At 51.5% G+C, this 69,917-nt stretch overlaps 2 protein-coding genes across 2 annotated transcripts; both read right to left on the bottom strand.

Moving 5' to 3' along the window:
- Positions 1-39,163: 39,163 nt before the first annotated feature.
- LOC148091686 (ral guanine nucleotide dissociation stimulator-like) lies at positions 39,164-48,408 on the bottom strand. The gene is made up of 11 exons (XM_087823756.1): positions 48,268-48,408; positions 45,573-45,766; positions 44,868-44,975; positions 44,055-44,245; positions 43,560-43,906; positions 42,590-42,805; positions 42,131-42,234; positions 41,596-41,665; positions 40,032-40,106; positions 39,506-39,577; positions 39,164-39,220 (listed from the first exon to the last, which is right to left on the bottom strand). The coding sequence occupies exons 1-11, from the start codon at positions 48,406-48,408 to the stop codon at positions 39,164-39,166; spliced, it is 1,575 nt and encodes a 524-aa protein (XP_087679882.1).
- Positions 48,409-54,555: 6,147 nt separating this feature from the next.
- On the bottom strand, positions 54,556-64,445 carry LOC148091685 (ral guanine nucleotide dissociation stimulator-like). Its single transcript, XM_087823755.1, has 12 exons — positions 64,305-64,445; positions 61,606-61,799; positions 60,901-61,008; positions 60,088-60,278; positions 59,594-59,940; positions 58,625-58,840; positions 58,166-58,269; positions 57,638-57,707; positions 56,077-56,148; positions 55,558-55,629; positions 54,773-54,888; positions 54,556-54,583 (listed from the first exon to the last, which is right to left on the bottom strand). Exons 1-12 carry the CDS (start codon positions 64,443-64,445, stop codon positions 54,556-54,558), a joined length of 1,659 nt encoding a protein of 552 aa, XP_087679881.1.
- Positions 64,446-69,917: the final 5,472 nt, after the last annotated feature.

The raw sequence follows: 69,917 nt of genomic DNA, 5'->3' as shown, positions 1-69,917 counted from the left end.
TTAGCATTAGTCCTGGGTGGGCCGTGCCCTGCGCTGGGCAACTGTTCACTCTGAATGGTAGATGTTAATTTTCTCCATCCATCCGGGTCCTCTACCAAACTCGTGTTCACAAAATAGCCCGTACAGCATGTATAAGGTGTAGAGCCTGATATAAACACCAATGTAAACACCACAAACCCTGAGAGAGCATCACCTGTAGAACCATTGGAGCCCTCAGGTCCCATCCTCCCAGCAGGGTGACCACTCTCCTGGATTCTGGGTTCATTACTCCTTTTATCCTTCTTTGTAGTTGGCCTCAAATCTATGTGTTCCAAACAACAGATTGCGCATTGGTTCGCTATTTTGAGTTACGTATGCAGTCATGAAAGGCATAGGCCTGTGCAGTTTCGTTTTTCCTATTTTGTTCAGAAGTTTGTGAGGTTCCCTTGTGTTGAACTTGGTGTCTGCACTTTGTTTTCAAGTCTGTGTGCTCTTCCCGTGGAAGACAGAATCTCAAGTTCTTTACCCGTTTCCCTGTTAAAGAACATTTGTTCTGCTGATTTTTTTCAGTGTGGTTTTCTGTCACAGCATTGCTGCTATGGACGTTTTTTCAATGTCTTGCTGCACAGGTTGGGCATTTCTTTGTGATGTGAAGCCAGAGAGTCACCTCAGGCTGCAGGGCTGCACATCTTCAAATGCGTCAGACGAAGCTGAGTCATTCCCAGTGTGGCCGAACAAGCTACCCTCCCACCAGCAGGAGATCTCACTGGCTCCACATCCTCACCAACACTTGGTGTTACCAGACTTTCACATTTTTGGGTGTGAACTTGTTTCTCACTGTGGTCTTAATTTTGACATTCCCAATGAGTGAGATTGAGTGAATCTGTGAATGTTTATTAACAACTCGCATTTCTTTTTCTGTGAAATGACTATTCATAACTTCTTTTGACTATTTTTGTTAAATTATTTGTCTTTTTCTTACTAATTTTCAGAAATTCTGTTCTGCAAATCTGTTGTTAATTTTGTGTTGCAAATATTTCCTCCCAGCTTGTGGCTTCTCTTTTCATTTTCTTTATAGTGTTTTTTAAAAAATATTTGTATTCGTTTTTAGAGAGAGGGGAAGGGAGAGGGAGAGAGAGAGAGAAACATGTATAGGCCACCTCCTGCACACCCCCTACAGGGGATCGAGCCTGCCACCCAGGCATGTGTCCTGTCTGGGATTCCAACCGGTAGCCTTTTGGGGCACGAGACGACACCCAACCAACTGAGCCACACCGGCGAGGGCTTTATAGCATATTTTGAGGAATCTGCATTCTTAATTTCAAAATAGTCAAAGTTAAAAATCTTTTCTTTATGAGCTTTATTTTTTATATTGGCAATAAGCGTATTTCCCATTGGAGGTCGTAAAAATATTCCCCCACATTTCCCTCTAAAGTTTCAAGTTTTGTTCTGCACACTTAAGTTACTAAGCACCTTACATTGATTTTGAATATGCTGTAAACTGGAATTCCAGTCTGGTTTTCCTTTACGGTTAGCAGTTGTCCCTGCAAGATGTGCTGGGCATTTTGTTCTTCCATCCGCCCTGCGGTGCCAGTGTGCCCTACACTCAGTAGTGTCCGCACACAGGGTGTCTGGGCTCTGTAGCCCATCCCGTTGGTTAGTTTGTCAGTCTCACCCCTGCTGATGGATTAGAGGACTCGGTGAAGCTCTTGAATTAAAATACTGTGTGAAGGAGCCAAAAACAATTCATCTGATTCCCAGAACCTTTTCTTTATTGGGGTGGTAAAGTGAAAAGAATACTGGACTTGAAGAAAATGGTTAAGTTTCCAGCTCTAAGGATTGTTAGTGTGACTTTGGGCACATTTTAAATCTTTTTCTGAGCGTAGGTTCCTCATTTGCTAAGTGAGAATAGTAATTTCAACCCCCCAGAAGCTGCGTTGAAGAGAAGGTTACATTTTGTATTTGAAAAGATGTGAAAGTGCCAAGCACTAGAATGGGCCCAGAAGGATGTGTCTTGCAGCATCCCCCAAAGCAGGCCACGGGCATTTTCTAAAGCTGCAGTGCAAAGGGAGTCAAACCTTGGAATTGGCCCACAAGAAAATGAGACCAGTCCCCAAGTGAATTATTAGTTTCAGTTCACCAAACTCTTTTCCCCAAACCTACTGACTTAGTTCCAAACTCATTTTAGAGGGCATGGGGCTGTGACGTTTCTCTGCTAAAAATGATTGAGGGCAACTGGCAAGGGGAGATTTGCTATGTACTTCTGAGTCGAGAATGGCAGATGAGGAGAATTGTCACACAGGCAAGTCATCGTCAGAGCTTCAACTCCAGGCTCTGGAGTCTCACTTTAAGAGTGGCTCTTTTACCATGTATGGGCAATATCATAGTAATAACATAAAGCACTTTATACTGTATAAAGTGCTTCTATATTATTTGTCCATCTTAGTAGACTGGTCTGGTTCTTGTAACACCGTGAGATGGTCTGAGGTTGGAAGTTGGCTCTGGGAGTCTGAGACACGCTCAAGTTCACAGAGCAAGTATGGGAGGTTGCCAGGATGCAAACTCAGGTTGGCCAACTCCTACTCTCTTATCACTACACAAATGGTGGCTCTACCTGTATGTGCTGGGCCACTTTCTAATATGTTGTCCCATCATCTTCATATGCACACTTGTAGGTCAGATCACATACTTCCGTTTGGGGTTCAGAAAAATTGTCGCTGAACCCAGATATCTAGCAGAGCTGGAGCTGGGCATTCTTCCAGGCCACTGCAGAACTCTCTCAACTCTCAAAAATGCAAATAGCTTTTAAAGTATTCTTTTTACACAGATGGAAATATTTCCTAAAGGATTTCCCCTCATACATTTGCCATAAATTTCCAGGTAGGGCCATAGTCCTCCAGGGGTATATTTATTTTTGGACAATGGTGAGACCTGTTAGATACCTGCTCCTGTGCCGAGGTGGCACCAGGCCATAAAGCACTAGGCGAGGGTTATTATCGGTCCCCCTTCTCTGCACCTTCAGACCTTCAGATGCTTCTGTCTTTATCTGCATAGAGCTTCCTTCGCCTTCCATCTTGTCTGCTCCCTGCATCCTACACCGGCTCCAGCAACTGCAATCGTTCCCTTCACGCTTCCCTCTTTATTGAAAGCACCCTGTCCCCATGTCCATGGCATATAAACAACCTTTTACTGGATCCTTCTGCCTGCCCCACCTCCCGCCAGCCACGGTCCTCCTCCCTTTCCTTCTGTAACAGGGAAGGACAAGAAGTCACCCTGCTGGCTCATTGCCTGCTGTCCCCAGCTTCTGTCCCCACACCGGCCGATTTGTCCCTCTTCTCAGTGCTTATCCGCCTTAACCCACCTGCTCCTTTAAAGTCCCCCTTCTCTTCGACTTCATAGCACTTCACACTTTTACTAGCACATACCCTTCCTGTGGCCTCCCTAACTCTTTTTTCACTCCTTGTTTTCTGTCTCCCTTTCTGACTCTGTATCACTCTTGTCCTCTTACAAGTGGCTTTCCCCTAAGCCTTGTCGCCTGCCATCTGCTCCACCTCAAGCAGAATCATCAGCTCATTTTACTCCATGCTCGTTGAACCATACTTGAAGCATTGTATTTACTTTTGGGTTCCACTTTCTATGAGAATTATTACACACTCAAGGATATCCAACAGAGGGTGACCAAGGTGCTGAGGAAGCTAGAAGCAGCTCATCTTATGGAACACTTGAGAGAATGGATATATTTAATCTACAGAAGAAAAAAATCAGAGCAAACATACTTGTTGCTGTCTTAAAACATTTGAAAGAATATAAAAAAAAGTTTTCGTTTGCTGACCTGAATCCCTAGAGAAAATAGACAGAAATTACAGACAGACATGGACTCACTAGCAAGCAATACACTCCAGTCTTGTGAAGGCGTTAAGAGCACGGGCTCTGCAGTCAGGTGATGTGGGTTCAGATCCCAGGTCTGCCACTTAGCTGTATGACCCTGAGCAGCTATTTCATTTCTCTTTGCCCTTGTTTCATCTTCTGTAAAGTGAGGGCAGATAATGATGGTCATTGTGATAAAGGTTCTCTATTCCCTGGGTTAGACATTGTTTGGGATACAGGCACAATCAGGTCTAACGACTCACAATGAAGGAGGAGAGCTAGATGCCCACGTGGCTAATTCAAATAGAGAGCAGGTCACCGAGAGAGAGGAGCCAGATATGATGGGAGACGGAGCGGGAGCGCTCACATGGACGGAGGGGCCAGGAAGGGAGCCGAGTGAGTGAAGACCTGGGCACGAGGGAAGGCAGGGCTTGTTTGAGAACCAGCAACACCCCATCAGATTGCACCTCGCTTGAAACTATTGGGTGAAGTCAACCTAGAGTGCGTGTTCTCCTCAAAACTCCTGCAGCCTGTATCTCACGATGGGAGGGAGTTTTTCAGCTGACTCTGCATATGAAGCTGTATCTCAACAAGATCAACGCCCAAGAGCCAAATCTTTGTTCCAAGGGGCAGATGGTGGAAGCCTAGAATGTGGCCCAAGGAGAAGACGCTGGAGAACATGTCTACTAACCAGAAAGCCAGTCAGAGAGAAGGAGGCCCGGGGCAGGCAGGAGTGGTCTCCACCTGGGTGGCTGGAATTCGTGTACACCTGTCCCTTCATGTTCACTGTCTAGGGCAGAGCCATGTAGACATTAGGCTCCCCATGAATGAGTGAGTGAGTGAATAAATGAACATATGGCACCACGTAGGCTCTCATATATGTTCTAGTATGTTTTCACATATAATCTGGATCAACAATATGTGTAGATATTTGAACAACCTGCAGTTCTCACTAGCAGCTTTCTGGTGAAGTGCTCAGCAACCCACACACACTGTTGAGCGCCTAAGAAAATAATTTCTTTGCGTTTTGATGCTGTAAGATATTGTTTGGATTAAAAGGGCAGGAACAAATTGATGGATCGGAAATTTTTTTTCTTTTGGCTTGGAGATGACAGAGCAATCCATCAGACAACTTCCTTGGCTCCCTGTGACATTTCAAGCTCAAATGTTAGAGCTTTCTTATTCTTTTCTTTTCTTTTTTTACCCCCTGGCTCTCTATTGAGCTGTGCCTCTAGGAAATGCATCCCGCAGACGTGGCTTCTTTGACACTTGTCATATGGCAGGCACTCAATTGAGGCTTTTCGCATGATGCCCGGGAATACTTAGGCTACCTTAGCAGGTTGTGCTGAAGTTGAGGTAGCTCCTTAATCCACCTGTGACACTGCCCCATCTGTGCCCCGGAGCATCCAGCTGGTTCTTGCAAAACAGAGCAAGCCCTAGGCAATGGATCCGGATGCAGATATTCACCCCATGTGATTTCAGTGGCTGGACTGTGTGCAAAGAGAAAAGACTAAATGTTACAAGGCATTGGCTTCTTCTCCCGTTTTTGCCACCAGGGATAAGGCAAACTGTCCAGGCTGCAGCTTCTCTACCTTTGAGCCAGACAGACATAAGAGTAAAATGAGACATTGATTATAGACACATTGCGAAAATACAAAATATAATTTGGTGGCATACGACCTCCGTATTAGTTATCTATTCAAATCCAGTGAATTCAAATAACAAACATTTATTATCTCACCGTTTTTTTGTGGGTCAGGAATGTGCATGTGGTGTAATTGGGAGGCTCTGACTCAGTCTCTCATGACAGTGGCCAGGGCCGCATCACCTGAAGGCTTGACTGAGGCGGGGCATCTGCTTCCAGATGGCTCGCTCCTGTGGCTGCTGGCAGGAGGCTGTGATTCTTCACCACGCTGGCCACTCCATAGGACTGCTTGAGTGTCCTCATGACGTGGCAGCTGCTTCCTGCAGTGAGTGATCCAAGGCATAAGTCACGATGTATTTTAAGATCTAGGCTCAGCAGTCACAGTTGTGATTTCATTAGTATCCACCTGGCTACATGGGTCACCTGAATTAGTGGGGAGGGGGACGACACAGGGGCATGAATTCCAGGAAATCGCCTTGGCGGCTGACATCTACACCCTCTCTCAGTTGAAATGGTTCCTCTGGGAAATGAGGGACATAGCTGATTATATCTAAGGTCTTAACTCTGTAGCCACAACTCTGCTTGCTGCAAATAACTCTCCAGCAAGCCTCCCATGCAGCTCCTCTCCCCTACCATCTAGCTTAAAATTCCTGCTATCATTGTCAACTCCTTGTTCCACACTAAACGTTCCACTTCAGCCTCAGGTGAGGTCCTGAGGGAGCCCATGTCCTACTGTGCCGCATGGGCGGTCACCCTCTCGCTGGTGCAGCCCATTCCTGTTTCCTTGGTGCTGCCGAATCTTCATTTCACGTATGATGGGGCTTTGCTTTGAGTCAGGAAGGCAACGACTGATGTGGGCGGTGAGGGAGAGGAGAATCGAAGCCTCCAGCTCTGGTGATCTGCTTCACATCCCATTTTCCAAAATGTGCTTGTTTCTGGGCTCACTGTCTGATTCTGTCACCTCTGAGGGAAACAGAGCTGCATTATCACTTCTCTTTTGAGGATTGAACAACTAAGGCTCAGAAAGTCCTAAAGGAGGCATTTGCTGGAACAGGGAACATGGGAGAAAAAAGATACTGAATGTTCAAAGGGGGAGTTTGGCTTCAAACGTCTCGAGCTGGAGGTGTCTGCGGCATATTAAGTGAGGCAAATGTGCAACCTTGAGCACAGCTTCCAGGTGACTAACTGGGCATGGAGCAAGAGCTGATATCCTGATTGTTATGCTTTATCTGCACATTTCTCCACTCCCCCAGCTGCCCTACTATTTTCTGTCTTCTTGGTCCCAGATGCCCTGGGTTGGTTTCCTCCTTGGGCTCATGGACCCCTCTGGCTTGGTTGAAAGCAGGTTCAAGGGCCCCACAAGCTGGTTGGGAGCTGCCTGAGGTGGGGAGGGTTCTGAATGAGCCCCTGAGAAGAGAGAGTCAGGGAGGAGCTGCAGCACCGTGGGCTTCACAACCTCCCGCTGATGCAGAGTCTTGCAAACCACAGTCCATTTGTCCAACGGACCCCCATTTGCGTAGGCCGGGGGCCTGGCGCGCCTTGCCCACTGGTCAGCTGTGAGTCACGAGTAAGGACACCTTGGGACCAACTCGCACAGCTTCTGCCCTTTGCTGGAGCCCCCAGGCTGTCCCCACCCTGCCAACCCCAAATGACACCACGGCCAACGGGGCACTCCTCTCCCCTGCTGCCGAGTCCTTCGGGAGGTCAGCAGAAGCGGGGTTCCCTGGGTGGGGCACCCACGTGGCCAGTTCCACAAGCCCTGGGAGCAGCTGCGTCTCCAACCTTGTCGCCCCTCTGCCTCCAGCGAAACCTGAGAAAGACAGAAAGGGGGAAGCGGCCTGGTTTCCCAACACAAATAACCCCACAGAGCCTGCTCAGCGGTGACCCTTAGCCTGTTGTGTCAGCCTCGGGCTGAAGGAGGAAGGAAATAGACCTTCTATGGAGTATTTTTCTTCCCCTGTCAGGGAGATCAGAGGAGCTGAGACAGGAGAGAAAAAGGAGTCAAAAGCACCTTGTTGCTCCTTCTGCAGGATTTGTGTTGCTTCCCTCCCCTCCTTGGCTCTGAGTAAACACCTCCCCAGGAGGAAGGCCCAGGGCGCTGCAGCCCAGCCATAAATAAGGGCCCTTCAGCCTTTCACTGTCGCAAGTGGAGGGCACTTCTCCGAGGAACATTTGATAGCGGGCGCGGGCTGCGGGGGAGAGTGCTTGCGTTAATTGAATCCCAATTTCCTTCTCCCAGGCCTGCTCTTATCTTTTTAATTACACCGGCCTTTAATCTTCCTGCGGGCTAGTCTCTGTCATTAACGTGTGATCCCTATTAGAGATAGGGGTCTGCTCAGGGCAGTGGGGGCCACAAGCAAGGCCTTTGGAAACTTTTTTGCTTTTTAAACACTCACAAGCACCCAGGGCAAATCCTGCCTGAGGCAGGGACACACTTGGCTCCTCTCGGCTCATGTGAGTTTCCTTGGACTGTCTGTGTTTATGATTAGGGACAAGAGCCTCTTATGACCAATATCTGCTGTGGCCCTAGCAGCTAAGGGGCAGATGAGGGACGTGCAAGGCCCTCTCAGGTGACTGCTTCAGGGGAAATGAGCCCACTGTCCCCACAGGATGCTGGCACTGAGGTCGGAGCCCAGGATAAGAGGATAGTCCATGTTTCCTAAATGCCCAGTGTACTTTAGGTGCTGTGAATGGAGACATGTTCCCATGGGCTTCCCTTAACATCAGAGACACATCATCTCCAGGTGACAATGGCTGGGGCCTTTGCCCCAGGGTTCCCTTTCCCTTCAAGCCCGGTCCTCCCATCTGGCCTGTCTAATGAGTTGTAAACTGATACTTAGGGGTGCAAAGGACAGATCCTATTTGAAAAGGCTTGGTTCATTTTAGGTGGTCAATAAATGTTTGCTAAATAAGTATTGAAACAAGGGTCTGAGAGCCATTCAACGTAAAGCATGAACTCACAGGTATTTATTAAGCAATCACAGCTCCTCGTTTATAGCTTTAAATTCTACTGGAACTACTTTTTCTGGGCTGCATGGTGTCCTTCAGGGCCCTTTCACCCAGCAGTCCTCCATGTCACATGCCATGCCAGCCCCTGAGGGTGCAGAGGGTGAGTGAGGCTGAGCCCCACAGGAGCCCAGTGCTCAGCTGGGGAACAAGATTAATTGTGTTAGTTTTAAATATATTATAAATATATTTACAGTTATCCATATAGCATATAATACAATAATAAATAATAATACAAGAATAAACTCTGTGTTTTGTGTACTCACAACTGTACACCCACTTTTGACTCACCCTGCCATATGTAAATAAGTGTTATGAGGCAATATGTATATTATATATACACAGTGCAACTGTGTGTATATGCACACCTAACACAAATATATAGAAATACACACATATGTGTATATATATATATATATATATATATATATAGGTATATATACAGAGTGGGGCAAAGTAAGTTTACAGTTATCTATATAGAAAATAATACAATAATTAATAAATAATGCAAGAATAAACTGTGTTTTGCATACTCACAACTGTAAACCTACTTTTGCCCCACTTTGTACAGAGAGACATGCTTACCTTCGGAGAAGTAAGCTGTGATTTCAGATGTTTATCTCTATCTATTATTGATCTGCTTATCATCTGTCCACACAAACACGCAGCTGACATCACAGCTCACTTCTCGAAGACAGGAGCCCATGCGTGGAGCATCATCAGCCAACTACACATCTTCTGAGTGTGCGCTGTGCAGGCTGTAAGCTGAGCTTCACATCTCACCTGAGCACTGCTATGCACAGCCAGCTTAGAGCTTCTGGAGGGGGCCTGCCTGTTACTGACAAAGGTTCAAGGGTAAGGATTCCAACCCGAGTTGTCCACAGAGCCTGGCCCTCAACCCCGGGCCTCGCTGCCAGAACCTCCCTCCTTGCTTAAAAACACAGTTTGCTCCTGAAAGTGTGTAGTTCTGGCCACAGTCTCCTGTGAGACATAAAGAATCTGGACATGGTCCAGAGAAAAGCAATTAAAACACTCAAGGGGAAGGAGAGGCTTCTGTTTGAGGACAGACTTCATAAAACACACACACAGTAAAGAGTGAAGAGGAAGGGTGAGCAGGGCTATGGGGAAGTTTGCGGGAGAGAGAGGGGAACGAGAGGAAGGAGACAGATGTGCCTGCCAACGGAGCACTCACGGAAGCTTACAAGCAGCAATTTTAGGACGATGACAAGGAAGTTCTATTTAACACGTCCCATAAGTTTGCTACCTGCTGTGTGATCCCAAGAGGTGGCACAGGCTGAAAATCTAAAGATTCCTGGCCTATGAATATATTGCCCTGAGCTCCTTACAGAATACCTGGTTTCTCATGGCCCAACTCAACCTACCTCAGTTTCTAACGGTCTAGACCAGGGGTTGGAAAACATTTTCTGTAAAAAGGTAGACAGTAAATATTTTTGGTTTTGTGGCTAGCTTTATCACAATTACAGTCATCCCTTGGTATCCGCAGGGGATTGGCTCCAGAACCCCCACAGACACTAAGTCCAAAGATGCTCAATTCCCTTATAGAAAATCAAGTAATATTTGTGTAAAACCTATGTACATCCTCTCATATGCTTTAAATCATCTCTAGATTACTTATAATATCGAATGCAATGCAAGTGCTGTGTAAATAATATACTTTATTGTTTCGGGAATAAGAAAAGAGTCTGTACATGTTCAGTACAGACTCAACCATCAACCACCGTGGGACTGACTGCACAGTGTAGTCAGCAACAGCGTAACTTTTTTTCTGAATATTTTTGACCCACAGTTGGATGAATCCATGGATGCAGATATGAAGATATGGATATGAAGAGCCGACTATCTCAACTTTACCATTGCAATTCGAAAGCAGCCTTAGATAATACATACAAATGGGCATGGCTGTGTCTTAATAAAACTTTACTCACAAAAATAGGCAGGGAGAGGAATTGTCATCCCTTGTCTAGACAAATTCATAGTCAGGTTGCATCATGCACTCTAAAGCTGGGAGGTATCTTGGTGATTACACCCTCATTTTGTAAAGCAGGAGAGTGACATCCAGAGATGTTAATGAGCTCCCAAGGTCACACAGATGGAGACCCGTAGCGAGGGGATAGATATGCCCTCTGGAGAGGATGTTCCTGAGGTCAGCAGTGAAAGTTCTCCTTCAGTAGTAGTGGTCTAGTTTGGCTTTTCTGCCTCTCATAAATAAGTATTGAGGCCAAAGACTGCTTTTTCTTAGAAAATGTTTCAGATGTAAGAGGATTTGGGAATATAACTTACTCTAATGAAGCTAAAGAGTACTTTTAAATTCCTGGAAATCAGAAAATGAAGTGTACTGTTCCCTCTACCCTCCCCCTAGTAGCACCTACCCCCTCCCCTTCTGAGATGGGAGACTATGCAAGTGACATGGACCCTCAGAGCTGAATCTCTTGACAGACCGGTGTCTGTAAATGGAGGCTGAACATCTATCTCCCCCAGGTTCACAGGGGTCTCCTGGAGGAGCCTGTCCCCTGAGAACATTCATTGCTCATATTTGGGGAAGACTTTCTTGGAAACAATCTTCGTTTCCCATGCTCCACTGGCTAAAGCCAGGAACTGCTCATATTAGTTGACACTCAAACACCCTATGGGAAAGACATGTGTGTGCATGCATGTGTGTACGTGTGTGCATGTGTACTGTGGAGGGAGGGAGGAAAGGGAGCATCAGCTCAGCACTGAATGCATCAGTGCTCAGAAACGTCTAAGAACTATTACCTTTGGTCTTGTTTTATTTTTTTCTGAGACCCATTGAAAATCCCTCGGGGAAATAAGACCTCATTCAGCTCTCTACAAGTCCAAAGTCTTGGTGAGAGAAAGATGCGTCACTGTCCCAGGCTTGGTGCCTGGACCTCTTGACAGTACCCTAGGTTACCTGGGCCTCCTTGGCAGATGCAGTATGCCAAGAAAGGGAGCTGGCAATGGGCTTTTTGACAACTTGGCAAAATGGCTGCAGATGAGTAACACGGTGAAGGGGACGGTGGTTGATTTGCCCCTGAGAGCAGTTTCCTCCCTCAGGGGAGGGAAGGGACTGTGTCCTACAGACATAGAAATGGAGTCCATCAGCTGGAACTTTGATCCACATAATAAGAGGCCTCCAAGAAGTTTGGCTACAGGGACACTGGAATCTGAGAACCCAGCTGTGTTCCAGCCACTCCTGAGCAACTCCTATCCCGGAGAGGTGTCCATGCTAAGGCCTCACAAATATGTAGGAGAAAAGTCTCTGTAACAAATCACCAGGTTTCCCACCTGTTTCTTGATCCAGGAGGGGATGTAAGCTGGACACGTAGACAGGAATCCAGAGCAGGTCTGGTTCCTGCAAAAGGAGCAGCTTCCTTCCAACACAGCTTAAGAGGCAGAAGGTCCTGGGTTCAGATCCTCCCAGCTCCCTCTCCCACCAGTGTTAGGTCATGACGGGAATTATTTTGACTCTAAGTCTCAGACTTGGAGCATCAGAGACTGACCTACAGCACATCCCCAGTAAATGTCACTTTCCCTTTCACCTGCCACTTCTCACACTCAGCAGCCCTGCTGTCCACCTCCCGCTATGCCACCAGGGAGACAGGGGACCTCCACCTCCCTGGGAGGCTGCCGTTGAGCACACAACTGCCCTTCAAACGTTTTTAATACTTTTTATCTGATTGTAATGATTTTTCTGATTATTTAATGCTTTCTCTTCAAATTTCAGAAAATTTGAAAAACCTGGGAAAGCGGATATAAAAAAATCACTGATGAACAGCATGCGGTGATAGAGCTGTTAGCGTTTTGGTGCATTTCTTCCTGTTTGGGGTGTGCGGGCCTACACTCAAATTCGAATCATACTCATTCTAGGTTTGTAGCCAGCTCCTCTTTTCACTGACACTGTGAACCTTTCTCATAGCATTAAACAGTCTTTGAGAACATGTTTTTAACAGTTGCCAAATTTTCTGTCTGGATATATCACAATGTGCGTAACCACTTCCTTACTATTGGCTGCTTAGGTTGTTTCTAAACTTTCAATATTATAAATAAAACAGCAGTAAAAACGACAACAGAAAAATCTTCGCCACATTCTGATGGCTTCTTTGAGGTAAATTCCAGCAATAGAAGCCATGGACCAAAGAGCACTTGGATTTTTAAGGGCGTTGATACCGAGGACACTGTGCACGCCGGCACCCTGGGATCTCAGCGTCTGGTTCATTGGGGCCTCTTCCATTTCACACTTGTTCAGCTGACTTTCTGAGCCCAAACCCACCACTTCCACCTGATTGGTAATAATCCATTGCCCCAGCTGCTTCCATGCCAGTGATGCCCACAGGAAACAGGCCTTGGGGCTCTGTGTGAGGCTGCTCCGCCCGGCCCCAAGCAGAGGTCAGGAGAAGGCCATGGGTTGTTGAGACCCGGGTCACCTGGCGCCACCCTGGCGGGCAGTGCACTTACCAGTGTCCTCAGAAGTGCCTGGGATCTTGGCTTGAAACAACTCTGGTGAAGAGTGCGGCTGACCCTTTGGAGGGCTCTCAAGTGACGCTGGACGATTCCACCAGAAGGTGAGGGCCTCCCAGGGGCCCTGGCTAAGTCCTCTGGCCAGACCCAGAGGCAGGCCCTGAGACGTTGCCAGAACTCTGGCTTGCTCTGCCTCTCATTCTCTTTCCTAATCAGATAGAAAGTAATTCCTCTGTGACACTGGCACTTAACTCAGTTTTATAGGCAAGTCTGGGGCCCACCGGCCCTCCCATCCCCAGTTCTGACCTCAACCCCAAGGGGCTTCATGCACAGGTGTATGGCCAAACTGGTCCCATCACATCTGTCCCCACAACAGCCACCCCTCAACCACCCCCAGGCTCAGGCGTGTGTACTGGAGCATGGTGGTGGTCCCCATGGGGAGGGCGCTCCCCCTGGGCTTGTCCCCGTGTCCCTTCAGACTCCTCATCTCACAGGGAGAGTCATGGCTTAAGAGGCCAGAGTGAGGCCCTCAAAGTCACAGCGCGTAGGGCAGGGACCTTGGTTGTCCCAGGGCCTAAGATGATATTGCTCTTGGGCAAAGTGTGTCCAGCCAGCCCTCCAGTCCGTAGGTCTCTATGCTTCTGTGTGTGGAGGGTGATGGGAGAGCAACTGCACAAGAATAGACAGAAAGCTTGACTGAAAGGGGCTGGCCACGTCTAAGGTGCTCTACTGTATTTACAGAGGAGAAATTTCAAGACTATGGAAAGCAGTTGAGACGGTGGAGAAAACATTGGCCAAGGGTCAGGGAGCCTAAGCTCCCATCTGGACCTGGCCACCAAATGCTCTGACCATGGGCCTCAGGCGTTTGGGCAGAGGTCAAGGTCCCAGGCATAGAAGACCATGTCTCATGCGGCTCCAGGTCCTCGGGAACCCCTTCTGCCCTGCTGTTGCTGGCCCACTTCCCAGTCCTCGGGGCCGCCTGGTTTCCCCTCCACCTTCATTCAGCATTTGGTTACTATGAGTGGGGATAACGCAATTCTTATTTAATTCAGATCAGTTCAGTTCCATCCCATTCAACTCTCCCCCATCAACTACGTCTCTGTCTCTTTCACAATCATAATTTGCTGTTTGGAAGGAGATAAAGCAGAAAATATAAACATGCATTAAAAATACCCCTCTGAAAAAAATACCCTCTGCCTTATACTTCATATTTGCAAAATGTTTTCACATAAAATATTTCATTACAGGCTCAAGCAGCTGGCATCATGAAATATGGTCTCAGACATAGAATCCAATGAAAAGCAAATGAGAAGGAACCCTGAGAACAGACGGGAGGAACGAGCAGCTCCGTCAGGCCCGCCGCCCCACCCTGGAGGCCTGGGCCCTAGCAGGAGGCACCTGCCTGTGGCCACATCTCCCTTATGTGTTATGATCTTACTTCTGAAATTCTCCCTTATTTTGTAATTTCTTCTCCTATTTATGTATTTCTTGAAAACCAAACCCTAAAATCTCAGAGCTGGGAAAAACTCTAGTAGTCATTGCTGAGACCAGCGGTGCTGGAAGTGGGGTCCCTGAGTTGGCGGCATCAGCTTCAGGGTGGGCCTGAAGCTGTTAGAGACACAGCTTCAGGCCCACCCTGACCTGCTGGGTCTGAGGCTGTGTGTGTGTGTGTGTGTGTGTGTGTGTGTGTGTGTGTGTGCGCGCGCGCGCGCATATGTGTTGGGGGACAGCCACCTGTATTTTCATAAGCCCTTTGGGTGATAGTCCTGAAACCCACCCAAGTTTGAGACCGTTGATCTGGGCCAACTCCCAAACTTCAAACTGAGGCCTTCACTCCTTACCTCCTATGCAGTCAGCTGTGGAGTCTCAGTGAGAAGCCAGGTTCCCAGACTCCGTCCTACACACCTCCGACCCCACACTCCCTCTGCCGACCTCTGGGCCATCTCCACAGAGCGGCTCCGCCAGCCTGGGTCCCGGTCCACATCCGAGTCCACAGAGATGAGGGGGGCCAGCGGCCAGCGGCCCCCAGCACAGCAGACACCACTGCTTCCAGCAAGGCTCCCGGGATGCAGCCCAGTTGATCTGGATGGCACAGGACTTCGGAAGCTGCAACCTCTGAGGACACCTGGTTCTGACAATCAGAATGTACCTCCCACCTGCCCTGGGCCTCCTCTGCTCCCTTTCTTCAGGACAAATCCGTGTGAATGATCTGGTACACAGTCCCCCTCAGTCCTCCCGCGGCTCTAGGTTATGGCTGGCACGTTATCTTTGGCTATAGGAGCTGGGTGGGCCTCCCCCTTTTAAATTCCTGCCCAAACATGGAATCCAAAAGATGGCAGAGATGGGGTACCTTAATCCTGGACCGCAGCATTCTTGGGGTGGTTTGAAAACAATAAAATGTACTTATTACAGGTTAACACAGGGCAGAGTAAGGAGACTATTTACTCAGTAGCTACAATGTGCAGGCTGGACATGAGATGACTGAAACTCTGCTGAAGAGAGGGACATAACAGGCATGGGGGGACCTTCAGCATGACCCAGGGTTTTGCCAGACAGATGTGACAGATCTTAAAGAAGCAGCGGCTCCAACAGGTCAGTGAGGATGGCTGTGGGGCCTGGCCTGGAGAGCCAGGCGGGATGGGACTCAAACCCACAGGACTGGGCAGTTGGGCTCAGAGCAATGGGGAGCATGGTGAGGTCAGAGCAAGTGGCTGTCACAGAGCAGGGGAGGAGGAAGGCATGGTGGCCAGAGAGGGGGAGCGCCGATGTGAGAATGTTGGAAGGTGTTACCCCAGGGAGTAAAGTTTCTCAGAAACAATGGCTGGAGTGGTAAAGTTCACGGGACTCAGCAATATGGCAAGCACCTCGCATGCATTTTCTCATTTCTCCCTCACAACAGTTTTTTCACCTGTAATACATCAGGTACCCCCAAGGTCCTTTCACATTCCCACTGTCATTTATTTCACTTCACCATGGGGACAGATGTGGAAACTAAGGAACAGAAGTTCCTTAGTTTCCTGGTGAGTTTTGTGACTCACCAGGGACCACAGCGAGCAGGGAGCTGAGTGGGTCCCAGTCTCCAGGTCGCCCACTAGAAAACCACAGCTCTTCTGACAGTGTCTCACCTGGTCCTTCTGCTCAGAGAGGCTAGTGAGAGTGGCAGCCAGAACAACCTAAGGCAGGATGCCACATGGGGCCCAAACTTCTTGTTCCCTCTGAAGCCCGAGCAGGAGAACGAGCTCAGTGTGTCCTGGAACGCACCAGCCCCCCTTCCTGTTCCCCGGCACCATCTTCACCCCCAGCACGGCATTGAGGAGAACTCCCAGGATCTGTGCTCAAAGTCCACCCTTTAGGCTGGATGTCCCCATGAGTCTTGTGCGTATCTGTGGATGAGAGCATGCGCCAAAGAGAGGGTAGCTGCCAGAGGGCTACGAAGCTCAGTTTCAATGATGATGACATATTCGTTTACTTGACAGGTACCTATGGAGCGCCTGTGATGCCGTCATAGATGTTGGGTCCAAAGCAATGACAAGTCAAAGGTGAGCTCCCCATAACATTATAACCCAGCTCATGACTCCCACAGGTCATTTTTACTCTTGAGATCACCTCTCCTCTTAGTCCTAACACACAGCAGCCATAGCTCCTGACCTTGGCCCTTGAGTGAGTTGATCAATAAACACTGCCTTGACCTTCTATGGGGCAGATTTCACCTGGGGGACAGCAATGGCCCCCAAAAGGGGTCTTAGAGAGGTGGAGTTTTTCTGCAGCTCAGCACCTCCTGAAATTGCCCTGCAGGCAAGATTGAGGCCTCCCTGACTTTGCTGCTGGAACCCACAGGCTTTGGGCTCCTTCTTGAAGAAACCTTACATCTGCCCCTTGAAATAAGACTCCCCATGACTTAAATGACCTCAGGTGCACAAATCTGGCAGGGGTCTGGTTAAATCTTGCACAGGTTGGCGATTGCAGGCAAGTGGAGGAGAGACTTTCTTGGCAGACATGATCTTACCTATTTCTCCATAATGATTTGGATTGTTTTAATGTTTTACCCACATTAGGCTGAGCTCCTCTGTGGTTTGGATCTTCCTTGTCCTGATTTTCCAAGAAGAATGTCCATTCTGGTCCCAGCTCCTCCATCTTAGGGCATCTGGATCACATGCTGGGCAGAAACAGAATGGAACTGAGTTAAAAGACCATGTGACCTTGAGCAAGACACTCAACTTCTTAAGCCTGAGTTTATTCAACGTGAAATAGGAATAAACATATTCACCCAGTCTGTGTTAGGCTCAAATTATCATCACCATCAACCCTCTTAACCAAGTGAGCACTTAACCGTTTGCAATGTGCCATGTAAGCACTTTATTGTATTATCTCATTTAACCCTCACAACAGGTCCATGATGCAGACATTTACAAGGAGGAAATGAATTGCAACATGTTTAAATGATTTGCTTAAAGCCCTGCAGTTGGAAGTGATGGGGCAGAAATTTGAATCTAAGGGCACGGATTTTAGGGTCTGAGCTCTAAGTGCCTGCCGCTGTTCCCTGGAAGCAGGTCTCTCCTGATTCCCAGTCATCTGTGGACCTTCTCTTGGTGTCCCACTGTCTTCTGCCTCTCACTTGGATGATTGGACTCATCTTAGTTAATAATTGCCTGGATTTGGAGGAGCAAGGAGGCACCGATTCTAACTGCTTTTCTCTCCCATGTGCTTAAAGATATCCCTCAGCCACATCAACCTGGCTGACACTTGGCTCTTTGGATATCAAATAGCTAGTGAAGGTCATGACTGGGCCTGAGAACAGGAGACAGTGGCTCAGGGAATGAGCTCAGTGTGTGCACTTTCCCAGGGCATGGTGGGGAGTGACAGTGCCTTGGCTCAGGAAACGCTGGTGGGTGGCCTGGCATCTTGGGAATGTGCTCAGCCGACCAGGGGATGTTTTTCCAGCCTCTCCTTCTCCTCCCTATTCCTGAGATGGTACTATTCCCAGGCTCAAAATAACAAATCTGAGTCCATTGTTTTCAATGCCCTCAGTGCTGATTTGATAACAACAAAGCTCTACCTATGTATTAGTATGTGCCTGAGTCAACATGAGCCTTCGATTATCTAACTTATCCCTCTGCAATTCTGTGAGGGAACAGATTCTGAGAGGTCCAGAAACTTCCCGGCATTGTATCAGTAGAAATGATGAAACCAGGGTCCAGACGCGGGGTCTGGATTCTTATTTTCTATGGTGCATTATTATGACCCACTGGAGCCGGCCAGGGCACTGCCCACCACAGAGTGTGCCAGCTGCGTGGGCTCGGCCTCGCCTCTCATGCACCGAGTCAGCTCTGTGCACGGTTCCATCCCTGGGTGTCTGGCCTCTGTTTGCCCGTGTGCAGCACCCACGGTCATCACACTGATGCACGCGTCGCAGGGGCCCTTTGTGAGAGTAAGCCAAAGGAAGCCGATAAAACACTCTTTCAACTCCTCAGGCATTTATTGAGCTCTGATTATTTCCTGGTGCTAAATACAAGCATGAAAGGTGACTCAGGTACAGGTCTGACCTCCAGGGATTGCCGATTTTCTGGGACTAACAGTATGAACTTAGTAGCTCAAACCCAAGGCAGGACATCCTGAGAAGAGGTGGAACTATTTGGAGGAGGTGGCCTGAGCTGGGCTTTGAAGGCCTCTGGAAGGCAGTTGGACAAAAGATGGCGAGGCCTTTGCAGAAGCCAGGATAAGAGAATAACTTGAGTGTAGACAGAAGGTGGGCACAGTCACAGATGAGTGGTGTGCAGGCCGGCACAGGAGCCTGCCTTTCTGTCTGGGGTTGGATAGGATCAAATAGGGGCCAGTCTATGAATGTTTTCAGGCCCCGAGGAAGATTCCAACATATCCTCTAAGCAGTGAGAAGCTTCTGCCGACTTTGAACAGGGGAGTGCAATGAGGACAGCTATTTGGGGTTGCACTTCGGGCTCTGGGAGAGCCCTGGGACTGGGAGTGGGTGGTGGGGCATTGCAATAATCTAGACAGGACGTGATGAGGGCCTGAGAGAGGGCAGTCTCAGAGGGGATGGAGAGGACACGAGGGGGGCAGAGACATTACGGAAGGAGAATGGACAGAGCGGGTTGGGGAGGAAGAAAGGCCTTTCTCTGACGGTAGTGTAGCTCCCCTCGGCCTGCTCTCACACCCAGCTGCCCCACGTGCTGGGAGGAAGCAGGGAACAGAGCCACGGACACTGCTCTCTATCTGCTGCTTTGTAACTTTGCTCAGAGCCAGAGTCCTGTCCTTCCTTTGCTTTACTGCACATGGCTAATTCTCCTTATAATGACGGCCATCGTCATAACTATAATAATTATAGAGGCAATAATAAGATCTTGGATGGATTGAGAGCCTTTCTCCTGAGGATGTTAATATGTGTAGGTGGGAGGGAAGGGGTCCTACCAGAAATACGATTAGTTCCAGTTTGGTAGAAAACAACTCTCAGCTGTGCGGAGAGGACCTAGCTGAGAGGGATGTGTTTCTGGGCTTGCTCCCCAATGAGAACACATCTGTCCCCTTGTTAGGGGCCAAGTATGTTCCTGCTCCTGGGTAGACACCTCCTGGGTGCAGATTTGCTGGAAGTGATGGAGAAAGATGGCAGAGCTCGGTCTCCTCCTTGCCTCTGAGAAGACCCCCTGGGGTCTTCAGTGCACAGCGACCCCTCCTTCCTACCCGGGCTTTCTTACTGTTTCACAGCACAGTTAGCCTTTCCCGATAATATACAACATAGAGCAGCATTTTATGAACTACAAAGCCTGTTTAAATTCAGGCTCTCGTTTACTCCTCGCAATCACAGAGACGAGTATTATTGTCCTTCCCACTTCACAAGGGTATTCAAACATTTACGGAACACCAGTCACATGCTGAGACCAGATACTGAGAGATTAAGGGACTGACAGAGACTCGAGCAGGATTCAAACTCGGGTCTTCTTTCTCCAAGCCATTTCCTCATTTCTCTTCTCCACGCTGCTATCTTAATTTTTAACTATGTGAACTACCAAACTTTGGCGTTTTATTTTTGCATGTTTTGTGTATTAATTTCTGTCTTCCCAAATACTTGGGAAATTTTTATTTTAAAAAAATAAGGGACCTTATGATTACAGTTAATTGCTATCAGTATTGAAGCCTGTCGGTGGCAAGGAGGGTGCCTGTTTGTTTTATACCCCTCTATTACACTTAGCAACAAGGTTAGGCATATAGGAGTTGATCAATAAATATGGGTAAACTAGGAGGTCCTAACACCCTGGCCTTAGCTCCGTTCCACTCAACACATTGGCCTCTACCCTCACCACCAACAGTCTTTTGAGCACTTTATTTCTGGCATTTAGAATCTTTTTAAAAAAATTATTTTGCTTCCAGTTTTTAAAGGATGCCAAATATTTTGTAAAAGTACCAATCTTCTTGTTATAAACACAGGACCATGGAAGCTAGGTAGGGACAGCGTGCAGTTCTAAGTCCCCTGTCAATGGTCTGATGGCTGGTCCTCACTGCATGTGGTTCTTACAGGTATGAAAGGATGGGACACCCAGGTGCCTGACAGCTCTCCAGCCTCCGCGCCTGCTCCACGGATAAAGGAGCCCGGTCACTGGCCGGGCATGTGCTGCCACCGCCTGGTGGGATTTGAAGCCTGGTCTTCCCTCGGTGCCTCCCTCTGGGGAAAATGCATCCACTGAGTAAGTAAGTGTGAGGTTCTCAGGGGCTGGCTGCTGGGGATTTTGAGGTGTAAGAGAAGAAAGAACTGCTGTCTTCTTGGGGCTTACACCCTGGGGGGTGTTGTGTCTGGGGGAGGAAACGGGCAATAAATGAATAAATGCTGAGAATGGATTGGGGCGGGCTGCCCATCACTCTCATGAGCTGTGAAAGGGGAGCAGAAGTTTGAGGACCAAGGTGTTGATGAGAAGAGCCCCGGTGACTCTGGACTGGACCTGAAAAGTGGCCCATGTGACCACATGACCAAACTTGTTACGACAGAGGAAAAAGAGGCAGAACAAAGGCTCACGTGGGAAGGGCATCTGAGCAAAGGCCCGGCGACTGGTTTGGGCGGCATCTCTGGTCGCCACTCATGGACCGATCCTGCCTTCATGAATCCTACCCCACCCAGCCTCCTAGATGCCTCTTCTCTCCCCAGAAGTCTGCAGTCAAAGCAGCTGCTCACAGACCTGAGGCCAGGCGAAGGCTCCTGCACCCTTGGCCCCGGCCTCGCACGGGACACCGTCGCTGACGCCAGGTTCCGATGGATGGATCTCCAGCGGCCTACGACGGCACACCCCACCCTGGGCTGCTAAAGCAGAGAACGCATATGTTCCCGTGACAGAGAGTTTAGGGGTGTGACTTCAAATACGCTCTCACACCAATCACTGTGGCCAAGGGACCGTCAGGCTCACATTGCGCGAAGTGAGTCATGGTCCCATCCCGGGAGCAGGGGAAGGAGTCAGTACCATCATCAGAAGAAAAGGGCAGAGTTGGGAGAGAGCAGTTCACTGGAGGAAAACCATCCGGTACTGTTATTCCAAAATCCGGGGCCGTGGATGCCTGCCTGACCCAGACCTGCCACAATCTCTGCAGTGGCCCCGTAAAATGTGCTCCCAGAGAATGCGCTGTTTATGGCTGCCTTGTCTTGTTGATTGTCAGGGTGACTGTGGCCTGGACTTGAGGGTTCTGAGGGGTGCTGAGGATGTAACCCTAAGTGGGTTGAGCGATGGTAAATGGTATTTATCATTGAACATAGCAGATGTTTGACTGTCCTGCAGTAACACACCAGATGAACACTGGAGAGGGACTGGCTGTGTCTGCTTCCCCGATCCCAGCTTCACCCCCAAAGAGACTAACTCCTTGGGGAAAGATATTCCTGTCCACAGCAAAAAGGCACTTGTTCTATACATTGAACTAGAGCCTGGTTGTAATTGGTGATGGGGATACGATGCGGGCATGGGTGCTAACACCACACCCAGAGCCCAGGGGCTGGATTGGGTAATGTTGGGGTGTTATGCAGAGCCTATGAGGAGGGGCAGCAAGGTTCAGTTCAATACCAGCGACTAGAATCATCCGATTGAGGGAGCATATTGAAGGTATGAGCAGGGAACAGCTGGTGGAGCTGGGGGCCCTGGGCCCTGCTGGGGGGCTCTGAGTGAAGGCAAGAAGAGCCCGGACATAGGGGTCATCGGGCAGCGAGAGCTCAAGCTGTCATTACTGACAGATTTCTTATTACAGAAATTCCCCTGAAGTGCTCCTGGCCCTGGCCAAATGGGAAAGAAAATACCTAAGTTTTTCCTGCTGATATCTATGAACCAAGAGAGGGAGAGAGGGAGAGAAAGAAAAATGAAATGAAGGAGGGAAGAAACTTAGCAAGCGGGAAAGCAAGAAAGGAAGAAAGCTTGTCATGGCAGTTTTTCCAGATGCAGAAATAGTGTGATTTAAAACTGAAGAAGGTGGGGGAGCAGCGCAGGAGCACACAGACCTGCTCCCCACAGCCTCCCCACCCCACCCTGGCTGAGGGGCAGCTCCCTCGCCCACCCCCCAGCCTGGGGAAAGACAAGCGGCCCAGGGAGAGGGACGTCTGTCCAAGGCCACGCGGCCAGCTTGGGGCCTTGCGCTCTGTCTTCTTCTACTAAAAAGCCCAGAAGAATTTATCTCAGTACCTGAAGGACGTGACACAATTAAACCTCAGACACAAACTGAAGTCATTAACAGCTGAGTAAAGGCAACAGGGAACAGATTACAAAATTAGGGAAAGAGACTGAGCAGAAAGCAGGTAACTTCATTTCCATAATTCAGACGGCGGAGCAATTTACAGCCATACTGACAGCCTTGAAAGTTTGTCAAGGAGAAAAAACCCCCACGTGGTAAAAAGTCCTAAAGAAAAGAAGGGAAAGGATAGCAACATCATTTTGGTTTTGAAAAAATAAACACCCAAAACCTTTTCCAGACTAATCGGGTTTGTAAGCGCCTTGTCCTTGCCGATTCGTCATGTGCAGGAAGAGAAGCCCAGTAACGCGGAGCCATGGGGGCTGGACCGTTAGATCCCCGGTGACGCGTGGCTTCAGGCCCTGCTCACCCCACTGCTCCTGTTCATTCCGTGGGCCCTCCGCGGCTGTCCTTTTCCACTGTTCATTCTGCCACTGGTGCCAGCTCTGCCTGTCCCTGCCCTGTCCCAGGTGTCAGAGGGACTTCCCAGCAGTTACAGCTCCCAAGGCAACTTTGGATGGCCCGGCTCCCCGGCCTTGTTGGTTGCAAGTGACAGCAAACCCGGCAGCTGGCCCCACGCCCAGAGCTCTGATCCGTGTGGTCTCTGATGGGGCCTGGGCACCCGGCTTTTCAAAGATGCCTACGGCGAGATTCTAAAGTGCACTGAGGGTGGAGCACTTCTCAGGCCCACAGAGATCCAGTCCTTTTACTTCATTGTTGCTGAAGTTCAGGGACTTCGGTGGAGTTTTCTGAGGCCTTTGTCTGAAGACAACAGGTATCGCCCCTCAAAGGGGTGTCATCCTGGTGGACCAAGGCACATTCCCTTGCCTGCTGCTGAGAGTCCCCTCTGAGAATGCCTGCGGGCAGAAGCCGGGCAATTGTTTGTGTTGGTTTGCTTGTTTGTTTATCTCAGATGTGGTCATAGTCACTCTCAAATGCCAGCACAAATGATGTCCAGACAGACAAGGAAAAGGAGTGCTCAGTAACCCCACAGTCACAAAGAGAGAACAAGACGCTGACCGACTCCCTGGAGGGGATGGATCCACCAGAGATAAAACTGGGGACCGCGCAGGGCTCAGGGAACGTGGGAGGGAGTCTGCAACATGCAGCATGAATCCCGGCTTCAAGGAAAAGAAAATCCTCCATGGAACACCTAGCCAGGTCATTAAAACAGTTAGAAAATCAACCAGTCAACCCTTGCAGAAAGCTAATTGTAACTGAAAAAAAATCTGAAAACAATGGAAACTGGAAGTAACATTAACCCCAGAATAGAAACCAATATTTGATTCTCTATCTAAAATAGTCTGGCTTGACCAACCAACAAAAAAAAAAAGAAGGAATATTATGAGAAAATTAAGTTGTTTTAAAAAGCAATGGCCATCATTTTAAAAGGCAGTTATCATCATAGAAAAATCATATTTTTCTGCAAGGTTATATACCAGTTCATGTAACTCTAACTATTATGAACTACTGTGCAAATTAAATTAAACTGGTTGAGGATCCAAACTGTCATAAAGTTTAGCCCTTGGATCATAAAAAAGACCTATAGTGTCCAAGCCGGGAGGCCCCAGGAGCAGGCGAGACCAGTGCCTGAGGAGTCACTGCTCCCTTGGCTGCTGTCCCTCCTGTCCCTAGCTGTCTAATGGCAGCACTGGCCAGGGTGGCTCTGTGGTGACTCCGTTCCCACAGTGCTAGCTTCCATCTGGGCTCCTCCCCTGGATTCCTGAGGCCTCAGTTCCTTGAGGTCCTCCCTGACACCCACCCCGCCTCCCCCAGATAAGGAAGACACGCTGCCTCTCATGTTCCAGGGCTGTGCCCAGGCTGACCTTCGTCCAGCCACTCAGGAGCCCTGGTCACTGTCCCTGTTCCTACTCTCAGATGTCCCAGACTGGAAACGGCTGTCCTTGTCCCCACATAGACCACTCCCAGCCACACCCTGAAGTTCCCGAGCCTCCCGCAAGGGTGGTTCCTTAAGCTTCAGGGGATGCTCACCCATCTGGCCTTTAGCGCCTTTGACCTTCCACACAAAGCTTATTCCCTCCGACTTTTAAAACACAACTGGCCTGTTTACTGACCCGTCGACGGATAGCGAGTCTTCCTCCCAAGAACAGACAGAATGACTTCATTTTCTTCTTTGATCAGATATAAGAACAAAAAGGAAACAATTTATTAAAAAAATTCACTGTCCTGTGCAAAGTATGGTTTTAGAACATGCGGTGGCTGCTTTCTGGAGGTTCACTGTCTTGAATAGAACGTAAAACGTGTGCACAGAACAACTACGACGCAAATGTGACGGTCAGATGACAAGTTCCTTGGGAGTTCTGACGGTACCCACCAGAGGCATCAAAGAAGGCCTGACGAAGGAGGCGGCAGTTAAACCGAGTCTTAGATAATTTTTAGGATTTTTTAAAATTTGTAGTATTTAAAGAAAAATATAAACAGGATTCCAGACAAATGCATAGTCAGAAGACAGTTGAGATAGCAAGGGGCATAGTGACTCTCCATGGCATATTCTCTAAAAGTAACATTTTCCCAATTAGTTTTCTAAAATGATATGCTGGTCGAGGGGTTTTGAAGACTGCGATAAAAGACATTAGAGGAGGAGGTATCATAAATCTAACATCATCTGACCTGTGGACACCTCAGTCCAAGGGTGGCACACCTCTGGGATCTCATCCCCTCACCAGCCAATGGTGCAGACTCGGCCTCCGGCACAGGCTGTCCCAAGGAACTTTCCTGATGTCAGATCCTGATGCTTTAGTTTAACATTGTTTCCTGTCCTTCTAGATAAAATTTACTAACATACAAAATCCCAGAATTACCCCTGCTTCTGACAACATCTAATTCACCACAAAGCTTCCTTCCCTTAAACCCTCCCCCAAGTCACCTCACAGCCCCAATCCTCTAAGTTCTTTCCAACACACTCAGTGGGAGACCCACAGCTCCCTGGTTCCCTGCAGGGTCTACTCTTCCCCACTTAACAGGTAATAGACTCAACTCCTTCAACTGCTGGTGTGCTCCTGGCTGCCTGTGATTGAAGGGCCTTAACACCATTAAGGTCTCCTGGTGACTCAGGGGGATGGGGTGGGAGTAGGAGGACAGCTGGGGGGGAGTCCCAGTGAGTGCTAAGCTGCAGATTGTTTTCTGAGATGTTCCCCAGGTCGCACACCTACCAGAAAAAGGTGTGAGCACCGTGTGGACCCCCAGCTCGCTTTCCTGATTCCGTGCGGAGCCTTGACCTCCGCTAGAGAAAGCCCACCCGCATTCCTCTGCTTCCACGGTCCTGTTTACCCCCAGCAGCATCCATTCCCGCTGGTCACCAGCCAGGAGGGGGACCAGACATGACAATTCTCAGGATTCGGAGGTGGGTGTGGAAGATGGGGCTGGAAGCCGAAGTAGGAGCTGGGGATCGAGCCTGCAACCGAGGTACCTGCCCTTGACCAGAATTGAACCTGAGACCATTCAGTCCTTGGGCCGATGCTCTAACCACTGAGCCAAACTGGCCAGGGCTGCTGTCGGTCGTTTTTTATTGGCCTTTATAATTTTGTCAGTGCTGGGGGAGGACAATTCTGCAATGCTGCTGCTTTCTAGCGCTGAGAGCGTCTCCTCTGGTCACTCTCACTCATTTCCTTAATTACAAAACCACACAGCGCGCTCTTCGAACACTTTGTCTGTTACCTTTTCTGCAAACCCTGCAAGTTCTTTCAGTTTGTGCTTTGGAAACAAAAACCAATTCTTTCCCCCGAAACACTCGCCTCCTTCAGAGAGTGGAATTGTCAGCTGCCAGATCAAATGCATGGGAGGGGAGGGGTACAGGAGAAGTTATAACAAAGGAAGCGTCTCAGGATCTAATTACCCGAGTTCGGGTTTATTCCGCCATAGCATGTGCCCATTTGTCGCAGGTTGCTGTGCACGCAGGGAGGCCACCACTTCGGAGGCCTCTCCTCAGTGACAGGCCCCCATTAGTGGGGGGTGTCCTTCTCTAAGGAGTTTTGTCCATGTGCTGAATGCAGACTAGTTTCCCAGGAAATGTCGTGCTCTGAACCCATTGTCCTCTCTGGAATAACGTCAAATATGTCTGTGAACTTTCTCAAGTGGCCTTTCAACTAGAGGAAGCCAAACCCCATGCCCCCTTTCAAGCCTGTGTTCTCCTCATTAAACACCTGCAGCCGCTAATACCGACTTGTATGCGACACAGAAAACAAACTTCTTATTCTCTAAGAGATGCTTTATTTGGAAATCCCCAATTTAAAAATGTGCCATTTGGAATTACGGGAATTAGGTGATGTGTCTTCAAAATGAAATGTTGAAGAATTCAGTCTACAACCACACCACACTGTTGGCTTTTGTCACATTTGTGGCTAACTGAAATATTCATCTAGCCTTGGCAGGGTGCTCAGCTGGTTGGAGAGTCATCGCTTACACCAAGAGTGCTGTGGGTTCAAGCCCCAGTCGGGCGCATACAGGAAGCAACCAATCGATGTTTCTCTCTCACATTGATGTTTCCCTCCCCCCCCTCCTATCTCTCAAATCAATAAACAATCCTCAGGTGAGGATTAACCATATACATATATTCACCTGGTTTCCCCTTACCTATATTAGTAATTTAAATTTTTGAATTAACTGTAGCACATTTCCACTGATCTCTCTTTAGCTATCTAGTTTGTAAGCTCTCTAAGGGTCAGCATTGTCTATTCATTCTAGAGCTAGCACTTTGGTCAGACTAAAAATGATTTGAAAAAGAAATAGCTGCACTGTTTGTACCTCACTCTCTTGTTTTGAGTTGTGAAGAACACCTGAGCAGCTGGACCGACTGGTCCAGGGTGAAGTATGACCTCGCCCGGACCAGAACACAGGCCAGGGCATTGAGCACCCTTCAAGCAGGCAAGCCATTCGTTCCCAACGGCAGCGTTGCTGCACGTTACCTTTCCTTCGCTGTGCCGATTGCTGCGCCCCCCCCCCGACACCCTCCCCCCGCTTTTGCTGCAGCCATCTGCGTGGGGACTCTGTGCCCTTGGAACTCACACCTCACCCGGTTGCCCTGACTGCTGTGAACTGCGTGGCACACGGGTTCCCTAGGCTGCCACTGGTGAACAGAAACCGCAGTGCACACGTCTGCACGTGCACAGCCTCTCGGCACAGGGAGCCCGTGAAGCTAAAAGCAGTGGCTGGCTCCAGGGAGAGAGGCTGGGTCCGGGAAGTCTCGCCTGCGACTTTTACATCACCTGCTCCTTTCCCTTATACACATAAACGAATTGATTGAAACGGAAGAAAAGAAAACAAGACGGAGAATTATATAATGGACCAATCGAGATCGATAATGACACCGTGGAGCCCTGGCCGGGTGGCTCAGTTGGTTGGAACATGGTCCTGTGCACCAAAGGTTTCGGGATCGATCCCAGGGCGGGACCCATACAGGAGGCGACCCATCGGTTTCCCTCTCACATCGTCGATGTTTCTCTCTCCTTCTTTCACTCTCTCTAAAATCAATGAAAACATATCCTCGGGTGAAGATTAAAAATAATAATAATAATGACATGGTGGGTGAAAACGGGGTCCAAGTCAAACTCGGGGCTGCCTGTGCCTTTCACGGCGTCTCGAAGGCCTAAGGGATCCCTGACTCCGCCTTAAACAGGAAGGGAACCTGGCAGGCCCCCCAGTCTTTAAACTGCGGCGCTGCTCCTGGCTCACCCGGTTGTAAGAGTGGTATCGTGTTTATTTATTCACTCACCCAACAAGAATATTGTGGTTTACTGGGCTAAGTGCTTAGGGCAGACAAAGGGAGGACGTAAAATCTGTAACGAAACAGTCCGTGTGTCCAAGTAGCTCCCAGGATGGAGTAACCCTGACAAGCGGAGCCTGCGTGAAGAGTGAAGGGAGGGGACTTCAGCCTCCCAAAGGGCCACTTCTCTCCCCTGAGCCTCTGTGTTCCTCTTCCTGCCTCCCTAGAGCTTTCCTCCCCACGCCCGCCTCCCACTCTCTTCTGCTCTCAGTTTGGAAGCTGGTTCTTTGGAGCAGCTTCCTACCCTGCAAGGCCGGGGCGATGCCTCTTCCAGGCTGCCCACCTTTATTTACTCCATAAAAGCACGTGACACAGATGGCAGATGGTTGGTTGGCCCTTCGTTAGAGCCTGGGTTCTGCTCATTGCTGAATCTCAGGGCCTGGGCACAGCAGCTGGCCCCTAAATACTAACAGGATGAGTGAGTCAGTGGTGACTGTGGGGCTTGGAGGACATGAAGGAGTCCTGAGAGCTGTCCTCAGACTGGGGAAGCTCTGTTGTGGGCTTCATGGCAGAGGCAGAACTGAACTGATGGATGGCACATAGGCCAGAGTTTGGCTCGACATCAGGAATGTTGGTATAATCAGAGCTAACCAAACACATAATGGGTTATATAAGGGAGGAAGAAGCCTTTCATCACAGGTGTTTTTAAGGGAGAGCCAAGAAATGGATGGTGCCAAGGGTGCGTTCAGTGTTTGCTGAAGCCAGAAACACGGATATGATTGTTCTAGAACTCCCTCGAAAGTGCATGGAAGATTTTTTTTCATTTTTCTTTTAAAATACAAAAGTGATACCAGTGCACACTGGAGAATTTAAAAAGCATATAACATTAAAAAGAGAAAAATAACTACTATCAACAAGGATAAACTCCCTAAAATTTTGGATTTTTTCGTATCTTTCTTTATATGTGTATAGTCAAGATTGAAATACAATACTAATTTCAAAGTTGATTTTTTTTTTTTACTCAAGAATATGTGTCTCTTATGCCATTACTTTCAGTTACTATTATCATTTGAACAACTATTATTATTTTTAAAAATTATATATTTTTCTCCCACCATTCTTTTTTTTGTATTCTTGGCTAGTATCTAATTTTTCCCTTATGTAAATAATACAGAATTATGGAGATTTCTAATCACTTTTAAATGAATATAGATTAGGTAACATTTAATGTTGCAATCATAATTAGCCAATACAAGGTTTAAACAGATTATTTTTATTTTGAGCATTCCTTTTTAAATGTGTTGATAAATTATTGTTAAACTGGAAAAGGTGACTTTACCTGACTTATTCTGATGATCGAAGGTGATGAAGAGAATGGAGAAATCCAAGAATTCCTTTACCTTACCTTAAAGTAGTCAGCTTGAAGCACAGAACAGGAATATCTTCTAACTGAAATTGAGAAAATAAAACCCAGCCCTTAATGGTCACATGTCTCCCTCTCGTGGCCAAAATGCATAAATGCAGCTTTTCCAGTCACAAGAGCTAATGTTCCTCAATTTATATTTGTAGACACCTGAGATGAAGAACTGGGAGGAATCTTAGCGAGCACACAGTTCTATTTCCTCATTTACAAGGGAGTGAACCAAGGCTCGTAAGAGGAAAGTGACTCGACCAAGACCATACAGATGTGAACTGAGTTTAGAACAGAATTCTGGTTTCTTGATGCCCTGGGGGGTACTTCCTACTGGCCACACTGCTCCAGAGGCTGCAACTGTCTTGTGTCCCTCTCACCACCCTCCTTGGACCTGTTGTGTGTGTGTTCCTTTGTGTGTGTGTGTGTGTGTGTGTGTGTTCCTTTGTGTGTGTGTGTGTTCCTTTGTGTGTGTGTTCCTTTGTGTGTGTGTGTGTGTGTGTGTGTGTGTGTGTGTGTGTAGAGCAAGGAGGGTGAGCACTAGGAGTCCTTCTTCACCAACAATCTGAGTGCCACATAACTAAATTGTGACCCCAAATGTGTGTCATGCCCTTTTCCTGACTCAGGTTCTTCTCTTGATGTTTTACTTGAGCCTTTCACGCTCACAACCTGAAAACTGATGTGGCCACAGAGTCTTCCAGTCCTTCCCACAGAGAAGGACCCGAGCATCACCCACCGCACCCAGCTCAGGAGGAAACCTCAGCAGGGCCACCACCGCCTTGCTCATCCCGGCTGCACAGGGCTCCTCAAGGCAGGGACCCACAGAATGTGGAGTGGGTTCCTTTCTCAGACCTTTAAACCTTGAAAAAGTCATGTAACTTCTGACAAAATAGCATCATCTTGGACCAGAGTCCTGCCTCAGCAATCTCACTCTTAACAAAGATTATTTCCACGGACACTAAGAAATGGTAATGGGAGACTTTCCCCAGGTCCCATTCCCTCTGGGAACAACCAGCCTGAAGTTAATTTCAGAGGATCAGGGACTCAGGTTCTTACACAGGGTTCCTAGCAGGCCCTTCGCCAGATCACAGCGCACCCTAGAGCCAGTGAGGTTTTCACACAGGTAAGGCCCTGGGACAAAGAATGAAAGGGGACTGAAGCGAGGTGTCAGGCACGCCAGCATTTAAAGAGAGAGCAGGGGAAAACCGGATTCAGTAAAATACATAGAGAAATAGCATTCGAGGAGGTTGAAGGAGAGGTGAGAGGGAACAGGCTCACCCATGCAAAAAGGGGGCAGTTTTCAGAAGGGAGTAAACTCAGCGCCTCACCCTGCAGGAGGAAGGGAGAGGAGGCTGAGGGCGCTGGAATGGGTCATCGTGTGGCTACTGAGGGCCTGGCCTCGGCAATTCTGTAGCTTCAGAGACGTGGTAAGAGGGGCAGTCAGGTCGTAGTGGGTTGCGGAGTGCAGGGTGGCAAGGAAGTGGAGGAAGCAAGGGCACACAACAATCTCAGCTTAGGAGGAAGAGGGAGAGGAAGAAAGTGGGGGCGCCAGAGGGGATCACGCCAGAGGGGTTTCATTCTCAGTTTGTTTCCTCAACTCTGAAATCTCCCTTTTCACCCAATTCCACTATTTCATCTCAAGGGTGGGGGGCCCGGTTAATGGGGTTAATAAGCCCTCTTCTTTCCCTCTGGTGCGTTTCCAAAGCTTCCATTTTGCACTTGAAAAACTGGCGTAGTTCTTTCTAATGACTCTTGGCTTTGACGTAGCAAATCTCTTGAATCCCTGTGTTTTATCTGGAATGTTCTTGCCTTCCTCTCTGAGGTAAAGTTTGAAGTCTAACAATTCGATTCTGGGCAGATTTCTGTTGTTTGATGGCATGGGGCAAGGAAGAGTCCTCATAGGGTTGCCTCCAGCCTTGGTCTGAGGACCCGAGTTGCTTCCCCCGTCTGTTTGCACATGGGTTCATATGACCTGCGTGGGTATGAGAACTACTCCAGTGGACATCCTTCTGGGGTTCAGATTACTCCGTCATCATCACTGTGGCCCTGGGAATCCTTACTTCCACCAGAGAGATACCTCTGACAGTTGTCTACAAGTTTTAGCAGTTCTCTTTTCATCACCCATGTTAGTTTTGTTAAAGAAATATCAGAGCTAGTCAGTAGCTAAGCAGTAAAGACAGATTTTGTTCAGGACCATTGCAAGGGAGAAAAGAGACCTCCGTGTAGAACTGAGCTCAATTCTGAAAACATCCTGGGCAAGTGAGAATTTATAGCCAAGCAGCAGGGTGAGGGGTTGGTGGATGGAAAATTACTGAGGGGAAATGGCAGAGGTAAGGGTGGGAGGACCCTGCTTAAAATCATCTAATAGGATTTTTGCTGAAGGCGGCCAGAGTGATCAGCCATCACCTGGGGGTGGCACAGGATCAGTCACACAGGACAAAAGGCTCGTGCTAAACTGATTAAACAGGATTCTTGCTAAAACTGGACAATGCAGAGACAAACACGGAAGCTAAAGGTCATGGCCTAGTTGTCAGGAGTTCAGGGGAGCTTGAGCAGAGTTTGGTCAAGGAGAAAATCTTTGTCAGTTTGTTTGTTCCATTTCCCATCAGATCCACTGGGATGAGTGGAGGGGGAGACATGGAGGGGAACTTTCATGGAGCTAGTATGTACCCCCTCCCCCACTCTATTGGAGAATCCTATCTTATTTATTTTCCTGTTTTTTAGAGGAGGTGAAATCTTTATTTATTGCTGAAGACAATATGTCTATGCTGGTTCCGTTTTATATCTCTCCTTTCTTCAGAATCTACAGACCCTAAAATGGCACTACAATTTTTTTCACATGTATAATTTTTCTACTGATATGTTTCTGTCAGCTTTTGACACTGTGTTTTGCATTTTCCCATGAGTCAGACATGCCTATTTTCCCTTTAACAGCCTCTATGTTTCCTATCTTGGTTAGGAGGTCCCCTCTACTTTTTGTCTTATGGGTTTTCCAAAAAGTGAAGTCATGATCCCCATCAGCTGCCAATTCTCAGGTAAGTGACCTGCCCATTACTCTTAACTAACACAGTACAGCAAGAATACCACAGCCCTTCCCCGGGTGGGCCCCAGTTTACAGGGCCCTCTGCTGGCTGGCAGGGCCTCACCCTGGTACCATCCCGGTCTTGTGATTTTCCTTTTAGAGGACACCAATCAGGTATCCATTTCCATAGATATAGCCAGGATAGAGAATCAGATGGTGTGTCCTGCTGATTTACAGACACTAGTCGGTATTCCTGAACCCTCTCTCTTTGGTCCAGGTGACAGATTTGCAGCACTGGAAGGCCGTCACATACATGGTTCCCGGCCCATCATTTATTGATCAGTCCAAGCACCTGCTACAACTGCTCTCCCTTTCACTAACAAGTAAGAAAGGGGGTGAGCCTGCCCTTCGTTGGGCTTCAGGCAGATGCGAAGTCCACACTTACCTGCTGCCACGAGCAACGTGAGTGGCCGTGGATGCCAGAAAGTGAGATATGCCAAGAATATAGGACTTGTGGGGGCGGGGAGACGGTGACAACTCCCGTTCTAGTCAGTCAATGAGACCTGAGCCTCCCTGTATCATTGAAAGCTCCAGACTTCCTGAGAAGTTGCTACCTTTCCGCCTCAGCCGACTTGGAGCATAAGGGAAAGAAAACTTTGATGCCCCGCAGGCCCTCTCCGCCCAGTCTCCCTCCTGGACTCTGTTCACCGCCCTCTGCCTCTTCGGCTGGCGCAGAGAGAGGGAAGTGGATTCCTGGTTCACTCCGTCAGGTGACTCTCCGGGGTAAGTTTTCTTTGAGCCCAGCTGCCCAGGGCTCAGGGGGATGGGGAATGGGCAGGAAGGACATAGAGCAGTCTGCTGCTTCAAATTCTCAATCTGCATCCTCCAGTCACGTTGGGAACCCCAGAAAACATCCTGCCTTTGCTCCCGAACCTCCCAAGTGTTCTCTCCTTGTACAGAGCCTTTACTGGACAGTTTTCCACTAAGACTTTCTTTCCCCCAGGACTCTGTAGGTGCTGCCTTCACCTGTCAGCCAAATGACTGCTTGGATCAGCTCCGTGTTTCTCTTTTTGAGCTCTGTGGCACGCTGTGCTTTCTTGGGGGTGGTTTCCCTGTTGTGACCCACACCTCTCCCCAGGTGAGACGGCAGAGGCGTTTACCTGTCCACAGGTGTGGGAGACACGTCTTGCTTGGAGTCCAAATCCAGAAATAGAGACATCATGATGTGCCAAAGCGGGTGTCCCTCACCCTAGCCCCTGCCCCCTCCAGCAGTCACAAGAGAGGTGTCAACCCCAAATGTCGCATGCTTCAGGATTCCACTTACATGCCACTTTTATAGAAATAAAGTACAAATAACGGATTAATGATTGCCAAATTTTAAGGTGAAGCTGGAGCCTGAAGGGAAATGATTGTGAATATAAAGAAAGCAACCCCGGGGATGCTCGTGATGATGGAAACGTGTCTCCTGAACTGCATCAAGGTCAATATTCCGGTCTGAATCTAACCCCATTTTGTACTGGAGGAGCCTGGGTAGAGGGCATGCGGGATCACTTTGTATTATTTCTTAGAGCAGCATGAAGGTGTCAAATCATTTTGAAATAAAAAGTTTAATCAACTATTAAAAGGGCAAAAAAGAATGCATAGTATTCAGTAATATATAGAAAGGTAAAATACCAGTATCCAATAGGGATCGTTCCAGGAATGGAAGGCTGATTTGATATGGAAGAATAAATGTGATTCGCTATATTAACAGACTTAAGAAAAAACAATATTACGATCTCAATAGATGCAGGGAAAGAACAGGACAAAATTCAACATCCAGTCACTAGAAAAAGAACAGCAAAGCCCAACATCAGTCGAAGGAAGTAAGTAATAAGGATCAGAGAGGAAATGAACAAAATTGAGTCTTAAATAACAATGTGAAAGATCAATAAAACCAAGAGTTGGTTCTTTAAAAAGATAACAAGGATATCCCGGCTGGTGTGGCTCAGCGACTGAGCGTCGACCTATGATTCAGGAGATTGTGGTTCGATTCCCAGTCAGGGCACATGCCCCGGTTGCGGGCCCAATCCCCAGTAGGGAGCGTGTAGGAAGCAGCCGTTCAATGACTCATCATTGATGTTTCTCTCTCGCTCCCTCTCCCTTCCTGTCTCTGAAATCAATAAAGACATATTTTTTAAAAAAGACAACAAGGATTGATTTTATTTTTAACCAGACTCATCAAGAGAAAAAGAGAGTGCCCCAATAAATAAAATCAGAATAAAAGAGAAGTGATAACTGCTGACTTTGGGTTGCTTTTGGTTTTTTTTCTAGTTCTTTAAGATGTGATGGTAGGTTGTGTACTTGGAATTTCTCTTGTTTCTTGAGTAATGATATAAACTCCCTCTTATTATTGCTTTTGCTGCATCCCAGAAGTGTTGATATGTTGTATAGTCATTCTCATCTGTCTCTGTATATCTTTTGATCTCTTATTTTATTTCTTCCTTGATCTTTTATTTCTTCTTTTATTTCTTCCTTGATCCAGTTTTTAGCAGTATGTTGTTTAATCTTCATGTATTTGTGGGTTTCTTTACTTTTTTTTCGCAGTTGACTTCTAATTTCAAGGCATTGTGGTCAGAGCATATGCTTGGTATAATCTCAGTCTTCTTGAATTTGTTGATGCTAGTTCTGTGAGTTCTGTGACCCAACACGTGGTCTATCCTTGAGAATGTTCCATGCGCACTGGAGCAGAATGTAATAATCTGATGTTCTGGGATGAAAAGTACTGTAAAAGTCAACTATGTCCATTTGGTCTGGCATTTTATTTAAGGCTTATATTTCTTGATTTTCTGTTGAGTTGATCTCTTTAGAGCTGTCTATGGAGTATTAAGGCCCCCAACTAGGATTGTGTTTTCATTTGTTTCTCCCTTTAGTTCTGAGTAGTTGCTTTATATATTTTGGTGCTCCCTGGCTGGGTACATATATATTAAGAGGTGTTGCCCGGCCGGGCGTGGCTCAGCGGTTAAGCGTCAACCTAGGATCCAGGAGATCGGGGTTCGATTCCCGGTCAGGGCACATGCCCGGTTGTGGGCTTGATCAATGACTCTCTCCTTATTGATGTTTCTATCTCTCTCTCCCTCTCCTTTCCTCTCTCTGAAATCAATAAAGATATATTTTTTAAAAAAAGGAAAAAAAAGTGTTATGTTTTCTTGATGTAGTGTCCCCTTTATCATTATAAAGTATCGGCATCTTTGTCTCTTGTTATCTTTGTTGTCTTGAAATCTGTTTTGTCAGATGTAAGTATGGCCACACCTGCTTTTCCGTGCATGTTATTTGCTTGGAGAATCATTTTCCACCCTTTTACTTTGAATCTACATTTGTCTTTGCAGCTTAGATGTGTCTCTTGTAGGCAGCATATGGTTGGGTTGTGTGTGTTTTTTATCCACTCTGCTACTCTCTGCCTCTTTATCGGTAAATTCAGACCATTTACATTTAGGGTAATAATTGATGTATGAGGATTTTCTCTAGCCATTTTATCTTTTGTTTTCTGGTAGCCCTGTGCCTCCATTGGTTCTTTTCCTTTGCACCTCTGTTGTTTTTGTTTGGTGGTGTCCTCTGTGTCCTCTTTTTTTAAGCTATGTGTCCTGGTTTGGGGGTGTTGTGTGTGGCTACCATTATGTTCATAAAAAATAAAGTTGCATATATAAAGTTTTTTTCTTTTGAGTGCATCTGATGTTCATCCTCTCTTGCTGGTTCAGATCTTTATCCCCTCCGATTTTATGTCTTTGTTGTCACAAATTATCCCTGTTTATGCTGTACATTTTTTGGTGATCTTACACATAGTATTGTGACCTTACGTTCTTTGTTTCCAGTAGAATAACTCCCTTGAGTATTTCCTGCAATGGAGGTTTTCTGTTGATAAAATCTCTCAGCTTCAGTATATCTGGGAAAGTCTTTATATCTCCTTCATTTTTAAAGGATCATTTTTGCTGGATATATTGTTTGTGGCTGGTAATTCCTCTCTTTCAGATGTTTGAATATTGGTTCCACTCTCTTCTGGTTTGTAGAGTTTCTGCTGAGAAGTCATATGAAATTCTGACGGGTTTTCCTTTGTAGGTCACTTCTTTCTTTCCTCTGGCTGCTTTGAGAATTTTTCTTTGTCATTAATTTTTGACAGTTTTAATGCAATGTGCCTTGGAGAGGGCCTTCTTGGATTGAGGTAACTAGGTGTTCTGTTTGCTTCTTGGATTCAAGGATCTAGTTCTTTCCTATATTTGGGAAGTTCTCAACCAGTATTTGTTTGAATAGACTCTCTGTTCCATTCTCCCTCTTCTCCTTCTGGAATGCCTATCATTCTAATATTGCCTTTTCTGATGGAGTCAGATAGTTCTTATAGAGCTTTTTCATTTTTCTTTATGTTCAGGTCTCTCTCTTCTTCCTTCTGTGTCAATTGTAGATTCCTACCTTTGATATCACTAATTCTTTCCTCCATCTGGCTGGCTCTGTTTCCTATGCTCAATAGCTCATTCCTAATCTTCTTAATTGCATGCTTTATTTCCAGGATTTCTGATTGGTTCTTTTTTAAACTTTCAATCTCTTTGGTAAAGTACTCATTTTGTTCATTGCTTTGTTTTCTAAGTGCACTGAATTGCCTATCTGTATTTTCTCACGTCTTGTTGAGTATTTTTAGAACGGCAGTCTTGAAATCACTGTCATTTATTTCACACACTTGTATGTATTCCAACCTGCTATCTGGGGATTTTTCATTTTTTTCCTGATCACTCTCCTTACTGTGGTTGTTCGTGGTACTTGCTCCTCTTTTTTGTTTAGGCATAAATCTCCCTTCTATAGCAGCATTCTCTGAAGAGGTCTTTCTACTGTTTTCCAATAGATGGCGCTTAATTGCAAGATTTTTTTTACCTCTGTAATATCCCAGACTTGACCTCCACAGGCTTCTGTAAGACAGTACAGCTACCCTGTTTGGGGTGAGGTTTGTTTTGCTTTCAAGTAATGGTGATCCCAGGCCCCCAACCTCCATGGGGTCCTGCCCCAAGCACCAAACCCAGGGATCCGTCACAGAGGGAAACAGCAGTTCCACTGCAGTAGCTCTTGGTTTACAGATAAAATGTTCCTTGATTCGACACCGAGGGCAATGGGAGGCGAGTTTGGGGAGTCCAAGGGGTGGCAGGGCTCTGTGGTTCTGTTTCTTTGTCAGACCCCCCCCCCCCAACAGAAGACAGCTATGGGGCAGAACACTACACTCTGTCCACTCGCTCAGCAACTGTTCACCCACTCACCCTGGTGGGCTCCCCCCTGCAGTTCTCTTTTCCTCCCAGCCAAAGGAAACACTTGCTACCACCATTTTCTTCCCTTCATTGCAAGCTCTTTGAGTTGACCGCTGAGCTTCTACTGCCTGGCCCATAGGAGGCACTCAATACACACCTGTTAGAGGAGGGAGTGAGTGAATTCCTCTTAACCCAATCTAAAAATTAATGAGATCTCAATTAAAATTCCAAGGGAACTTGATCAAATGATTCAAAATTTATACATACTAAAATATAGAATATGTGTATTTTTTTAAAACAAATTTTATTTGCAGAAAATTATTCAAAAATAATTGAATAAACGTCTAGAGCAACTTATACAATGGTGATCATCACAGAATTATTCATAAAGCACAAAATAAAATAATGTTAAGTCCATTAACTAGAGCCAAATCAAATCATTTATGATGCAGCAGGAGAAAAGATGCTAGAAGATATTATTTTTCAGAAATATTTTTAATATTACAAATAGAATATATTATCACTTAGAAATGTAACATAAAATGATTTATAAATATGGATAAGTATATATTTACATATATGACTAGCACACCCCTGCCATCGCCCAACTCCTGCCCCACCTCACCCTTCCCTCAGGCTGAGCTGCTCCACCGCCCAGAACCAGGTCCAGAATTTCTTCTTGGGCTTTATTTCATATTTCTCAGCAGCTTCCCGCAGCACCAATATCTCCTCCATTATTTTCTGTTCCCGGGGCCAGAGGGAAAGGAGATGTACACACAGCACCAGTAGGGCAGGGAACGGGGCAGGGGACCCATGCGGGGTGTTTGCCCATGGGCACTTGTCCTTCCCCTCATTCCATCCAGGCTCTACCTGTGCTCAGAACTGGGCATTGACAGCTCTTTCTCTAGGAAGGTATCCTTGATGCCATCCCCTCCCCCAGCCACCAACAGGAGGGGCCTCCCACCTCTGTTATCAACCCTCCCAGTAGATGTGAGATGCAGGGCATGGAGCCCAGGAGTGCGCCAGCAGGGGCGTCTCTGATGTTCACTCCCTCCCCTGCCCCTCAGGAGGTGCCACAGCTGCTCACCATCTTCTCTTGTTTAAAAAGCTTCCAATTCCCCTGCAAGGGAGAGAGCCAAAGTCCATCAGGAAGAGCCCCCTGGCCATGGCTACCCCTGTGCCCACCCCCTCTCATGTTGCACTACTGCCAGGTCCCAGGAGGGGCGGGAAACATGGAAAGACAGGACTTAGACCCAGGCCAGGCTCTGGGCTCCAGAGGACAGGGGCATGGATCGCTATGATGGGCATAATGCCCCCGCTCCCAGGGGCGGCTATGCTGACAACTCAGGGCTCTCTCCCTAAAGGTCAATCCTGGCCATCCCAGCCTGGGCCCCAGGTCACCCACCTCCTGAGAATTCTCGCTGTCTGTCTCCAGCATCATCAGATCTTCCAGAAAAACCCCAAGGAAGGGGACACACTAGGCAATCGGGGTGAAGGTGTCATGAGCCCCTGCTCTCAGGTGCCCAACACACCGTCCCCTGAAAGCCTCCCACCCTCAGCCTCCTGGCCCACCCCACGGATCCCACGTGGAGCAGCCCAGGACCCTTAGAGCCTCCCCTCAATGGCCCCTTCCCTCACTCTCCAAGAACTCCTCCTCATCACCTATCAGGGCCTACTTTTGGCAAATCACAGGGTCTATGGTCAGGGGCCAGCCCCACCCCCATCTCCTTGCTGGACCCAGTTCTCCCAGGCCCTCCTCTTGGTCACCTCTAATGAAGGGTCCAGGGTTCTGTGGGAACAGGGGCCGGATGCAGGAGAGGAAGGCCTCCCTCTCTTCACTTGGAGACCTCCAGCTGGGAGGACAGCACCCCCTGACCCTGACCCTGACCCTGACCCTGACCCTGGAGCACTCACCAGACAGGCTCACTCACCTTCTTCGGCAGCCTCTTCTGACCTCCACAGAGGGTCAGCATCAGAGTGACAAATCTGCTGGACTCTTGCTCCTGCTGGGGTCCAGGACACGGTCATTGAGGCCATAGGCCCCTCAGCCCATTTCCCCCTCCACCCCGACCTCAGACCCAAGTCAGCTGGTACCAGGGCTACTGTGCCTCCAGCAAGCTCTGATTCTGACAAGCTCTCAGCTACAACGTTTACTTGGTGTGGGACCTTGGGCAGGGGCCTGGCCTCCCTGACCTGCTTCCTCCTCTGCAAAGTGTGAGACTTCCACCTAGCTCACAGGTCCTCTTGAGGGCTCAGTGTCATTACTGTCATCACTGCTCTCACCCTCCCCTTGCAGGTGGAACAGTGCAGAGGGCTCTGCACAGTCTTTTCCTGCCTGAACCTCGTGAGCACCCTGTGAGGCCTGCAGCACAGGGTGGTCGTCTCTCCACTTCTCTCACTAGGAGACAGGAGGCCCAGAGGGGGACAGTGACTGGCTCAGCTGCCTGCCCCTCCCAGCCAGAGGCTTTGTCCCATCTGCCCTCACCTCACCCTCAGTCCCATCACTGTCCAGAGACCTGTCCTCTGGGCCCTCAGGTTGTGCCCAGGCCCCCAATGGGCCGAGTCATAGGCAGACAGGTGTGTCAGGAGCCTGGCTGAGCAGCCCTGCCTGGCCTACCCCGCTGGAGTCTGTGTCCGTCAGACCGGAACCGAGGCCATGCCAAGCCTTCACCTCCCCAAGGAACGCCCAGGACCTTCCCCTGGGCAGCAGTCTTTCTTCACCCTCAGGGATGGGGCCCTCAAGGTGCCCCATCTAACTGGTAGAGTAGGGCTTGACAGGACACTTTGCCTCCTCGTGGACATGATGCTTCTGTGGTCTGTGCAGGAAGGACCCACCAACATTGCACCAGTTCCCCAGACACTTCTTAGAAGCCCCCTGGCCCGTGTTAGTGCCCACTGGGCACTGGGTGAGAATCCTGAGACTGACTGGCAGCGAGTGCTCCAGGGGGCAGTGGAAAGTCACAGAATGCACACCTCTCTGTGTCTGTTCAGCAATAGGGACCCGGGGCAAGCAGCCCTTTTGTTCACCTGGCCCGTGGGAACCCCCAGTAGGCCCAAGCCCGGGGCAGGCAGGGTCGCTGCCCTTGAGGGCGTGATGAAGACAGAAGGACCAGCAGGGCCCTGGCTTCCTGAGGACAGGCTGGGCTGGTTTGGGGAAGAAAGGTCCCCCCCAGCCCATTCACCCCACAGCCTGAAGAAGCCAAGTGCCAGCGGGATGGACCCGCATGAAAGCCAGAGACGCGCTCAGCCTGCCAGCCCCGCACCCCGTCCTGGAGCAGCCCGGCCACCGCCACTCTGTGCGGGGACCAGGCCTCCTGCCCCTGAAACTGCCCCCCACCTGCCCAGGGACCAAGCAGATCCTCTTCCTGCTCATCGGAACAGAGGGGGAACATTTTCAGAGAATCCTTAAGGGACAGACGACCAAAGCCACATCCTGCACGGTCCCCACTTCCCTCACCCTCCTCTCTTTCCAGACCCCCGGCCTCCTCGCTCTACCTCCATGTTGTTCCTCCAGATCTCGGGATTGTCCTCCTCACAGAGTTTGGTCATTTCCACTCTGCTCTTCCTGAGGGGAGGGACAGAGGAAAGACATGTCCAGGAATGATGGGGGAGGGGAGCTAAGGGCAGATTCCTTCTGACCATCTAAAGTTTCAAACTCCTGGGGGGAGGGTCCTCATGGGTTCCTCTGAGCAGGACCCTCTCCGTGAGACTGGGGCTGGGCTCTCAGATGGTCACCGGGGCCCCCATTCCCATTGCTCTTGAGCGGTTTTGACCAGTTCTGGTTTCCGCTGGGCATAGGGTTCTGGTGCTGGAAACACTTGCCAATCTCCTATTTGGCTCAATGCAGCCTCTGACATTGAAACAGAGCTGGTGGCCTGAGGTCCCAGGGAGGTTTCGAGACTCCACCCACGAACCCAGTTCCTGTCCCCAGGGTTGGCTGCCTCCCAGGAGGTGAGGGGACATTGGGAGACATATGGGAGACACCCCCCCCACCACCACCCCACACCTCTGATGGGAGAGGCCTACACACCTGGAAACTTTCTCCCACGTCTTCCTCAGGTGGAGGATGGGCATGCTCTGCAGACTTGTCAGAATGGCATGAAGGGAAGAGAAGTTCCCCAGGGCTCTGCACTCCTGGGAAGGGAGAGATGGGCTGTGAGGTGGGAGCTGGAGCTCTAACTTCAGTCCCCCCACAATTGACACCCCCTTCTGGGTGAAGCAGATGCTCAGGGTGGACACGTTTAGCACCCAAAGACCAACACTCACAGAGAGGAGGGTCTTAGCTCAACCCAAGGAAGGAGCCAGGTAGGAAGTGAGCCTCCCGCCACTGGGACCTGAGTGAGAGTCAAGGTCAGCATGCCCCTGGCACAGAGGACCTAGAGACTGTGCCGGGGCTCAGACGTCAGACCTCAGTCCTGAGAGCTGACAAAGCAGTCAAGGCATTTGTAAGGCTCCACACAGGGACTCCACTGGGCCTCCCATCACATACCTTGGCCACCTTCACCCAGTGCTCCACGACCTTGGCCCTGTCCTGGGCCCTCATGCCTGGGTCCCCGAGGCAGGTGGCGATCACACACTTGGCCACACGATTAAACTGTGCAACAGCAGCTCGGACAGTGGATGTCATGTACTCCTTGCCAGGCTTGTCCCTCTGGGACCAGAGAGAGCCCAGGCACTGGTAGGGCATCACCTCCTTGAACAGATCCTGGGGAGGAAGGGCAGTGTCACCCAGCTCTGCCACACCTCAGCTAAGGGTCCCCAACCTCTGGCAAGGGTCACTGAAAGTCAAGACTGAAAGTCAAAAACCTGGGGATGTGGCCTGAGCCTTGGAGTCCCTGGGATTCATTCTCTGTTCGCCGAAGGCACCCAGCACTGGGTGACCCAGGGCTCAAGCCTGGTGGGGAAGGGACAGGAGCACCTGCCTGCAGCCCTTCCTCACTTACTCCATACTTCAGGATGGGACTCACGTCTGCTCAGCAAGGGGCGTCTTCCAGGATCTGATCACCCCTCTGGCCCGAATCCCCATTCAGTGTGCATTCCCTTGTGGCAGCTACAACCACAGGCTGTTTGTTTACCTCCCTTATAGTTAGTACACATCAGGCGCCTAATAAGTGTTGAGGCCGCTGGGCCTCATGGGCACAGGGATGGGCAACTCACGGACCTGGCTGGGCACAATGAGCTCTCTACCGTCCAGGCCGCACCCAGCATTCTGTGTGACCCCCCTCATCTAATCCGCCCAGCCACTCTGTGCAGCAGATCTTGTGAGTGTTCCCCTCGTGTCCGCAGGTGGACAGCGAAGGCTCGGGGGTTGAGAAAGTTGTCAATGACCCACGGGTGCCAAGGGGTGCAGCTGGGATTTGGATCCAGGTCATAGGAGTACAGAGTAGGGAAAGGCAGGTTCGGGCAGCTAAGGACAGAGGGAAGCCTCTCCCACCTCACCCGGAGAGCCTCCCGCTCACCAGGTCCATGGCTGTGAGCTGCTCTGCCACCAGCCTCGGAGAGAAATTCCGGATGCTATATTTTGCCTTCCTTCCTAGGCGTTTGGTGTTCACAGCCTGGGGGTAGTAGCGGGCTGGGGCTGGAGCTGCCTCTGGTCTGAGAATTTTCATCAGAGATAGTGGTCCAGATGGCTCCAGCTCCAGAGCTGGCCCTGGGGCTGCAGGGGATGTTGGTGGAGGGGCTGGAGGGGCTGATGGAGGTGGCATTGGCTCCAGCACCGGCACAGCTGGACCAGGCTCTGGCCCTGGAGCAGGCCCCTCCTCTGCCTCTCGGATGCTCTGGAGCTCTGGAGATGGTTCTGGAGCAGGTTAGAGAGACTGGTTCACCCACATGCCTCACTTTCCCGTGCCTTCCCAGAGACAGGAAAGATGCCACTGCCTTTGAGGGTCCTCCAGCCCATGAAACCCCCATCCACACAACCCCCCAGATCACCTTCCCAGACTGCAGCCCCTCACCTTCCAGCTCTGCCCCAGTGGGCTCAAGATGCTCCAGCTCTACCCAAACAGTTGGGACCCGGACCAGCAGGTGGGAGGCAGGGTGTTTGCCCCTCACAAAGGCCTGTTCCAGGGTGAACCAGGGGAAATGGAGGGGCTGGCCGAAATATTGCAGCCGGTCGGGCCAGGTGCCCATTACAGAAGCAATGGCCCTGCGGAGAGTCAGGTGGGCAGCAGAGTCAGAGTCCTGGTCTTTCCTTCCACACTGCCCTCCCATGGCACCCTTGTTTGGGACTGAGCCTCTATGGCTGTCCCTGCCCATCCAGGGGTCAGCCCAATGCCACCCCTGACCCCTGTGTGGCTGTCATGAGAGAGCAGGCATGGTGATCCAGCGGGTTTCACACAGAGTCTGTGTGAGTCTCTCCCTCCCAAGCCAGCTCTCCTGAAGGCCCTGCACACTGCCCAGCCCAGCCCAGAGCTCCATGCCCCTGGGCATCTGCCTGAGGACTGAGCCAGGCATGTGAGCAGCCTGCGCACCACAGTCCTGTTCTGAGCCTGGCCATGGCCGTCAGGACAGATGCATGTGGAGGGGGCAGGCAGAGCAGGATGGGTCTGTGGCGGGGATAGGACTCTCGGGGACAATTCGTTCTAGCCTCGCCTCTGGTTCTAAGGGGACTGGGACTCCATCTGCAGTTCTCTTTGACCCTGTCCTCCTGGAGTAGAAGCTTCCAGACCTCAGCCTGCCCTTGGGAATCAGCAGATGTGTAAGATCAGGGCTCTGCCAGGCCCTGTTCATCCTAAGCCCCCATCCCGTAGACACAAGAGGCCTCTCACTTTTTCACTTGGTCTTGCGGTGTGCCACCCTGGTCATCATATGGCCCTTTATCTCCACTTGGTGTGAACACCTTGATGACATCAGGTCTCACGGATGGTGGACAGGACCTGCGAATGATGTGCACTGTGACTCTCTGACTCGCTGACTTGAACTGAGACTCAGGGATTGTGTCTGCTTCATTCACTGAGTTAGGCTAAGTGTCTCCCAAAGTGCCTGCTGGTAGTAGGAGCCTAATACACATTGTCCAGTAAATGAATTCCAACCAGAACCATCCCCGATGTCTGAGTGGGCCTGGGCCCCCTGCTATCTGTCCCCAGAGGTCCCTAATCTGTCCCCACCAAGCACCAGGACTGGGACCAGCTAGGTGAAATCTCAAATGGCTTGGCAGCCTGTTTTCCCTGTGCTTTTCCAAACTCTGATGCCACTGGCTGCTGATGGGTGAGTCAAGGACTTTTCATGGGACAACGGAAAATAATTGCCACGCACAACAGCAGCACGTCCAGCAGCCCTTTCTGCAGAGCCAGGGTAAGACTGGGTATGGCTTGTCCCGAAAGTAGTCCCTACGAGAAACCTGTGAGGTTTCTCCTCTGCCACCCCACTTTTCAGAGGAGCAAACAGGCTCAGACAGTGTGGTGACATTTTCAAGACACACAGGCGGCAGTGGGCAGAGCCGCTACTCTGCAGAAGAGGGGGCGTGTGCTCACCTAGTAAACAGCTCGTCCAGGAACCCCTGGGCTCTGGAGAAGGCCGGGTGCACGGGCATGAAGCTGCAGATGTGGGGGATGTTTCCAGCGGGGAAAGCTGGTACCGTGGACGCCGCCACCTTCCCCAGGCAGCCTTCCTGGAGGGCCCGCATCCTGGAGGCCTCACGTAGGTTCAAAGTTAACTCAGCCGCACACTGGGTGGGACAAGGAGCGACATCCAGTCAGCCTCCCCACGGGGAATCCCAGGGGGATTGAGGCCTGGAGCCCACCCAGGAAGTCCCAGCCCCTCAGGGGCGTGTGCAAGAGGAGGGACAGCAGTGCCCAGGCTGAACGAGGCTCTAGGTTTTCAAAGCACCACTTAAGTTGGGAGGTGGGAGGATGTTCATACAATTGGTACCTTCTAGGCATGTTTTCATTTTTTGGCTGAGGAACATCTGACCTCCTCGTATTAATAGTCCATATGCAGAGCATTGTCCCTGTGCGTCCTTAAGAAACATCCCCATTATAGAGGTGAGATCACAGAGGCTTGGGGATGTCAAATGTCTGCTCAAGGTCATGCAGGTCAGAACTGAGAACTGTCCTGTATGACATTCCCTCTCAGCTCCCTGAGACTAACTTGCTCCTGACATTGATGGAAAGGGTCTGGGAATCTTGTCCCTCCCCAATGTGGGGACAGTGTACGCTGTACCCCTGGCCTATAAAAACCATTGACCTCAAAAAGACACTTATGTCTGCTCCTTTTACACTAAAGGGCGTTGCGAGACCCTCACTATGGAGACCCCAGATTCTGCAAAGAGGCAAATGGCTAGAGAATCTGAGCAAATGTCGCGGGTTGGAGCAAATTCACGTGGCCTGTGGAAAGCTGACAGGTGGGTCAAAGGACCAGTGAGACAGTTGTCAGAGAAGGAACACGGTGATTGCCTTGGACAACTTGACATCGGATAGGTATAAATCTCAGTGAGTGAGAAACCCAAGGGCCAGGCTGGGGGCGAGGCAGCGGCCATCAGCAGAAACTCCTGCCGGCAGCATCGCTGCTCCAGCCTTTGCACTGGGAAGCGGCCTGCATCTGGGCAAGCTGTCCGCGTGCGTGGCCTTCCGCCAGCAGGGGGCGGCTGTCTCCAGTGGGGGACGCTCTACATTGTGGTCTGAATTGTGTCCCCCAGATTCCATGACTTCGGAATTCCTGGAACTTCCGAATGTGCCTGTATTTGAGTTTTAGTCTTTAAACAATAATGAAGGTTCAGTGGTTCAGTGTTGTGGGTCTTAATCTGCTATGACGAGTGTCCTTCCAAGAGGAGGGGAGGACACATGGCAGCACACAGGGGAGTCCATGTGACAGAGAGAGGAGACGGCCGTCTACAAGCAGAGGAGAGACCCTTCAGGGAAACAGCCCTGCTGATGCCCTTTGCATTAACTTCTAGTCTCTTGAATTGTGAGCAAATGAATATCTACGGTTCACACCACCCAGTGTGTCCTGTTAGGGCAGCAGGCGCAACTCACACAGTCCCCTGGGACACACTGAAGGATTCCCGGCAGCACTGCCGACCTGGCAGCTGAATCACGACAGGCCCATGTCCACAGCACTGAAAGGCCGCATCGCTGTGGGGAGCGACCTCCGTTACTGGGCCAGGTCTGCAAGGACAGTGGAACTGACTGCTCCCCGGGCTACCCGGGGCGGGTAGTGAAAAGAAGAAAAACAGCACCATGCAAATGTGCTCGTGGTCTACTGTGAAGTGAAACAAACATATTCTTTTCTCTAACAGTCCTACAAATATGTGAGGAGTGATTGTTTACTCTCCGGTGCAGCTGGAGGGAGGAGTGGAGGTCCAGGTTCCTTTGCCATGGGACTGGGAAACTGTTGTGGGAAAGCTCTAGGAAGTCCCTCGGGGAGACCCCAGATGTGAGTCTGGGTTCTTGGCCTTCCCTGGTCATCTTGGGGCCCTGGGTGTGGAGACCACCCTGGGCCAGCTCTCACCTCAGACCAGCACTGGACGCGGTTGTCGGCCTCCTGCACCTGCACCCTGACCCGGTAGGTGGTGGAGTGGGGCCCTTGGTCCAGCACCTTGATGATATTCTCCTGGGAGCTCTACAAAGACAGAGCGGGCACTGAACCAGGAGGCATCAGGAACCTCCAACCCCATCTGTGGTCCTGTGGAACGGCCGCCCTGGCAAACTAACACAGTCCGTGAGGACACAGTGGGGATGCTACGTCCTCTGTGGGATGATATGGACATAAGTGAGGCCACAGCTGCTGACCCGGCCGGACTACAGGGCTTGGCCGTGCTCTCTGGATACAAGTGGCAGAGAAATGTATCCAGTACCTTAATCCCTTCCCAGTTGTTTAAATACACAGCATCTGTCAGTGTGATGATGTGTGAGGCCCGGAGAAGGTCTCCAAGGTCAGTGGAGCTGGGACTGGTCCACAGGATACATGGGGCAGGGAGGTAAATAATTGAAAGGAGTAAAATGCAAAGACAGCAAAGATGTTTTCTCTATGGTCCCAACAAATAGGGGAAGACTGGATTACTAGCCTGTCTTCTGACACCTAACAACCAGTTCCAGGAACTGGTCGGGAGGGCTGGAGGTATAGATTGCTTTGGGAGGGGGCCTGTAAAATGTTGAGACCCCAGATTTGAGTCTGGGTTCTGGTCCCACTCCAGTCACCTGGGGGTCCTGAGTGTGGGCCAGCTCTCACCTCAGACCAGCAGTGGATGGTTTTCCAGGCCTGGCGCTCTTGTCCTTTGGACAGGTTCCTGGCATAAGTGAAGCCGTCCGTCAGCTCCTGTATGACGTCCTTGTTGGAGGTCTGCAGAGACAGAGCCCGGGCCCGGGCCATGAGGCATCAGGGGCCTGCCTGGGCACTGCCAGTGGGGGAGAGGCCACCACAAATGCCGCTCCCCACATCAGCACACAGGGCCATCTGCAAAGACCTCCAGGCAGGGAGGGAACACAATGACCCCTGGAGGACTCCCGAGTAACAGGTGGGGAGAGGAGCTTGGTTCCCAGCCCCCAGCTTCCCTTCCTGTCAGCCATGACCTGGTCCATGAACAGGACAGACCCTCCAGGCTTCGGACACCTAACAGCTGCTCCTGCCCAGGATGAGCGCCCCTCACCCCACGCTTTCCCTCCCTACCTCCAATGCACACACACACCCAGGATGGGGGGTAAGAGGTGTGGGGCTGCCCAGGGGGGACCCCATTTGGGGCCTGGCCTGGATGGGCCCACCCTGGGCTGCCCTCTGTTACCAGATGGTGCCTCGGGCCAGAGGGCGAGGCGTGTCCGCAGTGGACCTTGCACCAGTTTCGACAGCAACAGCAGCATCTCTCACTCTGGGCTTTTTTGTGCCCAGAGCCTCGGAAGCACGGGAAGCAACAGAGAGACATCCTAGTCCCCTGACTGTCTCCAGTCAAGTGAACTAGAAAGGCAGTTGTCTCTAGAATGTGGCTACCTGGTTACCAGAGCTCTAAATGCTACTGGGGACCTGTCACCAAGGAAGTGAGGTCACCCCTCAAGGTTCCATGACCTGGGCCCCTTCCTCCAATCAGAGCCACCCAAAGGCCCCCTGGGCTTCTGCCCGCTCACCCTCCTCGCTCAGGTCCTGTCCACACCCGCACCCCAGCACCTACCCAGCCCTCCCGCAGCTCCCTGGGGATGGGCCAGGGCCCGGCTGGAGGGGAAAGCCGAGCTCGCAGCCCCTTGCCCCCCAGTTCCGTGTCCTGGGGACGCCTCTGTGCCTCTCAGGGACCCCCAGTCTCCCAACCCGCACAGTGAGGATGACACTGAACACCATTTCCCAAGGACACCATCAGGCATGGATGACACAACGTCCCTCACACCTATGGGCTGGCCTGCCATGAACCTGCTGCACAAGGGTAGAGGTGGAAGAGGGACAAGAATGAGGGGGACACGAGATGAACCCCACGTAAATCAGGCCTGGGTCCAGCGTGTGGTCTTGGGGAGTCACTGCCCACCTTGGCCTCATTTTCAAATCTGCACCTTGAAGGGTTTGAAAGGGCAGGAAATTCAGATATTGTCCTTCGCTGGCCTGAAGCCTTCCGTGGCCTCTTGTGAGGCTCAGAATCAGCCCGAAGGCCTCATGTGGGTCCACGTGGTGGAGCCGTCCCAGCGGCTTCTAGTGAGTCCAGCCCCAGGCAGGACCATCCTCGTGTATCTGCCGAGGGCTCAGGAACTGGCTTCTGAACCACGGAGAGCACAGCCCAGGGGACGGGATGTCAGGACTTGTCACTTTTCTCGTCCTCTCGTCCTTGAGTTCCCTTCCTTTCTCTTGGCCTCTATTTCACTTCCTCTCTGTATGTGTCTCTCTGTCTCTCTGTCTGTCATATCTCTGGAACAGGGAGAGAACATGCCCATGGTTTGAGCTGCCCTATGGACAGGCCCCTTAGGAGAGAACCAAGGCCAACAGGCAGGAACCCGGGCTCTCAGTCCAAACTGCACCCTCACCAACACCAGGCGAGAGACCTTGGGAGGAGATCGCTCCCCAGGCCAGCCTCAGTTGAAACCCATCTCCTGCCTCACGAGACCTGGAGGCTCAGGCATCCAGCCCAACCGTGCCCAGAAGCCTGGTCCACAGCACTTGTGAGGTGTTAATATTTTACTTTACGGGTGCAAGGTTTGAGAGCGGTGTTGTTTGTGCCTCAATTGTACACTAGCAAAGGGAACCCAAAGGCTTAAAACACAAAGTATTGCTGGTTAAAGTCAAACTCGGAAAGGAAGAACCTGATACAAAGGCACCAACCAAACTCAACCTCAGAATTGCCTCCCCAGGAAGATGGCAGAATCCCATTATTCAGTTTCCAGGTGCCACCCACTCCCAATCTAATGGCCAATTCCAATTCTCTAAGACTGTTTTTCTTGAGGAAAGTGAGTTACTGAAAATGTCACTCTTCAATTGTGCACTATCAATGTTGTAAACCCTCTCTTTGAGAAGGAAACATTTTATATCAGAAATAGGAACTTCCCTGAGAGATGGGATAAGCTTGGATTAAATGAGTAAAGCTTCTAAGTTCTTGGGTTTTTAGACTTTCTGTATGTTCAATGCTGTAAATTGGCCCTAATTTTGGAACAAGTTTTATAAATATCTTGTGGGACTGAAAGGTGAGCCAGCAGGCTAGCCAGAAGTTTGAAATGGGGAAGACACTGTGCTTTATACGCTGTGGGTTCATTTCCCTCCAGTGTCCCCAAGACCCAAGGTCCCAGAAGGTAGATGTTTACTCAGATGTTTATAGAGCCTGCCTTTTAGCACTTGAATTAGGGCGACCAGTAGTCCTAATTTGCCTAGATGTCTGGTATTAAAACTAAAAGTCCTGTGCTTTGGAAACCTCCAGCTCTAGGAAAACAGGGTTGTTGGTCACCGTATGTCGCATAGAAATCCTAGCCCCTATGCTTGAATTGATTTCAATTTGTGCCTCATGAATGGAAAATTTTCATAAGTTCAGAGAACATGGCTACGTGATGGTTTCTTAGTGATATCTGTTGTCAGTCACATACCATGTAAATGAACTGGTAATGACAGCCACACTTCCCCCCCACACACACACCCAACTTTTCCTTTGTCCCCTGACCTTTTAGTTCTTTCTCTCCAACTCTATACAAATCAAGTGTAACTTTTTAGGTGTTTCAGAAGCAGCCTGTCTTGCTGGTCTCTAATCAGCAGTAGTTAAAACACACAAACCTATGTTTGAATAAATCTTTTGGGTAATTTCTGAACATCTGAGATTGTTGAGAGCTAGAGGGTGAGAAGGGTCGGCTGTAAGGCAGGTGCAGGCGCCTGTATGGTCAGACCATGCGGCAGCCCGGTGCTCCGTGGGCCCTGACAGGGAGGCGGCCCGGTGCTCCGTGGGCCCTGACGGGGAGGCAGCCCGGTGCTCCGTGGGCCCTGACGGAGAGGCGGCCCGGGGCTCCGTGGGCCCTGATGGGGAGGCGGCCCGGTGCTCCGTGGGCCCTGATGGGGAGGCGGCCCGGTGCTCCGTGGGCCCTGATGGGGAGGCGGCCTGGTGCTCCGTGGGCCCTGATGGGGAGGCGGCCCGGTGCCCCGTGGGCCCTGATGGGGAGGCGGCCCGGTGCCCCGTGGGCCCTGACGGGGAGGCGGCCCGGTGCTCTGTGGTCACTAATGGGGAGGCAGCGCTAAGTCCTCTGTATGCCCGGCAGGAAGGAAGCATGGGCTCCCCAGAAGGCCTGGCAGGGAGCTGGAACGGGTCCTCTGTAGCCCTGGCGGTGAGGAAGCTGCCCAGCCCCGAGCAGTCACTCGGAAAGGCAGCATGGGCCCTGTGGCAGCCCGGCAGAGTGGCCGTTTTAGAACCCTGTGCAGTGCAGCAGAGAGGCAGTTAGAGGGCCTTGTGCAGTCTCCAGAGAGGCAGCTGGGACCTCTGTACACCTGGCTGAGAGGCAGTTGTAAGGTTTTGTGCACACTGGCAGAGGGGAAACATGGGGCCCTGCCCACGCCTGGCTGAGAGGTACTTGAGAACCTGTGCAGTTAGGCTGAGAGAGCCTGGGGTCCTGTTCAGCCCTGGCAGAGAGGCGACATGGGTCTGTGATAGGTGTGGCAAAAGGCAGAATAAGGTCTTATGCAGGCCTCTCGGGACCACTGCATGGGGTCCTGTGCCAGCCAGGCAGAAAGGCAGTTTTAAAGTTTTGTGCGGTCAGGCCCCGAGACAGCATGGGGTCTTCTGTGCTCCTGGCCAAGAGGTAGCATGTGTTCTTTGCAGGCCTGTTAGAGAGGCAGCTGGGACCCTGTGCATCCGGCATAGAGACAGCATTTGGCCCTGTGCAGGCCTGGCCAAGAGGCAGGATGAGGTCACATGTTGACTTGGCAGAGAGGCGGGAACTGGTCCTCCGCAGAGATGCAGCCTGGGGTTTTCTGTAGGCTTGGCATAAATGCAGAAGAGGGCCCTGCGCGATAAGGCAGGGAGGCAGCATGTGGTTCTTTGCATGCCTGGCAAATAGGAGCAGCATGGGGCCCTGAGCAGGCCTGGCTGAGTGGCAGCATGGGGCCCTGTGCCCACCAGGTAGAAAGACAGTGTTGGAGTTTTGTGCAGTCAGGCCCAGAGGGAGCAAGAGCTGGTCTTGCCAGACACAAACAGGATACAGATCTCCCCCACTTTGACCAAGACATTAGTAGCCAAGCCTCTTAGGAGGGATGAGGAACCAGGAATACTCCAGGCTATAAGAAAGCAAAGCATCTCACCCTGGCCCGGGTGGTTAGAGCACTGGCCCACACACCAAAGGGTCCCAGGTTCGATTCCTGGTCAAAGGCACGTACCTGGCTTACAGGTTCGATCCCCAGCCCCAGTTGGGTGTGTACATGTGCAGGAGGCACCAATGTCTCTCGTACGCACGTTTCTCTCTCCCTCTCCCTCCCTCTTACCCTCTCTAAAAATTAGTGGGAAAGAATATCCTCAGGCGAAGCTTAACCAAAAAACAAAAAAAGGTGGAAAGAAAGCAAAACATCTCAAAAGAGTTGCATTTAATCAGAAACCAACTCCTGTCGAAGATAAACATCAACATGCGGCTGTGCCCCTGACTCCATCCTCCAGAATCCTAATGAGAATGGCCTCTCAGCCCGGCCGGGCGTGGCTCAGCGGTTGAGCGTCGACCTAGGATCCAAGCGGTCGGGGTTCGTTTCCGGGTCAGGGCACATGCCCGGGTTGCTGGCTCGATCCCCAGTCTGGGGCCCGCAGGAGGCAGCTGATCAATGACTCTCTCATCATTGATGTTTCTATCTCTCTCTCTCTCTCCCCCTCTCCTTTCCTTTCTCTGAAATCAATAAAGATATTCAAAAAAATAAAAATTAAAATCTACCTTATTTTTGAAAAACAAAACATAAAATCAAGTCCAATTGCTTTATTATACAAATGAAGAAATTGGTGTCAAGATGTAAATTGTCTGTGTGTGTGTTTGAGTATTGAAGGTGGGGACAAAGAAGTGTGTCCAGCATAATCCACCTGGAAAGACGAGCAGGTTTGGTTTTGCCTGAAAGTTTGCTTGAAAGTTTTTCTCTGAACCAAATTGTACTTGTAAAAATAAATCCCATGCCTAGCAGTCAAATTGCACTGTGGCAGGAAACCCGATTCAGAAGTAGATACACTCGACTAACTGTAGGACGGAACATGAGTGCAGCAAAGTACAGACGCACAGACCCCTGAGTTCTGGTCCCTCCTTCACCCCCAAGCAGCTTTTCTCATTTCTCTGCAGGTCTGTCCTCTTTGTTCGGTTCTCAGGAGAGTTTTGGAGCTCTGGGCGCCTTGCTCTCTGCTGACTATTTTATATTGATTTCTATTTCCACTGTATCCAACCTCACCTGTCCATTCTTTAAACTTCTTGCTGTTTTTGTTTTCTTTGTTTTTCTTGTCTTTAAAATCTCACTCGAACATAGTTGAGGAAATAAATCTATTTTGTGTCCTATAAAAAGCCATAATTTCCTAAATTATTTTAGTTCTTACGCATTTTTGCGTGTACAATTTCAATGCTAGAAATGGACACGTATCTGGCAAAATGTCCGCTACTTGTGCTGCTCCAAAGAAGAAGGTTTTGTACTGTCTGACTTTAATAAACTTCCACCTAAGGCCATGGAGTTTCCATGAAGAGAGATTTTGTATCCAAACATCTTTTCTTTTTTTCTTTTTAAAATTTATCTTTATTGTTTGAACTACTACAGAGATTCCCGTTTCCCCTACCGACCCCTCCCGCCCGCTGCCACTCCCCGCCCCGGGCCTTCATGGCACTGCGGTCCGTGCCCCTGGGTTACCCGCGTCTGCGGGGAAATCCTTTGCTTCATCTCTCCCACCCGCCCCCCCTTCCCTCGGAGCGTCCTCGGGCTGTTCCACGCTTCCACGTTTTCAATGAGGACGAGGTCCATGACAGTGTGACCATGTTAAGAACCGTTTCCACTTTTGCTGTCAATCGTTCAATGACATCTTTTGTCTCAAAATCAAGTTCTGAGTGTCCCGCTGGCCAACTACCATGGTCACTCCAGCTTGCGGGACAGCAGGTAACTGCAGGACAGAGTGGCACCTGTGAGCTCCCAGGAGCCACACCTCAGGTGTCCCTCCCAGTGTCAGGTGCCCCAGCAGTTGCTACACAACAAGGTCTGGGGCTGACCAGGGAGCCACCGGCCCAGGTTCCCTGGACTGGCCACAGGGAGAGCCCACCCCCGCCCTCGCCCACCTCCTGCCCCACCTCACCCTTCCCTCAGGCTGAGCTGCTCCACGGCCCAGAACCAGGTCCAGAATTTCTTCTTGGGCTTTATTTCATATTTCTCAGCAGCCTCCCGCAGCACCAATATCTCCTCCATTATTTCCTGTTCCCGGGGCCAGAGGGAGAGGGCATGCACACACAGCACCAGTGGGGGTGGGGAGTGGGGCAGGGGACCCATGCGGGGTGTTTGCCCATGGGCACTGTCCTTCCCCTCATTCCATCCAGGCTCTGCCTGTGCTCAGAACTGGGCATTGAGAGCTCTTTCTCTAGGAAGGTATCCTTGATGCCATCCCCTCCCCTACCCCAGCCACCAACTGGAGGGGCATCCGGCCTCTGTTATCAACCCTCCCAGTAGATGTGAGATGCAGGGCATGGAGCCCAGGAGAGCGCCAGCAGGGGCGTCCCTGATGTTCACTCCCTCCCCTGCCCCTCAGGAGGTGCCACAGCCGCTCACCATCTTCTCTTGTTTAAAAAGCTTCCAATTCCCCTGCAAGGCAGAGAGCCAAAGTCCATCAGAAAGAGCCCCCTGGCCATGGCTACCCCTGTGCCCACCCCCCCTCATGTTGCACTACTGCCAGGTCCCAGGAGGGGCGGGCAACATGGAAAGACAGGACTTAGACCCAGGCCAGGCTCTGGGCTCCAGAGGACAGGGACATGGATCGCTATGATGGGCATAATGCCCCCGCTCCCAGGGGCGGCTATGCTGACAACTCAGGGCTCTCTCCCTAAAGGTCAATCCTGGCCATCCCAGCCTGGGCCCCAGGTCACCCACCTCCTGAGAATTCTCGCTGTCTGTCTCCAGCATCATCAGATCTTCCAGAAAAACCCCAAGGAAGGGGACACACTAGGCAATCGGGGTGAAGGTGTCATGAGCCCCTGCTCTCAGGTGCCCAACACACCGTCCCCTGAAAGCCTCCCACCCTCAGCCTCCTGGCCCACCCCACGGATCCCACGTGGAGCAGCCCAGGACCCTTAGAGCCTCCCCTCAATGGCCCCTTCCCTCACTCTCCAAGAACTCCTCCTCATCACCTATCAGGGCCTACTTTTGGCAAATCACAGGGTCTATGGTCAGGGGCCAGCCCCACCCCCATCTCCTTGCTGGACCCATTCTCCCAGGCCCTCCTCTTGGTCACCTCTAATGAAGGGTCCAGGGTTCTGTGGGAACAGGGGTCGGATGCAGGAGAGGAAGGCCTCCCTCTCTTCACTTGGAGACCTCCAGCTGGGAGGACAGCACCCCCTGACCCTAACCCTGACCCTGACCCTGGAGCACTCACCAGACAGGCTCACTCACCTTCTTCGGCAGCCTCTTCTGACCTCCACAGAGGGTCAGCATCAGAGTGACAAATCTGCCGGACTCTTGCTCCTGCTGGGGTCCAGACACGGTCACTGAGGCCATAGGCCCCTCAGCCCATTTCCCCCTCCACCCCGACCTCAGACCCAAGTCAGCTGGTACCAGGGCTACTGTGCCTCCAGCATGCTCTGATTCTGGCAAGCTCTCAGCTACAACGTTTACTTGGTGTGGGACCTTGGGCAGGGGCCTGGCCTCCCTGACCTGCTTCCTCCTCTGCAAAGTGTGAGACTTCCACCTAGCTCACAGGTCCTCTTGAGGGCTCAGTGTCATTACTGTCATCACTGCTCTCACCCTACCCTTGCAGGTGGAACAGTGCAGAGGGCTCTGCACAGTCTTTTCCTGGCTGAACCTCGTGAGCACCCTGTGAGGCCTGCAGCACAGGGTGGTCGTCTCTCCACTTCTCTCACTAGGAGACAGGAGGCCCAGAGGGGGACAGTGACTGGCTCAGCTGCCTGCCCCTCCCAGCCAGAGGCTTTGTCCCATCTGCCCTCACCTCACCCTCAGTCCCATCACTGTCCAGAGACCTGTCCTCTGGGCCCTCAGGTTGTGCCGTGGCTCCCAATGGGCTGAGTCATAGGCAGACAGGTGTGTCTGGAGCCTGGCTGAGCAGCCCTGCCTGGCCTACCCCGCTGGAGCCTGTGTCCATCACACCGGAACCGAGGCCATGCCAAGCCTTCACCTCCCCAAGGACCGCCCAGGACCTTCCCCTGGGCAGCAGTCTTTCTTCACCCTCAGGGATGGGGCCCTCAAGGTGCCCCATCTAACTGGTAGAGTAGGGCTTGACAGGACACTTTGCCTCCTCGTGGACAAGATGCTTCTGAGGTCTGTGCAGGAAGGACCCACCAACATTGCACCAGTTCCCCAGACACTTCTTAGAAGCCCCCTGGCCCGTGTTAGTGCCCACTGGGCACTGGGTGAGAATCCTGAGACTGACTGGCAGCGAGTGCTCCGGGGACAGTGGGAAGTCACAGAATGCACACCTCTCTGTGTCTGTTCAGCAATGGGGACCAGGGCCAAGCAGCCCTTTTGTTCACCTGGCCCGTGGGAACCCCCAGCAGGCCCAAGCCCGGGGCAGGCAGGGTCGCTGCCCTTGAGGGCGTGATGAAGACAGAAGGAGAGCAGGGCCCTGGCTTCCTGAGGGCAGGCTGGGCTGGTTTGGGGAAGAAAGGTCCCCCCCAGCCCATTCACCCCACAGCCTGAAGAAGCCAAGCGCCAGCGGGATGGACCCGCATGAAAGCCAGAGACGCGCTCAGCCTGCCAGCCCCGCACCCCGTCCTGGAGCAGCCCGGCCACCGCCACTCTGTGCGGGGACCTGGCCTCCTGCCCCTGAACCTGCCCCCCACCTGCCCAGGGACCAAGCAGATCCTCTTCCTGCTCATCGGGACAGAGGGGGAACATTTTTAGAGCATCTTTAAGGGACAAACGACCAAAGCCACATCCTGCACGGTCCCCGCTTCCCTCACCCTCCTCTCTTTCCAGACCCTCGGCCTCCTCGCTCTACCTCCATGTTGTTCCTCCAGATCTCGGGATTGTCCTCCTCACAGAGTTTGGTCATTTCCACTCTGCTCTTCCTGAGGGGAGGGACAGAGGAAAGACATGTCCAGGAATGATGGGGGAGGGGAGCTAAGGACAGATTCCTTCTGACCATCTAAAGTTTCAAACTCCCGGGGGGAGGGTCCTCATGGGTTCCTCTGAGCAGGACCCTCTCCGTGGGACTGGGGCCGGGCTCTCATGCTGGTCACCGGGGCCCCCATTCCCATTGCTCTTGAGCGGTTTTGACCAGTTCTGGTTTCCGCTGGGCATAGGGTTCTGGTGCTGGAAACACTTGCCAGTCTCCTATTTGGCTCAATGCAGCCTCTGACATTGAAACAGAGTTGGTGGCCTGAGGTCCCAGGGAGGTTGGGAGACTCCGCCCACGAACCCAGTTCCTGTCCCCAGGGTTGGCTGCCTCCCAGGAGGTGAGGGGACATATGGGAGACACCCCACCACCACCACCACCCCACACCTCTGATGGCAGAGGCCTACACACCTGGAAACTTTCTCCCACGTCTTCCTCAGGTGGAAGATGGGCATGCTCTGCAGACTTGATAGAATGGCATGAAGGGAAGAGAAGTTCCCCAGGGCTCTGCACTCCTGGGAAGGGAGAGATGGGCTGTGAGGTGGGAGCTGGAGCTCTAACTTCAGTCCCCCCACAATTGACACCCCCTTCTGGGTGAGGCAGATGCTCAGGGGGGACACGTTTAGCACCCAAAGACCAACACTCACAGAGAGGAGGGTCTTAGCTCAACCCAAGGAAGGAGCCAGGTAGGAAGTGAGCCTCCCGCCACTGGGACCTGAGTGAGAGTCAAGGTCAGCATGCCCCTGGCACAGAGGACCTAGAGACTGTGCCGGGGCTCAGACGTCAGACCTCAGTCCTGAGAGCTGACAAAGCAGTCAAGGCATTTGTAAGGCTCCACACAGGGACTCCACTGGGCCTCCCATCACATACCTTGGCCACCTTCACCCAGTGCTCCACGACCTTGGCCCTGTCCTGGGCCCTCATGCCTGGGTCCCCGAGGCAGGTGGCGATCACACACTTGGCCACACGATTAAACTGTGCAACAGCAGCTCGGACAGTGGATGTCATGTACTCCTTGCCAGGCTTGTCCCTCTGGGACCAGAGAGAGCCCAGGCACTGGTAGGGCATCACCTCCTTGAACAGATCCTGGGGAGGAAGGGCAGTGTCACCCAGCTCTGCCACACCTCAGCTCAGGGTCCCCAACCTCTGGCAAGGGTCACTGAAAGTCAAGACTGAAAGTCAAAAACCTGGGGATGTGGCCTGAGCCTTGGAGTCCCTGGGATTCATTCTCTGTTCGCCGAAGGCACCCAGCACTGGATGACCCAGGGCTCAAGCCTGGTGGGGAAGGGACAGGAGCACCTGCCCCCAGAACTTCCTCACTTACTCCAAACTTCAGGATGGGACTCACGTCTGCTCAGCAAGGGGCTTTCCAGGATCTGATCACCCCTCTGGCCCGAATCCCCATTCAGTGCGCATTCCCTTGTGGCAGCTACAACCACGGGCTGTTTGTTTATCTCCCTTATAGTTAGTACACATCAGGCGCCTAATAAGTGTTGAGGCCGCTGGGCCTCATGGGCACAGGAATGAGCGACTCACGGACCTGGCTGGGCACAATGAGCTCTCTACCGTCCAGGCCGCACCCAGCATTCTGTGTGACCCCCCTCATCTAATCCGCCCAGCCACTCTGTGCAGCAGATCTTGTGAGTGTTCCCCTCGTGTCCGCAGGTGGACAGCGAAGGCTCGGGGGTTGAGAAAGTTGTCAATGACCCACGGGTGCCAAGGGGTGCAGCTGGGATTTGGATCCAGGTCATAGGAGTACAGAGTAGGGAAAGGCAGGTTCCGGCAGCTAAGGACAGAGGGAAGGCCTCTCCCACCTCACCCGGAGAGCCTCCCGCTCACCAGGTCCATGGCTGTGAGCTGCTCTGCCACCAGCCTCGGAGAGAAATTCCGGATGTTATATTTTGCCTTCCTTCCCAGGCGTTTGGTGTTCACAGCCTGGGGGTAGTAGCGGGCTGGGGCTGGAGCTGCCTCTGGTCTGAGAATGCTCATCAGAGATAGTGGTCCAGATGGCTCCAGCTCCAGAGCTGGCCCTGGGGCTGCAGGGGATGTTGGTGGAGGGGCTGGAGGGGCTGATGGAGGTGGCATTGGCTCCAGCACCGGCACAGCTGGACCAGGCTCTGGCCCTGGAGCAGGCCCCCCCTCTGCCTCTCGGATGCTCTGGAGCTCTGGAGATGGTTCTGGAGCAGGTTAGAGAGACTGGTTCACCCACATGCCTCACTTTCCCGTGCCTTCCCAGAGACAGGAAAGATGCCACTGCCTTTGAGGGTCCTCCAGCCCATGAAACCCCCATCCACACAACCCCCAGATCACCTTCCCAGACTGCAGCCCCTCACCTTCCAGCTCTGCCCCAGTGGGCTCAAGATGCTCCAGCTCTACCCAAACAGTTGGGACCCGGACCAGCAGGTGGGAGGCAGGGTGTTTGCCCCTCACAAAGGCCTGTTCCAGGGTGAACCAGGGGAAAAGGAGGGGCTGGCCGAAATATTGCAGCCGGTCGGGCCAGGTGCCCATTACAGAAGCAATGGCCCTGCGGAGAGTCAGGTGGGCAGCAGAGTCAGAGTCCTGGTCTTTCCTTCCACACTGCCCTCCCATGGCACCCTTGTTTGGGACTGAGCCTCTATGGCTGTCCCTGCCCATCCAGGGGTCAGCCCAATGCCACCCCTGACCCCTGTGTGGCTGTCATGAGAGAGCAGGCATGGTGATCCAGCGGGTTTCACACAGAGTCTGTGTGAGTCTCTCCCTCCCAAGCCAGCTCTCCTGAAGGCCCTGCACACTGCCCAGCCCAGCCCAGAGCTCCATGCCCCTGGGCATCTGCCTGAGGACTGAGCCAGGCATGTGAGCAGCCTGCGCACCACAGTCCTGTTCTGAGCCTGGCCATGGCCGTCAGGACAGATGCATGTGGAGGGGGCAGGCAGAGCAGGATGGGTCTGTGGCGGGGATAGGACTCTCGGGGACAATTCGTTCTAGCCTCGCCTCTGGTTCTAAGGGGACTGGGACTCCATCTGCAGTTCTCTTTGACCCTGTCCTCCTGGAGTAGAAGCTTCCAGACCTCAGCCTGCCCTTGGGAATCAGCAGATGTGTAAGATCAGGGCTCTGCCAGGCCCTGTTCATCCTAAGCCCCCATCCCGTAGACACAAGAGGCCTCTCACTTTTTCACTTGGTCTTGCGGTTTGCCACCCTGGTCATCATATGGCCCTTTATCTCCACTTGGCGTGAACACCTTGATGACATCAGGTCTCACGGATGGTGGACAGGACCTGCGAATGATGTGCACTGTGACTCTCTGACTCGCTGACTTGAACTGAGACTCAGGGATTGTGTCTGCTTCATTCACTGAGTTAGGCTAAGTGTCTCCCAAAGTGCCTGCTGGTAGTAGGAGCCTAATACACATTGTCCAGTAAATGAATTCCAACCAGAACCATCCCCGAAGTCTGAGTGGGCCTGGGACCCCTGCTATCTGTCCCCAGAGGTCCCTAATCTGTCCCCACCAAGCACCAGGACTGGGACCAGCTAGGTGAAATCTCAAATGGCTTGGCAGCCTGTTTTCCCTGTGCTTTTCCAAACTCTGATGCCACTGGCTGCTGATGGGTGAGTCAAGGACTTTTCATGGGACAACGGAAAATAATTGCCACGCACAACAGCAGCACGTCCAGCAGCCCTTTCTGCAGAGCCAGGGTAAGACTGGGTATGGCTTGTCCCCAAAGTAGTCCCTACAAGAAACCTGTGAGGTTTCTCCTCTGCCACCCCACTTTTCAGAGGAGCAAACAGGCTCAGACAGTGTGGTGACATTTTCAAGACACACAGGCGGCAGTGGGCAGAGCCGCTACTCTGCAGAAGAGGGGGCGTGTGCTCACCTAGTAAACAGCTCGTCCAGGAACCCCTGGGCTCTGGAGAAGGCCGGGTGCACGGGCATGAAGCTGCAGATGTGGGGGATGTTTCCAGCGGGGAAAGCTGGTACCGTGGACGCCGCCACCTTCCCCAGGCAGCCTTCCTGGAGGGCCCGCATCCTGGAGGCCTCACGTAGGTTCAAAGTTAACTCAGCCGCACACTGGGTGGGACAAGGAGCGACATCCAGTCAGCCTCCCCACGGGGAATCCCAGGGGGATTGAGGCCTGGAGCCCACCCAGGAAGTCCCAGCCCCTCAGGGGCGTGTGCAAGAGGAGGGACAGCAGTGCCCAGGCTGAATGAGGCTCTAGGTTTTCAAAGCACCACTTAAGTTGGGAGGTGGGAGGATGTTCATACAATTGGTACCTTCTAGGCATGTTTTCATTTTTTGGCTGAGGAACATCTGACCTCCTCGTATTAATAGTCCATATGCAGAGCATTGTCCCTGTGCGTCCTTAAGAAACATCCCCATTATAGAGGTGAGATCACAGAGGCTTGGGGATGTCAAATGTCTGCTCAAGGTCATGCAGGTCAGAACTGAGAACTGTCCTGTATGACATTCCCTCTCAGCTACCTGAGACTAACTTGCTCCTGACATTGATGGAAAGGGTCTAGGAATCTTGTCCCTCCCCAATGTGGGGACAGTGTATGCTGTACCCCTGGCCTATAAAAACCATTGACCTCAAAAAGACACTTATGTCTGCTCCTTTTACACTAAAGGGCGTTGCGAGACCCTCACTATGGAGACCCCAGATTCTGCAAAGAGGCAAATGGCTAGAGAATCTGAGCAGATGTCGCGGGTTGGAGAAAATTCACGTGGCCTGTGGAAAGCTGACAGGTGAGTCAAAGGACCAGTGAGACAGTTGTCAGAGAAGGAACACGGTGATTCCCTTGGACAACTTGACATCGGATAGGTATAAATCTCAGTGAGTGAGAAACCCAAGGGCCAGGCTGGGGGCGAGGCAGCGGCCATCAGCAGAAACTCCTGCCGGCAGCATCGCTGCTCCAGCCTTTGCACTTGGAAGCGGCCTGCCTGCATCTGGGCAAGCTGTCCGCGTGCGTGGCCTTCCGCCAGCAGGGGGCGGCTGTCTCCAGTGGGGGACGCTCTACATTGTGGTCTGAATTGTGTCCCCCAGATTCCATGACTTCGGAATTCCTGGAACTTCCGAATGTGCCTGTATTTGAGTTTTAGTCTTTAAACAATAATGAAGGTTCAGTGGTTCAGTGTTGTGGGTCTTAATCTGCTATGACGAGTGTCCTTCCAAGAGGAGGGGAGGACACATGGCAGCACACAGGGGAGTCCATGTGACAGAGAGAGGAGACGGCCGTCTACAAGCAGAGGAGAGACCCTTCAGGGAAACAGCCCTGCTGATGCCCTTTGCATTAACTTCTAGTCTCTTGAATTGTGAGCAAATGAATATCTACGGTTCACACCACCCAGTGTGTCCTGTTAGGGCAGCAGGCGCAACTCACACAGTCCCCTGGGACACACTGAAGGATTCCCGGCAGCACTGCCGACCTGGCAGCTGAATCACGACAGGCCCATGTCCACAGCACTGAAAGGCCGCATCGCTGTGGGGAGCGACCTCCGTTACTGGGCCAGGTCTGCAAGGACAGTGGAACTGACTGCTCCCCGGGCTACCCGGGGCGGGTAGTGAAAAGAAGAAAAACAGCACCATGCAAATGTGCTCGTGGTCTACTGTGAAGTGAAACAAACATATTCTTTTCTCTAACAGTCCTACAAATATGTGAGGAGTGATTGTTTACTCTCCGGTGCAGCTGGAGGGAGGAGTGGAGGTCCAGGTTCCTTTGCCATGGGACTGGGAAACTGTTGTGGGAAAGCTCTAGGAAGTCCCTGGGGGAGATCCCAGATGTGAGTCTGGGTTCTTGGCCTTCCCTGGTCATCTTGGGGCCCTGGGTGTGGAGACCACCCTGGGCCAGCTCTCACCTCAGACCAGCACTGGACACGGTTGTCCGCCTGCTGCACCTGCACCCTGAACCGGTAGGTGGTGGAGTGGGGCCCTTGGTCCAGCACCTTGATGATGTTCTCCTGGGAGCTCTACAAAGACAGGGCGGGCACTGAACCAGGAGGCATCAGGAACCTCCAACCCCATCTGTGGTCCTGTGGAACGGCCGCCCTGGCAAACTAACACAGTCCGTGAGGACACAGTGGGGATGCTACGTCCTTTGTGGGATGATATGGACATAAGTGAGGCCACAGCTCCTGACCCGGCCGGACTACAGGGCTTGGCCGTGCTCTCTGGATACAAGTGGCAGAGAAATGTATCCAGTACCTTAATCCCTTCCCAGTTGTTTAAATACACAGCATCTGTCAGTGTGATGATGTGTGAGGCCCGGAGAAGGTCTCCAAGGTCAGTGGAGCTGGGACTGGTCCACAGGATACATGGGGCAGGGAGGTAAATAATTGAAAGGAGTAAAATGCAAAGACAGCAAAGATGTTTTCTCTATGGTCCCAACAAATACGTGAAGACTGGATTACTAGCCTGTCTCCTGACACCTAACAACCAGTTCCAGGAACTGGTCGGGAGGGCTGGAGGTATAGATTGCTTTGGGAGGGGGCCTGTAAAATGTTGAGACCCCAGATTTGAGTCTGGGTTCTGGTCCCACTCCAGTCACCTGGGGGTCCTGAGTGTGGGCCAGCTCTCACCTCAGACCGGCAGTGGATGGTTTTCCAGGCCTGGCGCTCTTGTCCTTTGGACAGGTTCCTGGCATAAGTGAAGCCGTCAGTCAGCTCCTGTATGACGTCCTTGTTGGAGGTCTGCAGAGACAGAGCCCGGGCCCGGGCCATGAGGCATCAGGGGCCTGCCTGGGCACTGCCAGTGGGGGAGAGGCCACCACAAATGCCGCTCCCCACATCAGCACACAGGGCCATCTGCAAAGACCTCCAGGCAGGGAGGGAACACAATGACCCCTGGAGGACTCCCGAGTAACAAGTGGGGAGAGGAGCTTGGTTCCCAGCCCCCAGCTTCCCTTCCTGTCAGCCATGACCTGGTCCATGAACAGGACAGACCCTCCAGGCTTCGGGCACCTAACAGCTGCTCCTGCCCAGGATGAGTGCCCCTCACCCCACGCTTTCCCTCCCTACCTCCAATGCACACACACACCCAGGATGGGGGGTAAGAGGTGTGGGGCTGCCCAGGGGGGACCCCATTTGGGGCCTGGCCTGGATGGGCCCACCCTGGGCTGCCCTCTGTTACCAGATGGTGCCTCGGGCCAGAGGGCGAGGCGTGTCCGCAGCGGACCTTGCACCAGTTTCGACAGCAACAGCAGCATCTCTCACTCTGGGCTTTTTTGTGCCCAGAGCCTCGGAAGCACGGGAAGCAACAGAGAGACATCCTAGTCTCCTGACTGTCTCCAGTCAAGTGAGCTGGAAAGGCAGTTGTCTCTAGAATGTGGCTACCTGGTTACCAGAGCTCTAAATGCTACTGGGGACCTGTCACCAAGGAAGTGAGGTCACCCCTCAAGGTTCCGTGACCTGGGCCCCTTCCTCCAATCAGAGCCACCCAAAGGCCCCCTGGGCTTCTGCCCGCTCACCCTCCTCGCTCAGGTCCTGTCCACACCCGCACCCCAGCACCTACCCAGCCCTCCCGCAGCTCCCTGGGGATGGGCCAGGGCCCGGCTGGAGGGGAAAGCCGAGCTCGCAGCCCCTTGCCCCCCAGTTCCGTGTCCTGGGGACGCCTCTGTGCCTCTCAGGGACCCCCAGTCTCCCAACCCGCACAGTGAGGATGACACTGAACACCATTTCCCAAGGACACCATCAGGCATGGATGACACAACGTCCCTCACACCTATGGGCTGGCCTGCCATGAACCTGCTGCACAAGGGTAGAGGTGGAAGAGGGACAAGAATGAGGGGGACACGAGATGAACCCCACGTAAATCAGGCCTGGGTCCAGCGTGTGGTCTCGGGGAGTCACTGCCCACCTTGGCCTCATTTTCAAATCTGCACCTTGAAGGGTTTGAAAGGGCAGGAAATTCAGATATTGTCCTTCGCTGGCCTGAAGCCTTCCGTGGCCTCTTGTGAGGCTCAGAATCAGCCCGAAGGCCTCATGCGGGTCCACGTGGTGGAGCCGTCCCAGCGGCTTCTAGTGAGTCCAGCCCCAGGCAGGACCATCCTCGTGTATCTGCCGAGGGCTCAGGGACTGGCTTCTGAACCACGGAGAGCACAGCCCAGGGGACGGGATGTCAGGACTTGTCACTTTTCTCGTCCTCTCGTCCTTGAGTTCCCTTCCTTTCTCTTGGCCTCTATTTCACTTCCTCTCTGTATGTGTCTCTCTGTCTCTCTGTCTGTCATATCTCTGGAACAGGGAGAGAACATGCCCATGGTTTGAGCTGCCCTATGGACAGGCCCCTTAGGAGAGAACCAAGGCCAACAGGCAGGAACCCGGGCTCTCAGTCCAAACTGCACCCTCACGAACACCAGGCGAGAGACCTTGGGAGGAGATCGCTCCCCAGTCGAGCCTCAGTTGAAACCCATCTCCTGCCTCACGAGACCTGGAGACTCAGGCACCCAGCCCAACCATGCCCAGAAGCCTGGTCCACAGCACTTGTGAGGTGTTAATATTTTACTTTACGGGTGCAAGGTTTGAGAGCGGTGTTGTTTGTGCCTCAATTGTACACTAGCAAAGGGAACCCAAAGGCTTAAAACACAAAGTATTGCTGGTTAAAGTCAAACTCGGAAAGGAAGAACCTGATACAAAGGCACCAACCAAACTCAACCTCAGAATTGCCTCCCCAGGAAGATGGCAGAATCCCATTATTCAGTTTCCACGTGCCACCCACTCCCAATCTAATGGCCAATTCCAATTCTCTAAGACTGTTTTTCTTGAGGAAAGTGAGTTACTGGGATTTGAAAATGTCCCACTTCAATTGTGCACTATCAATGTTGTAAACCCTCTCTTTGAAAAGGAAACATTTTATATCAGAAATAGGAACTTCCCTGAGAGATGGGATAAGCTTGGATTAAATGAGTAAAGCTTCTAAGTTCTTGGGTTTTTAGACTTTCTGTATGTTCAATGCTGTAAATTGGCCCTAATTTTGGAACAAGTTTTATAAATATCTTGTGGGACTGAAAGGTGAGCCAGCAGGCTAGCCAGAAGTTTGAAATGGGGAAAACACTGTGTTTTATACGCTGTGGGTTCATTTCCCTCCAGTGTCCCCAAGACCCAAGGTCCCAGAAGGTAGATGTTTACTCAGATGTTTATAGAGCCTGCCTTTTAGCACTTGAATTAGGGTGACCAGTAGTCCTAATTTGCCTAGATGTCTGGTATTAAAACTAAAAGTCCTGTGCCTTGGGAACCTCCAGCTCTAGGAAAACAGGGTTGTTGGTCACCGTATGTCGCATAGAAATCCTAGCCCCTATGCTTGAATTGATTTCAATTTGTGCCTCATGAATGGAAAAATTTCATAAGTTCAGAGAACATGGCTACGTGATGGTTTCTTAGTGATATCTGTTGTCAGTCACATACCATGTAAATGAACTGGTAATGACAGCCACACTTCCCCCCCCCACACACCCAACTTTTCCTTTGTCCCCTGACCTTTTAGTTCTTTCTCTCCAACTCTATACAAATCAAGTGTAATTTTTTAGGTGTTTCAGAAGCAGCCTGTCTTGCTGGTCTCTAATCAGCAGTAGTTAAAACACACAAACCTAGGTTTGAATAAATCTTTTGGGTAATTTCTGAACATCTGAGATTGTTGAGAACTAGAGGGTGAGAAGGGTCGGCTGTAAGGCAGGTGCAGGCGCCTGTATGGTCAGACCATGCGGCAGAGCGGTGCTCCGTGGGCCCTGACGGGGAGGCAGCCCGGTGCTCCGTGGGCCCTGATGGGGAGGCGGCCCGGTGCTCCGTGGGCCCTGATGGGGAGGCATCCCGGTGCTCCGTGGGCCCTGATGGGGAGGCATCCCGGTGCTCCGTGGGCCCTGACGGGGAGGCATCCCGGTGCTCCGTGGGCCCTGACGGGGAGGCGGCCCGGTGCTCCGTGGGCCCTGACGGGGAGGCGGCCCGGTGCTCCGTGGGCCCTGACGGGGAGGCGGCCCGGTGCCCCGTGGGCCCTGATGGGGAGGCGGCCCGGTGCCCCGTGGGCCCTGATGGGGAGGCGGCCCGGTGCTCCGTGGGCCCTGATGGGGAGGCGGCCCGGTGCTCCGTGGGCCCTGATGGGGAGGCAGCCTGGTGCTCCGTGGGCCCTGACGGGGAGGCGGCCCGGTGCCCCGTGGGCCCTGACGGGGAGGCGGCCTGGTGCTCCGTGGGCCCTGATGGGGAGGCGGCCCGGTGCCCCGTGGGCCCCGACGGGGAGGCAGCCCGGTGCCCCGTGGGCCCTGACGGGGAGGCAGCCGGGTGCTCTGTGGTCACTAATGGGGAGGCAGCGCTAAGTCCTCTGTATGCCCGGCAGGAAGGAAGCATGGGCTCCCCAGAAGGCCTGGCAGGGAGCTGGAACGGGTCCTCTGTAGCCCTGGCGGTAAGGAAGCTGCCCAGCCCCGAGCAGTCACTCGGAAAGGCAGCATGGGCCCTGTGGCAGCCCGGCAGAGAGGCCGTTTTAGAACCCTGTGCAGTGCAGCAGAGAGGCAGTTAGAGGGCCTTGTGCAGTCTCCAGAGAGGCAGCGGGGACCTCTGTACACCTGGCTGAGAGGCAGTTGTAAGGTTTTGTGCACACTGGCAGAGGGGAAACATGGGGCCCTGCCCACGCCTGGCTGAGAGGTACTTGAGAACCTGTGCAGTTAGGCTGAGAGAGCCTGGGGTCCTGTTCAGCCCTGGCAGAGAGGCGGCATGGGTCTGTGATAGGTGTGGCAAAAGGCAGAATAAGGTCTTATGCAGGCCTCTCGGGACCACTGCATGGGGTCCTGTGCCAGCCAGGCAGAAAGGCAGTTTTAAAGTTTTGTGCGGTCAGGCCCCGAGACAGCATGGGGTCTTCTGTGCTCCTGGCCAAGAGGTAGCATGTGTTCTTTGCAGGCCTGTTAGAGAGGCAGCTGGGACCCTGTGCATCCGGCATAGAGACAGCATTTGGCCCTGTGCAGGCCTGGCCAAGAGGCAGGATGAGGTCACATGTTGACTTGGCAGAGAGGCGGGAACTGGTCCTCTGCAGAGATGCAGCCTGGGGTTTTCTGTAGGCTTGGCATAAATGCAGAAGAGGGCCCTGCGCGATAAGGCAGAGAGGCAGCATGTGGTTCTCTGCATGCCTGGCAAATAGGAGCAGCATGGGGCCCTGAGCAGGCCTGGCTGAGTGGCAGCATGGGGCCCTGTGCCCACCAGGTAGAAAGACAGTGTTGGAGTTTTGTGCAGTCAGGCCCAGAGGGAGCAAGAGCTGGTCTTGCCAGACACAAACAGGATACAGATCTCCCCCACTTTGACCAAGACATTAGTAGCCAAGCCTCTTAGGAGGGATGAGGAACCAGGAATACTCCAGGCTATAAGAAAGCAAAGCATCTCACCCTGGCCCGGGTGGTTAGAGCACTGGCCCACACACCAAAGGGTCCCAGGTTCGATTCCTGGTCAAAGGCACGTACCTGGCTTGCAGGTTCGATCCCCAGCCCCAGTTGGGTGTGTGCGTGTGCAGGAGGCAACCAATGTCTTTCGCATGCACGTTTCTTTCTCCCTCTCCCTCCCTCTTACCCTCTCTAAAAATCAGTGGGAAAAAATATCCTCAGGTGAGGCTTAACCAAAAAACAAAAAAAGGTGGAAAGAAAGCAAAACATCTCAAAAGAGTTGCATTTAATCAGAAACCAACTCCTGTCGAAGATAAACATCAGCATGCGGCAGTGCCCCCGACTCCATCCTCCAGATGCCTAATAAGATTGGCTTCTCAGCCCGGCCGGGTGTGGCTCAGCGCTTGAGCGTTGACCTAGTATCCGGGCGGTCGGGGTTCGATTCCCAGTCAGGGCACATGCCCGGGTTGTGGGCTCGATCCCCAGTCTGGGGCCTGCAGGAGGCAGCTGATCAATGACTCTCTCATCATTGATGTTTCTATCTCTCTCTCCCTCTCCTTTCCTCTCTGAAATCAATAAAGATATATTATAAAAAAAAAAAAATTAATGGCCTCTCTAGATAAGGAATTATTTTGATAATGGCTGTGGTGTTTATCCCTTGTATAGTACATCAGCTCAGATTTGCTGGGAAGGGGTAGGGCAGCCAATGCACTTGTGATGTCCAAAGGTCTTTAGCCAATTTGTCAAGCTCGAGAAGACCTTTCATCCAGATGGGAGCCAGGGTGCAGCAGTCCTGTTATCTAGGGCCATCAGGGGCCTCTGAACTGAGTGCTGAGTTCAG

This window comes from Miniopterus natalensis, chromosome 13, assembly GCF_054644295.1.
Source record: "Miniopterus natalensis isolate mMinNat1 chromosome 13, mMinNat1.hap1, whole genome shotgun sequence".
Classification (NCBI taxonomy): Eukaryota; Metazoa; Chordata; class Mammalia; order Chiroptera; family Miniopteridae; genus Miniopterus; species Miniopterus natalensis.
The sequence above is the reverse complement of the archived record's forward strand: the minus strand, read 5'-3'. Positions and strand labels throughout refer to the sequence as shown.

What these genes read in the sequence shown, in the direction of transcription:
- LOC148091685 (XM_087823755.1), bottom strand. Translation starts at nt 64,445, where the DNA reads ATGGCCCGGGCCCGGGCTCTGTCTCTGCAGACCTCCAACAAGGACGTC. An exon ending in CACTGGGGCAGAGCTGGAAG is followed by an intron (nt 59,941 to 60,087) that starts GTGAGGGGCTGC and finishes AGTCTCTCTAAC; the next exon opens with CTGCTCCAGAACCATCTCCA. An exon ending in CAGCTCAGCCTGAGGGAAGG is followed by an intron (nt 54,584 to 54,772) that starts GTGAGGTGGGGC and finishes TCTGTCCTGCAG; the next exon opens with TTACCTGCTGTCCCGCAAGC.
- LOC148091686 (XM_087823756.1), bottom strand. Translation starts at nt 48,408, where the DNA reads ATGGCCCGGGCCCGGGCTCTGTCTCTGCAGACCTCCAACAAGGACGTC. An exon ending in ACGTGGGAGAAAGTTTCCAG is followed by an intron (nt 41,666 to 42,130) that starts GTGTGTAGGCCT and finishes CCCTCCCCTCAG; the next exon opens with GAAGAGCAGAGTGGAAATGA. An exon ending in AGAAGAGGCTGCCGAAGAAG is followed by an intron (nt 39,578 to 40,031) that starts GTGAGTGAGCCT and finishes CCGATTGCCTAG; the next exon opens with TGTGTCCCCTTCCTTGGGGT.